This window comes from Hippocampus comes, unplaced genomic scaffold, assembly GCF_001891065.2.
Source record: "Hippocampus comes isolate QL1 unplaced genomic scaffold, H_comes_QL1_v1.1 scaffold587, whole genome shotgun sequence".
In the NCBI taxonomy this organism is placed as follows: domain Eukaryota; kingdom Metazoa; phylum Chordata; class Actinopteri; order Syngnathiformes; family Syngnathidae; genus Hippocampus; species Hippocampus comes.
The window spans coordinates 113,864-179,314 of NW_017805678.1; the positions used below are offsets into that span (position 1 = coordinate 113,864).

Below are 65,451 nucleotides of genomic sequence, written 5' to 3' on the forward strand. Positions count from 1 at the left end.
CCAGACCAACAAAGGGGCGTCAGAAGCTCGCTAGCTAGTCAAGTTAGCCACTAGCTATCAAATATATTACGTCGTCGTAAACGCAGGAGGAGTATACGTAAAATCGCGCTAATTCTAGTGTTCAAAACACCGCGCACGTATTTTGACAAGCGGCCGTGTATAGCATTAAGCGATCGTATAAATTACCTTTTCTTTTCAGGTACAATTCCCGTGTCCATTTCAGGACCGAAGCACCCGAGTTGTGTCGCTCGATCTGTGTCAAGCTGTCTCCGTAGCCGTCGACGAATTACGCCAAACACCAACAGATTCTCGCCGATGTGGGCTCCTCGCTCCTTAAGTGTTGTTCGTATGAGCTACCGGCGTGCTTATTTTGTAAGGAAACAAGTCTTCTCGCCGTTTATAGGCAGGCCATTCGTCCGTCCGCAACTGGCAGCGTTGCCACGCTGGAAAACTGCTGGAAAACTGGAAACTCGAACTACACGAACGCAGGATTACTGACTTCAGCGTAGGCCGCGGGGACGCGCAATCACATGAGCAGCCCCCCGTGGACGCGCTCACGATATTGTATCCTATCATACAATGAGATATCAAAAGGCTGTTTCATCGCGACTGTGCCAACGTTGAGTCACGCCTGCTTCACTACAGATACGAGGGTCATTCAGGAATTAATGGACAGTTTCTGTCCCGCTATGAAATTCAAATAATCCGTGCAGAAAAATACAGAAACATGCACTTGCTTGTGTGTAAATTCTAACTGTCCGAGAAACAATGTGACTCAAATGTAATTTAAAATACAAAATGTTAACTCTTGGGCAGACTCTGAAATTGCTTTTTTTCCCCTTTGGCCCCCCATTTTGATGACAAATTCCAAATATAATAGGGGGGGGAAAGTTTAAAAAATTTTTGTTATGATTTTGTTGATATGTATTGCTCGCAACCGTGAAAACATTTTGTTTTATCACGGACTATATTTTAAAAGTTGCAGTTGTGCTCTGAAATTGTGTCTTTCAAGGTACCTGCAAGCGACCTAAATGAGTTTTCTCCGCAGGTTGTCTGGGCTTAGAGATAAAGTGAGAAGCTCCGTCATCCAAGAGGAGGCTCAGAGTCAGCCGCTTCTCCTCCACGTCGAGAGGAACCAGATGAGGTGGCTCAGGCATCTGATTAGGATGCCTCCTTGACGCCCCCTGGTGAGGTGTTCCGGGCATGTCCCACCAGCAGGAGGCCCCAGGGATGACCTAGAACACGCTGGAGAGACTATGCCTCCCAGCTGGCCTGGGAACGCCTCAGGATACCCCGGGAAGACCTGGAAGAAGTGGCTGGGGAGAAGGAAGTCTGGGCTTCCTTGCTAAGGCTGTTGCCCCTGCGACCCGACCCCGGATAAGCGCTAGAAAATGGATAGATGGATGGATGGATGTACTTGCAATCTTGTTGCTAAAACCGTTGAATCTATTCCAGAGGAAAAGAAAAGTGAGCCACATGACTCAGCAGAAATGTTATCATCAAGCTGATTGCTTTGACCATTAGGAGAGATAAGGTAATGCCTCTCCAGTTTTTCCTATTGTAGTGTGTCACTTAAACCGATGGAACTCTTGTTACTCAAATTATCAGAAAAAAATCATTATGTCTAAGGTTTTCTTTTTTTTTAGGCACACGTTTTAAGTTCGAAACATCTCACAGCACACCACCAAACAAAACTGTCATAAAAAGTGGCCACATAGGTCAATTGCATACTTTTTGCCATCTAATCGAAGATAATTTTTTAAATTCTGTCTGTCACTATAAATTGCTGGTATAGATAGATGGGAAAGATAGACGATTTGTTATAAATAAAAAAAATTCTGACCAATTAGGTAAATTTTTATAATTCCCCATCGCACACCTTGAGAGCGCTCACGGCACATAATGTGTCCCGGAACACTGGTTGGAAATTACTGCCGTTGACCAACTGCTATTTGTGAAAAGTCATGCAATACGGTTATTATAAATGCAATTGAAAAAGACAAACCCCAAAACCCCTCACCACATAAGTTATTTGGGGAGAAAAAAAGGATAAACCTCCAACAGGCATTTAAAAAAACGGTGGTTGACCCCCCCCAAAAAACAAAACATATTGAAACAAACATGCAAATATGTGAATCCGCGAGTATGTGGGATCCACTGTAGTTAAATTTGCTCTTGACCAGTGATTATACATGTAGCAGTTCACACAGCTCGTATGTATTCTCAAAAACATCCGCATTGATTTGTAACCCTATTATTTTAATTAAAGTACAGCATTACACAAAGTTAATTATTATTCAACTACAACGTTATTTAATTGCAAATCATTTATTCCGCAATAATGTTTTTCAGATGCCTGAATAACTGCAACAGGGTTGCGCCAAACAGAAAAATATGGAATTAGACAAAATATCTCATATCCAATTTTTCAAAGTTGTTGGTGCCTAAATTATCCTCCAATTCTCGAATAATCCACAATTTTTCATGTTGCCTTTTGCATGTGTTTAAAAAAAAAAAAAACTCAAACTTGGTACACAATTTTGAAATGTGTTTTTAATGAGAATAAATAACACTCTAAAATGTTGTACTTTATGAAAACATACAGTAAAATTATTCAATAAAATGTGAAGAATTAAACTGTTTTTGCCACATTTTACACTTCAGTTCAGTGGACATTTTGCTGTTCCTCCTGGTGTGCCTTCCTTGGCCACTTGGGGGCAGTGTGATATGGACAGCGACACATATGAAGAAGAGTTTTATGAATGACACAGTCAGCTGAAGTAATATTGGTCGTTTTTCACAACAAATAAGAACTATAGACCTGTTAGTATTGTTTTGTGGTCTGTGTACATGTTTTGCACATCAAAAGGCCTTTATTCAGGCAAAGTTATGTTTTTGAAAGTCGTTCTCGAACTGCCAAACCGCTGTGTGTTGTGACATGAGTTGTTTGGTTATGTTCACTGCCTGCATCTATAATTTGTGCTTGCTTTTCAAAGCAAAAAGTATCTCAAAATAGCACATATTTCCAAAATGTGCATTTTGCTTGTATCTCAAGGCACCACCGTATAGTTCAAAGGTCCGTATCGTAGCACATGACCAAAGGTGCAACGAGATGATTTATCCCTAAATCATTTTAGCCAATTTATTTCCAAAATGCATATAAAACTGGCATCCCTTCGCATTAATCATTGCCCAAGAAGTAGTTTTCAGTTTCTAAAAAGGTTGGTGACCCCTGGTTTTAAACCCACCGTGTGTTTTTTCTAGGATGTTTTTCACATATTGCTTTTAAATGCTTTGTTGTGGATCAGGAAAAGGAAGACAGGCGCCCCTGCCTCCCCTTTAACCTTGCATCCCCTTCTGACGGTGGGAAAATGCAGCAGCAGATTGCTGTGCTCCATGTATAGTAGAAAGTGTTCAGGATTTATTTTTACATGTTTGACCACACCAATAACAACTCACTGGCTTTGGTATGCATGTCAATGATTGCCAAAACAAATGGTTTACTCATTAAAAGGTCCTTGACCTGACTAGGCTAACACTGAATATGTCCAGCAATTGTTTGGATTTTACCAATACTGTAGCCCCGATTTTTTTTAATGAGTGCAGTTCAATACAAAAATGCTCTTTGTTTGGTTTTAAATAGAAAAAAATATTTTCTATATTGATTAATTCACCTTTTTTAGATTTCCCAACGTGGTAATAAAATGCAAGTCATGTGTAAAGTCATTAATTAATGGAGTCATGAAATGAAAAGACACCCCTTCTCTACACCGTGTTCCAAATAATTCTGCATGGAGGATTTGAGACAGGTTTGACAATTCGTTTTTCAAACACGAAGGGTAAATGCTTATGGAGGTTGTTCCACATAATTAAGAAGGATCTTTCTGTTGGTCGTAAAGCATGGACCAGTCCAATACCTTCGTGAAAGGAATGAAAACACAGAACATATTAGGAAAACATGAGATAATTGATGAAAAAAAACATTAAAAATTTAAAAAATGTGCCTCATAGCATATTTACCTGTGCAACTGGCTTTGAGCTGGCCTCCAAAGTGGTGTTCCACAGCCTCATAGGAGACCTTAGCTGAGTTGTCAGAGAACATAATGTTTATTCTCCTGGCCTCGACCTCTCTCGTGTACCTCTTCAGGCAGGTAGCTAAAGCTGTGAGTCTTTGCTTGGCGCTCTCAAGTGCCTCATCTGTGGACCTCTTGTATTTCTACAGAAGTTTCTTTTTTTTTTTTTGTTCCAGTCTCTACTTGTGGGGGCAATGCGCATGGGACTGTCCTAATTCAATCAAATGGCACACACAGACATGCTGGCAGCCATCAGTTAATCTCAGTAATGAAATTTGAGACAAGGCTCTTAAATCTCTCCTCCCATTTCTACATTACCTGAGGAAAGCTGCCAAACCGGGCCGCCTTAATGGCTAAACAAACCGTCAGGCCATTTCATCTTGGGTCTCATTCGTTCAACTACCTTGGAGCCACCATCATGGGCATAACACAATGTCCTGAATATTAGTAGGCTGTCGATGCCTTCGGACCAAGACATTACCTTGGATAAGATTGATTTTTACGGCCAGTCTCAGAAAACCAACATTGTAGCTTGAAAGTTACAGTATTTAAAACGAGTAGATCTTGCTGAGCTGCATGAGTTAAGGTCAACAAGTGTCAATAAAGACCGTCGATTCTGAGATAGTTAAACCTCATTGTGTGCTAATGGGTATTTCTTTATTATATTGTAAGTGGTGCAAAATGTGGTCACTTGTGAACAGTTTCACCCCGCTCCGAATAAACAGGTAAGGCTGTTAGTTGTCAGACAATTGCCACATAGTAGGGGGTCGAAGATAAACAAATGCAGGCTTCCTCCTTCAAGCTAACAGGAAGTACAGTTGTGCTCTTAAGGGAGGCGCATTCTACATCGGGGGCTGTTTCATCATGGGGTAGCAGAATTGTTTAAGATTCTGCCCTTGAAGAAGAAAGACTCTTTCTTTCGTGTGTCAAAGGTTGATTTTTCGTATCGCCTATAAAGGAGCCCATGCTCTCAAGGCGCCACGCAAAAGCATCATTCACCCCTGTCACGTCTTCCGGTTTGGATCAAAAGTGACGGTAATGACATAGTGTTTCCTGTTTATTCTTCACTAGTTCCCAGTCAACTCCCCCGATGATTAGCCTGTTGCTTTAGTCTAGGACTGTACAAAGAAGTTCTAATTTGCAGGTTTGTAAAAGGGCCTATAATGGGCTCCCAGATCCTGAAACGCTGCCAAATACCACTTTTTTTTTTTGAGGAATGAAACAGACGAATAGGAGCCGCAAATAAATGACTGCAACTGTAAAGCGACAAGAGAAATAAGAAATAATTCAGTAATTGCCGACGAGTTCAAAAATATCACTAGCATTCATCCTGGGTGAACAGACGAATGTATGTCAACATTTTTAAAAATTCAGAGGTTGTAGAATGACTCACATGAGCTTTTACCACGAATGAAATCTTGCATCATCCTCAACATGATGAGTTTGCTAGACTGTGACTGATGAGAAAAACAAAAATAAATACTGTCTCAGTCTACATTTAACAACATATCTTCCCACTTGCATCGTGTAGAGTGCCGACTTTAAGCTTCATTCTTCAATACAATATTTTATTTTTATTTATCTAGTGGGAGTGGCTTAGTGGAATTTTTTTTTTCGCCCCCCAGGGTGGTGTGTGTCACAGGAAATAAATGATTGTACACACTCAGCCAGTTTGTCATTCAGTAAATTGCTGGAAGTAAAAAAAGATGACTCTATGCCCAATTTGCTGAAGCACAACATGAAGTACCAAGTCAACCATAATGTGAGCTATTCCAATGGTAGAAAACTACATACATACAGTTTGGCAAAAAAAAAAAAAAATGTACAAGTCCATCACGCCATATTGTAGTCAGTCCAAGCAAAATGTCATTTGAGAAGTGTGTCCTGTGTCTGACTGACTCCAATCCATTTTACGCTCTCATGCCTGTGGGGAATGTAACAGAGTCATACTGTACGGCCGAGAACTGTCTTGGACATAGACTGAGAGCACAGCCTGATTAGCAAATCAGCGCGGACGCTCTCAGTTTTCCAGCATCTCGGATGAAGTGTATGAAAAGTCTTCAAACTCATCCTGATTGGTGGAGGACAGAGAGGAGTCATCGATGGGCGTGAGGGTGGGCTCTTCTCTCGTAAAGTCCGGGTCAAAGTTGTTGACGTCTTCTGGTGTTTTCTGAGAAAGACAAAAGGTATATGTCGAGATGAGATGATTACAAAGACTGCATCGCGTCTGCTTGGTATTTGTAGAGGAGGATGTGTGGCGTACGATCTTGGGCTTGAAAGGTGGCTCGATGGCTCGACGATTCAGCATCTCCCAGTCAATGTTTCTGAAAAAGGCATGGCTGGTCACAGCAATTTCGCCACCCTCCGATGGCACACAACCCAGGCGCTGGAGTGGGTTTTTGGTCAGGAGCTATGGATTGAAGAAAGGAAGATGAACTTGGGAAAAAAAAAAAAACGTGTCATCCTACAAAATGATACTAGATCACAGGTGTCAAACTCAAGGCCCGGGGGCCTGATCTGGCCGGACACATCATTCTATGTGGCCCGCGAAAGCAAATCAAACATGTCAACTTCTACGCGGATTGCTAAAATCTGGACCAAGAGAGATATTGTTAGCATTTTCATGTTACCAGATCGAGTATGACGTTATAAGGAAAAGGGAACTTGAAATTGTGATCTATCCAAGACATGATGAGAAGTATCTCTCTCTCACCACAGCGCATCGATTTCAGAAGGTGAACTGAAGCCCATGCAAGTTGACATTCAGTGAGTAAGGCCTCACCTCCCAACTCACAAAAACACACCCAGATTTTTTTTTCTTGGCACAACACGCAAGCACCAGTTGAGAAAAGTTCAACTTGATTCAACAGTAGTGCAACCGTTCCAGCTTCCTGGTGTTGTACACAAAGAAACAATCAAAGCGTAAATCACAGGTCCAGCTCTGACAGCTGCTCCGGGGTGTGGCCAAAAATGAAAGACGACTGTGTTTTGACTCGCCTTCAGCAAAAGAGCGAATAAGCAAATGTATTTTGGGGACAAGGTGCACATCTTAAGGCTGGCAATGACATTCAGACTCGGCCAATAAAACAAATGAGCCTTTCACTCCCCGGTGACAGCCACGAGATAAACACCAAGTCACTAGACAAATGAATAAGACTTCCCAAATCAATTGGCTTAGTGGCTTTCAATGGAGTGCTCTCATGCCCTCTCATGAATCTAGAATAGGGCTGCCTGCAACTAACGATCAACGATTTAACAATCAATTAATCTGTCGATGATTTTGTTGATTAGTCAATGAATCGGATTAAAAAAAAAAACGTTTCCATTTCCATCCCTTTATTCAAAAATAGAAGACTCTTTCGAATTAGCAGTGCAGAAAATGAATACACTAATTAATTAGGACGGGTTTGCTCTGTAACACGTCAGAAAACAGGCAAAAATGTTGATCACTGTTTTCCAAAGTAAATGCAAATGTTTTATTTCGATTCAAAAATCCATGTAAAGTAACTGCTACTTCCAAATATGAACTGAAATAAGTCATTTTTAGATTGTGGATTCCATGAAGATGCTGGATAGATAATATTCTCTCCAGCACATCTTCATGCTAGTTAAAAAAAGAACTTCCAGTTACTTGAATAAAGTGAGTTTTTATCACAAACCTATCCTGTAAATATCGGCGGTACCCCTTATAGATCCAATAGAATAACAGGAACTGTTTGAACCTGTTCACGGAAACAAGGAGAGCCTTGCGGCGGATCGTCTGTCATTATAAATGGAGCAGCACGTTCAAAATCCGCTCACACTTAGAGGACTTTTTATGTAACATGTGACACACAAATGAGCTTAGCGCAATGCTTCGTCAAGCATGTTGGCGTAACAACATGGGTTAGTGAAGCAGCACAGCCAATGACAGGGGGACGTGCCCACTTTGTTGTATTTATAGCCAGTTCGCTGAGACAGGGCAGTGGACCATGGCTTAATATAGTTATGTAAGAAGTGGTCCAAACAGCTGGCCAGCAAAGCGATTGTAAGCCTGCCCGCCACTCTGCAGTGAGTGTCTCAGTCAGTCTGAAGCGTGACAAATAATCAACCAAACAAAGCAGAACGTAGCCCATTTCAATTCTGGTTCTGCAAGAGCTACTCAGGAATGTGGCAAATTGATCATTTTGTTAATGATCGCGGCTTAATGTCTTTTCCTGCGCGATGGGGGACACAAACCAAGTGAGAAATGGATTTTCTCTATCATTAGTTCAGCGTGGAAAAAACGTCAGAGTCCAACAGATGCAATCAGAGCGGATTTAATGGCTGCCAAGGAGAGAAAGTGACTCACATCCCGAATTAAGTCAATGTTCCTTTTTAAAGAATATAAACAGTAAATAGAGAGACTCACAGCTTTGAGGATATTCACGGACTCGACACTGAGCCAAGCGGCATAAGCAATCTCTTCATGGAGGATGGCCTCAAAGAGGTCATCTTCATTTTCGGCCTCAAAGGGCGCGTGGCCTTGCAGCATCTCGTACAGTAGCACTCCGAGCGCCCACCAATCAACAGAGGCGCCGTACACCATTTCCTGAAGGATCTGTGAAACAATGCCACAGGTCGGCAGACAACATTCATGATCACGGCCAAGGGAGTCTTCCAGGAAATGTGAACTACATGAGGTGCAGCAGAGGGATGTTTGGTCTATTCTTGTGAGGTGGAAACATTAAATGGATCCCTCCCCATTGCTTTTGTGCGTGTGTGTTTGTCTGTGCAATTTGCCAGAAGTGGCAAACGCCTTTACTTAGTAATTACATTTTACTGTCACTTATTTACAATAATTGTTTGTACAACCTTGAACAATGGAGGGAATACAAAATAGTTTCCCTCTTTTATTTCATAGTAAATGTTCTGAAAACGCAAGCTTGTGTTGAGTCAAGACTTCTATGCCTTCAAATTAACGTGTTCCCACAGCTTTGCTCATGTGAACGCTGATAATTTTCTCATGGTAATGGAAAACAGTAATGTTGACATTTGGGGGAAAAAAAAAAGGAAATTGAATGATTAATGATAACTCCTGAAAGACAACACCCTACAATGTGATTTTTCAGATCCGAGACAAATTATTTGAACATCAGAGGATGCCCAAGAGAAAGCATTCACTACCAATCTTTCTCATCGGCAACAACATCAAACAATTCTCTTAAATAAGACCCAGGATGTTGAAGATCGCTAATGCTCCCTGGTCCATATTCCTTGCATTTTTTTTTTGTCTTATAGGAACTCAAGATCTCAATCGATCAACATCTCAACCACGAACTCATTTCGACAGAGTAAGGAGTGGAGGCTACATTTTCAAATGTAGGCAGCAAAACTGAAGAGTCATGCCCCCCACGCCCCCAAGAAAAAGAGAAAAAAACCCACTCAAGCCCCTGAAAAAATCTACTTAAGTACAGTCACAAAGTATTTGACTCAAAACCTCCCTATTTATCAGGGCTTGGGACTTTCTACTTCAAATAATGTTTTTCAAGCCGCTTTTCAACACACGGGGAACAGGATGTTCCTGGTATCACTGAGATAATGAGTTGAGTTACGACACTAGGTTTCATGCACATACTGCATATTCATAAACCCTTGTTTGTCTTGCACACAGTTCAGCGGCAACCGGAGCACTCCTCAAATGAGGAAACGAGTGTTGTTGTAGTAGTAGAGGTAGTAGTAGGTTTTTTTTTCCTCCTTTCAAATGCTGACACTAGTGACCACCATACCCAAGTACGGTAACATGCTGGTGCCGATGGTGTACTGGTCATATTGCATTATTCTGCATAATGTACATACCTGCAGAGTGAAAAAAAAATCAGCATTTGACTAAATGGAGTTGATTGAACATGGGCAAAATTAACAACAAATTTCTTGTCAATGGATTTTTGGTCGGTGCATCTACGTAATAGAAGAGTGATAAGAGTCTCAGGCATGAGTAGATTGTGCTGGTTTGTGTCGAACAATTGTAAGAATAGGCTCATAAGGTCAATATCCCAGCAGCTCGGTCTCAGTGCCCTCACAATGTTTTGAACTTGAACTTTGTTCTTGTAGTTCTTCCAGTAGCTATAAAACGACCAAACACTCCCTTATCATGGGCACACAATGTATTGTGGCCCAGCAGCATGACTATTTTTCATGTCAGATCTTCAAGTAAGCAATTTTTCATGTTTCAGGTGATGTTGTTTATTTATTTATTTATTTATTTTTATTCACGCCATTTCAGGGTAATGGGCCATGCAAGCTCTTGTCATGAAGGCCAAACATGCTTAGGTTAAGGAAAATTCCACCAAATGGATATGAACTCCAGCAGTGTTAAAATGTGACCCCAAGCCAAGGTTTGCTGGCTTCCAGTTAGTCATAAGGGAGGCTGTCTGTGCTGGGAAGGGGGAGGGGCCTTGCATATGACCACATGAGCTCATGTGGGTTACAAGAAGGCATCAACCATGTCTGCCTTTCTGTCATTTAAAAAGTTCGATAAGTCTGAACTGACCTCTGGGGCAATGTAATCAGGAGTACCGCAGAAGGTTCTCGCTCCGATGCCTTCAAATATGCCTTCTTTACACATGCCAAAGTCTGCCAGTTTACAGTGGCCGTCCTTGTCAAGGAGAACATTATCCAGCTTGAGATCCCTGAAAGGCAAACACAAACAGACAAGTGAAAATCACAGTAATTGCGTTGTGACATGATCATCTTTCTCCTGGAGATAGATCAATGGCTTGCGAGCGAGTGGCTGCAAGCCAGCTAGTGATCAAAATCCAACAGACAATTAGTCAAAATCTGTAGCGGGGAGGAAATATTGTTTGAGGGCCAATTGACATGTGAGAGAAGCATTTGTCATGCGTATGAGCGGCATACAGACAGCTAAGAAGAGGAAAGGAACATTCTGTTGACCGATTGCCCCATTGGAGAATGATCAAATAAAGCTTCAAGCACTGTGCTGTAGATTATAGAAAAGCTTGATAAACAGCGCTAGAATTTTACTGCATGTAACTTACTACTAACACGTAGATTTCTGCAGAATTGAACTATCTATCCCTGGTGTCAACAGCATTTTGTAAGGTCAAAACGTCAGTTAACAAATAAAACCTCAGCTGTCAAGAAGTCCCATTACAAAGAGAACAATGCTTCGTTTTTGATTGACACTGTGAGAGAAGTACTGATTTAACATTGTTCTTTAGTGAAATTCTCTCGATATTTTTTATGAGTTATAGAACTGGAGTGCATCATACAGAAAGGCGTTAAAAATAACTTATGTATGTAGGTATGTAGGTTCTATTACAATATTCAGGACAGCTCTCTGTTCTCTGTCTGATGTAGTGCACTTAAAGGAGTATTAAGATCCGTTGAAGTGCAATAAACACTCGCCAGGAAACAGCACGATATGCTCATTGCGCAAAAAGCAACCCAATTGATTATTTGAAAGTTACATGTAAATTGAACGAAAAGACTGCCAGTTACCAGACCGAGCTAGCTGAGATTGATCTGGCTTTTTTTTTTTTTTCCAGCTTGCAAGGTCCAATATGAAGCTGCACTAAAGAACCAAATTTCCAAATAACAGTGACTAAGAACATGACACAGAAACGGAGATTTTTTTTTCCCAGACTGTGAAGTTTTTTTTCCTCCGTCACTAAGCAGCAGTTTAAAGCGTTGGAACATTTTAAACTGTCAGTTGAGTTCGGTATTTGCAAGAAAAACCACAAACGGGATTCCTATCATCCAAGAGAAGACAATAGCTGAAGCTACAGCACTCATGAGAGAAAGTTCACATTACACAACATCATAGACTGAGAGTGCCCTGATCTTCTTATCCTGGCTTGATGTGTGTTATTGCGGTTGTAGCATGCAACCTGTGTGAGCCCTCTGCAACCAACAGGCATGCTATAACATGCACTTATGGCTGACACGGGACACATTAGCCTGATAAATATAACTCAGGTTTGACAGAGTACATGATGCCCTTTATCATCAAGTCGTGGCATGGAGCCCTCAGCAAGTGTTGGGTGGGGTTGACCATATTCAATGAGTACATGGAAAACAAAGAGGAGACTGAGGGTAAGCTCAATATGACCCCCACACCAGTAACATGCATCAGGGGTGATTTTTCCCCCAAATAAATCATCAGAAAGATATTTCAAGAGCACAAAATTGAAAGATGTAAGAGTAAAATTTTTTTTAAAAAGCCTGAATTGACATAAGAGAAGCGAGGCCCGGTGGTTGACTGGTTAGCACGTCGGGCTCTCCGCGCAGATGTGCAGTGTTCGATTCTGGCTCCGGCCTTCCTGTGTGGTGTTTACATGTTCTCACGGTGCTTGTGTGGGTTTTCTCCGGGTATTCCGATTTCCTCCCACATTCCAAAAACATGCACAGCAGGTTGATGGGGCACTCCAAATTGTCCCTTGGTGTGATTATGAGCGCAAATGGTCATTTGTCTATATGTGCCCTGCGATTGGCTGGCAACTGGTTCAGGGTGTCCCCCGCCTACTGCCCGAAGACAGCTGGGATAGGCTCCAGCATGCCCATGACCCTTGTGAGGATAAGCAGATTAGAAAAATTGATGGATGGATGGACGGAACAGAAGACAAGGCACTGTATTGTACAAAGTTAATTTTTTTTTTTTTAAAACTGCATGTGGGTTATTCATCAACATTCTGGGAATATTTGTTCGCAGAATAATTATGTATTCCCTGCCGCTGTGTATTTGCTCATTGCTTTTCGTTTCCATTTAGTCATTCCTTTAAGTTTTATAGATGTATGTGGAATTGTTTTGTGTGTGTGTGTGTGTGTGTGTGTGTGTGTGTGTGTGTGTGTGTGTGTCATTCATACCGATAGATGATGCCTTTGCCATGCAGGAACATGAGAGCCGAGGTGATCTCCGCGGTGTAGAAACATGCCCGGAACTCATCAAATCTTCTGGACTTCTGAATGTGGAACATCAGATCCCCACCATTGACAAACTCCATCACGAAGAACAGACGGTCCTGGATATGAGATGAGGAAATAACATATATTTGTGTACATACACTTATAGTTGCAGACCCAGTGGCCCCAGAGAAGCGCTCGTGTTATCAGTCATGACTTGTCACGAGGCCAAGCTCACTTCAAGGACATGGCGGGCAGCTCATACACTTCACGCGGCTGTAATGGCTTGCTGGAGAACTAAATGTGATTTGAAGTTAGTGGGGTGGAAAAATATTGATCAAATTCATAAATCTTTCTTTCTCATTACAGGCTTTGGTAGGTACATAGTGCTGAAATACAAGGATGTGATTCACGGGACTGCCTGTAACGCTTCATTAATTGGTCAGACAGGCAGCAAAAGAAGTGCACTGCTGAAAACCAGAGTGGTCTGCAGTTCTACATTTAATAATGCATAGGACTAACTTTTTTTCAGTTGTCTCATGTTCTTAAAACGTTATTTTTACAGTGGTTGCATGATGTAAACACACTTCACACACAATGTGTCATTATCGTTCATATTGGTGCTGTATCACATTTTGGCGTCTTGATCTTGATGAGCTCCCTTACTAACGAGCGACAACCGTCTAAAAAAAAAAAAAAGAAAAGTTTAAAAACTGGAGGAGGCAGATGTTACTTCGCACCACAATTTCCTGTCATGTTCTTCAAATTTCACTTGAACACAAACAGTGTACTTTCCAGTGTTGGTTTAAAACAATACATGACGTGGTGGAACAAAAGCCACTTGACGGCACTGTGAATAGGTTCAAGGGAGAGGCCTCGGTGTTAATGCTTGTCTTAGCGCTGCTCTATTTTAAACCTGGGTGAAGTAGGACAGTTGAGGCTCAAACATTGAAAAGAAGATTAAGATTGCCGGGGTGGAAAAAGAGCTAAGTATACCGTCTCCTCTGCTGCCCTCTGCTGAATAACTAATGTAATGCAATTCTGGACTGGGGGAATAAAAACTGTGGTCATGTTGCAAAGGTTGGAACATGCCAATGAAAGTCTAGTAACGCTACGTTTTAGTGAAATGGAAATAGTACGGATAAAAATGACACTCATAGTCATTCTTGCTGAGTACTGTAGAAGTACTTGTGTATTTTAAAACAACAATGATAATTGTAATGGGCAATAAAAGGTGCACAAGTAAGCAACAATACATGATAAACTTACCAAATATTGATAAATACTAAAACACATCTGAGCCAACTTGAACCAAATAGACAAAAACAACCACAGAACCACAAACTACAACACCAATACACACAATAAATAAACAAAGCAATACAGTAAACCACGACTATTACACAAACACCTACAAAACATATTTTAGTCTTCCATAATTTCTGTGTCTTTTATTCACCTGTACATTCAACCATAAGAGGATAGCGTAAACAGACATATGCACAGTATGTGTGTGTCTTGCGTCTCCACTGACCTGTGTCTGGAAGCAGCAGTAGAGCTGAGTGAGGTACGGGTGAACGCTGGCCAGTGTCAGCACCCTCTTTTCAGTCATGGTACACTCCACGTCATCGTCCTGCAAGATGATGTCTTTTTTCAGCACCTTGACTGCGAAAACCCGATCTCTGTTGTTGAGTCTGGCAAGCATGACCTGCAGAGACATCACACACATGCATTTTTTTTATTTTTATTTTTTTTTAACCTGAAAGGCATTATTGTACACCACATTTCCGGCCACCCCCCTGGAAGTCTTTCCCACCTTGCCGAAGCTCCCCTTGCCTAGCACTTGAAGAAATGTGAAGTCTGAGATTCCATATTGAGGCATCTCTGGCTGACTTTTCACACTCTTCTTCCTTTCAGAGGGCATCTTGGTTTTACCTGAACCGAACTGTAAAGGCAAAAAGGAAGAAAAAAATATTGGTGGAAGAACAACCACGATGAAGCAGAATTTGTGTTGTCGAAAATTCTCATACTCTTGAGGTGTTTCTTTCGGAGAGATCGCGGGCATGTATCCCCATCTCTGCCAGCTTTTTGGCCAGCTCCACGGTGTTGACGCCGCAGTTCTGTGCAACGTTGCCTTGGCATCGAATGTGAACATTGAGTTTACAGACTGGAATGAGAAATCACAGAACACAAAATGATACGATATACTTGTAGACAGGAGCAGAGTGAGAAACTACTGCCTAAATCCTGATTTTGGGCGTCTTACTCTTGCAGTGTAGGCCCTGCCGGACAAATCCCCATAGGAGCGATCCACAGTGGTTACAGAAAGCGGGTGACTTATAGTTGTGAATATGGAACTGGTGAGGAATGTTGATGCTGAAGCCTGGGCTGACGTACTGCAAAAGTGACACAGTGTGACGTTTCAGAGCTGCTTCCACCATGCTGCATTAAATATAGTCACAAAAAAATGTGAAACTTGAACAGATAATAAACAAGAAGCAATGAAGTAGTCTATCGCTGAAAATATAGAACAGCGGATAGATGTCGTAAATGGGGTTTAAATCAGGTTGTGTTGCATCTCTCAAGCCACCTTGACAAATTAAAGAGATGTGTCAGAGTGTGCGGCATCTACGATGTGGTTCATGTACTTTCCAGCACCAAGAGACTCAAGTCGGATCTGACCTATTCATGGGCAGGCCGATTAAATCGGCTGATTATGGCCCTTACAACATCGGCCAAAATCATCGGCCACATGGTTGATGTTTGCCCGTTGTTTTTACCGTCATCTACTCGAACCCTTTACCGCAGTTGTACACAAGTTACACTGACTTCCTTATTTATGACGTATCAATCTATACAATGACCTTTGACTCTTCAATATATTTAATGAAATGTGTTCATCAATGAAACTTGATCTTTTTTTATAAGCAGCGCTTAGGTGAGCAAGGGTGTCACGCATATCCAAAAGTCAAGCTGTGTTACTAAATCAATAAATAAAGAATAATCATTAACTGCAAAACATTGCAACATAACTGTGCTAAATATGGCACGCGTTCAACAATTGAAATGCACGTGGGAAAAAAATTCAGTATTTTATGCATGACAGATTTTTAAATTAACCGGCCGATAAATCTGTATTTGGCCTCTACATCAGCCTCTAAAAATCCATATCAGTCAGGCCCTACAATCAAGTACTACAAAATACATAGGGGAGTGATGGTACCTCTGACCCCTTCATGCGTGGACACACAGTGACAACTTGCTCGTGGCATCGCTTGTGAACCACACATGTACACACTAGATGGGGGTGGACAAACAAAAAAGTCAAAATCAGAAGCAAAGCTCGACAGTAAGGAGGGTAAGAAGATAAGTTTACCTTGGCACTGGTAGCCCTGCTTTCCAAAAACACCCCTGGAACAAAAATCATGACCGAAACAAATTAAATTTCAAATCTATGCAAGCAGCGGTAACCTGGGCTCGACCGACTTGCTCACCAGATGAAATCTTTGCAGTGAAAACAGAAGGTGGGCTGGCGAAGAAAAGTGGACATGAACTTGTGCCCGTTGACCTGGTGGACTTTCCGTCTCACGGCCCCCTGACGCTTCCTGCTAAACTCCTTGTGGTTTGCCGGCATCACGATGGCCTCGTCTGTTTAAAAAAAAAAAAAGAAGACAAGCACACAATCAATTGACAAACCAGGAAGGAAGTTCACATCACCGCATGAGGTAACTTTTCATATCCATCTTAGATACAAATGATTTGATACTTACCAAACTAGTCGAGTCACACTAAAACGACCATTGTCTAATTTGCATACGAGCCTGTTGTCAAGTCTGACACAGGAGCATTCTAAGGCAACGACTCCTAACCTGTGCCTCGTCGTCGATTGTCCAATTTCACCCATTTGGTTCCAAAATTATGATTTATTTACTGCAAATAATGCCTTCTTGTTCATCTTCTGTTGACAGCAAAATAGAGCGACAGGTTTTCCACTAGATGGCAGAAGGTATAGTGTAACGTGTCCATCAGTCTGTGTTCGTTCAGACAACAGAATAGCTTTGTGTTCAGTCGAACAGGCCCAGGTGTCAAACCGAGCATGTCAATGAGAGAACATCATTATTTTAGTGCGTATACTTTTTGTGAGATTTATGTTTGGTGGCGTGCCGTGGCAACGAGGTAAAATCCGTGACTTGGCTGAATAAAGGTTGTAAACACTGTCCTATACGGAGCGCAGAGGAGCAGTATACTGAATTGAAATTGATTCCAAATGTGCAGTCTGGATTAGGTTTGCTTTGACATTGAACCATGGGCACCTGCATGCACATACTGTAGCAAATTGTGCTAACGTGTGCATTCTAATTAACCCTTTCAGGGACAGAGTGGACAGGTTATCAGGTTACAGGGTGCATGAAAGGGTTGATTCTCAAAGACTAGCTACCTATTATTTAGAACAGAGTCAAAGAAGAAGTCAAACCAACATTTTCTTGGAGGAGATAACAAGACATGGCATTGCAGTGGCCTCACCATCTATGAAGGATCCATTCAGCTTAATAAGGACGTAAATGCGGCCTTCGGGCTCCAAGTCCTTCTGCAGACAGGGATACAAAACAATTTGCATGGGAAGGCCAATTTAGATATAAACCACAGCACTTTATCTTTGAACTCAGGCGTAATAAGAAATAGAACGCAAGATAACAAATCAAAATCAATGTGTGATGTACTGTACAAGGTATGTTTAACCCTTTCAGGGACAGCGGTTACTACAGTGGACGGCTTACCATGTTATCAGGTTATTACGGGGTGCACGAAAGGCTTAAATATTCATTGGGAAAATAAAAACATATTGTAATAAGTGTGTTCGAAAAGTGTGATGAAGAGACAGTTGAGTCCCTGTATGTGTGGGTAAATGCATACTAGTTCCTGGAAGTATATAATGAGCTAGGAATTTAAAAACCTTGACAGAAACAACAAAGCGGGTCAAGCAGGTTGCGCTGGTTGTGGAGGCCTTTGCCTGCCTCACAAACGCATGACGTGCAAAGGATTAGAACAGAGATTTTCATAATTTCTGCTTTCATCCACCACCACAATAGAGTTTAAAGAAAACTATGAAAATGAGGTTGAAGCCTCGGCTTCAAGCTTTGGACAAACACACAAAATTGGAAGTACAGTCATACGTTTTAAGACTGTGAAAATAAATTGTAGGGAAGCGTCGCCTGACGTGTGGTGCGCACGGGCATCACCCAAGTTGGGAGTTTCCTCCTTGCAGCTCTTTGCTAAGGCATTCATTGCAGCTTCCTTTAGAATTTATGAAATTCAATAATCCTCAAAATCCAAGTCACTGGCCGGATATAAAGCGAACAAAGTTTGCTTTTCAATGAATGAAAAGTAAAATGAAGTCAATAAAAAAAAAAAAAGAAAGAAAAAAAAAAACAAGCAACACATGAAGGCCTGGAAAAGCGTCTATGGTGTCAACTGTCCAAAATACTTCTGGGGCTGCTGAAAATGGAGACATTTTTTTATTTTTCTTCGCTTTAAAAACATTCCCAGGTGTCGTAATGTCTGATCAAGCCCACTTTTCAACCCCGATTTTGGCTGCCCCTCAGCAGTCGAGCCAATCCCAACGCTGGCATGAAGACTAGGCAAGCTATCATTTGTTCTCAAGCAGTCCCGAGTCTGAAAGTAAAAGTGAGTCCCCATAATGACAAACTCAAAGTGTAAATTTCATGTCAGGCAAGTTTTGGAAGTGGGCAGCTCACAAAAGTCGATGTAACCGGTTGTGTAATGTCGCACTTGATTGACAGGCCCTGATCGAGACTCATCTTTGTCATCTAATTTGAAAGAATTTAAAAGTGTTTCATTCACCACGGCCCCTGACTTGTGATCTACAGTATTAGTCTTTGGTGACTTCATATTTGCTTTCAATATCCATCTGTCGTGTCTATCTTTCTGTTTTGTTTTCAGCCCCAGCTGGAGTGAAGGGCGTTTCCCTCCAGCCGTCGTACCATCAAACCTGACATGGATTTCAGGACTGCCAAACTGTTGTCGGATTATTGACCTTCCTCGCTGTTGTGCTTCACATGTTGTATTCTAGACCACTTGATAGATTTCATAGTCGCTCTCGTTTTGTCATTGAGCTTTGTAAGTATTTTCATGACTCCTTTTTACAGATCTTGAGCTTTGGTTTTGCGTTATTACATTTGTGATATTTCATTTGTATATTAGCGGTGATCTCTTGTACCTTGCCTTTGCAAGTGCTTTTTGTTTTATGCATAGTTGTTTTGTTTTTTTTCCTGGCTCCTTGTGGCCAGTAATTTCAGTTTGTACTTTGTCGGTGCACTTTTCTGTAATAAATATTTTCGTTATCACACTTTGTCTGAGCCTGCATTTCTGGAATCCAAAACATTATTCGGTTTGGTTCAGAATCTGACACCAGCAGCCCAACAATATTGGAGAAGTTTTTATGCTATCTAAAGTTGTAGATGTGGGGGGTAGTGTCGTCTAAAGGCTGAATATCTTATAAAGTATCATGAAGGAGGTAGTTTTAGGGCTTTTTTTTTTTTTTTTTAAAGCAGATGGCTGTTTCGGTCGAGCAAGCAGCATTCACCGCAATGAGGTGCGAAGTAGCATTAAGTGGGTGGGAAAAAAGTCAGGTCTAAATGTCATGGTGATAACAACTTGAATATGAGGACATATTTTGCTTTCCTGTCCTAAATAGAAGCGCTTCGTGTTTTGCGTGCAACGTGAACACACCAGTGGGGCATGTGGACTGGCCACATGTGAAAAAGAAAGTTGAAGAGACTCGGCAAAGATGCCAGGAGATGAGAGAGAGACCCTTGCAATATTCCTCTTTATCGTTGCACATGATCATCTTAAATATGTCTGTTCACCTGTGTGGTGGATTAACTTTAATTCTGTAAAGGTCAAAGCTTATGAACCAACACATTTATTTTGCCATTTCTGGATGTGTGTGCAGTGCTTTAACCATTATTGAATGGAAAAAAAAAATTTGTTCTGATCAATTACAGGTATATTGAAGCATCTTAAGCGAAATGGAGTACACTACTTGGCTGCAAGCAGTGGAGGTGCCGTTGATTTGGTCTGAACTAGTTTGATGTCTGAAGAAGACATCAGCTATGTGATATTGAAACACACACCCTGGCACGACTCAAGGAGCATTATTTTGTGCAATATGACACAGAGATGCAAACAGCAGCTCAGTGAGACTAACTACACAAATTTAAAAATTATATATATATATATATATATATATATATATATATATATATATATATATGTATATAACCTTCATCAGACGTTCACGAGAATCTTACAATCTGAAACTCACTTTTGCATCACATATATTGATCATCATATTGAAGCTATTATTTGTTGCATCAAAGAAATGTGCGGATTTATCATTAGGCAAACAAGAATGTCCCGGGGCCCCAAATTTCCAGGGACTCCCAGCATCTTCTAAAAACTGCGAAAAAAAACACCTTTTTCACCAATGATTATTCACCCTTGATTATTCACCGATACCACCAGTACTTTTAAAATATCACATTTTAATTAACATAATGACAAATAATTATGAACAAATGTTTAATTCTTTGTTGTACACGATGATCTGCCCACGTTTCTAACTGCTGCAGTATAGCAACGACTGCTGGCGAGGAGGACTTACTGAATGTCAGATTTATGCAGCCTTTAAGTATCAGTGGCTGGTGTTGGCAGCCTTCATAAGGACCCGATGCCTTGAATCAGCCCAATACTGATACCCGATATCGGTAATTGCCCATCCCTCGTAATCATAATTGTTTTGGTCTTAATTTCCACAGTTAAAAAAAAAAAAAAAAAAAAACATAAAAATGGCTAACTTATGATTCTCTTGAGTGCCCCGCTTTCAATTGTGCGAGTATAGACTTGACTGAGGAAGAAGGTGGCAATTAGCAAAACAAAATTGCTGGTGTGTTGTGAGGAAATGAGGAAAATGAAGCGGATCTATTCTAGGGAAGCAGAGAGGAAGAAAAGGCAGAAAACAAACAGATTTTTTTATCAAAATTACCAAAAGTTGCAACTTTTTTTTCATATTGACACAGAATGTGCGTAGCTGCAGAGCTGTAGTCAAGTCAAGTTCGAGTCATCAAGCTCCAAATCAAAGTCAGGTCCGAGTCTCAAGGTCCGAGTCCAAGTCCAAGTCCAGATGAGATCAAGAATTTAGCTGAAGACAGAAAAATACTATTTTCCTGACCACAAAATTTGAGAAATTTCATTGAGTTCAACACTCTTGTCAAATGTCATGGAACCCTTTGCTTTATTAATCAACAACAAAAGGTCAAAAACTATGTTACTTTTGTGGTCGACCTCAGGGTAGAGACGAGGAGGAGATTGGGGTGTAGCAAACTGCACCAAGCAGTGAGAGGAGACTACAAAACAGAGACAAACACTCAGCTAAAGAATGACCATGAATGCGTCGCCGTGTCAGGGTTTGCTGTGTCCGACTCCCTTGCGGTCAGGTTAACTAATCAGGTACCTATTTTGATTATCTGAACTTTTGACTTTCATTTGAAAGAGGGCGTTAATTTTCAGAAATCAAAAACACAGTTGGACTTGGTCGAGTCGCTAAAAATATTTGGTGAGTCCAGGACAGATTTTATGCATCTGGGCTGGCGCTGAAACGTGTTAACTGCTCAAAGAGAGAACACACACACTTCTCACTTCCCCCCCCCACCAGCGGTGGGTGTGTTTCAAAGTGACATTTACAAGATGTGTTTGTGGTTTCTGAGTTGATGATGAAGAAGGGTGGGATCAGTGCCGACACAGTCGTATCTGAGTTTACCAGAAATGGCATTTATTGCGACACAGTACATCAATACGTCAGTCTTATAGCTTCAATTCATTACACAAAACATTGTTAAGAAGTCGATGCTGATGTATGTACCTTAAAAAAAACATGACTAATGACCAACAAGGAAATGACCAGAGAAGCTTATATTAAAAAAATATAAAAATCCCTCTTCATAACAGGTCCGTCGGGTGCGGCTAACTTCTCTTTACTTAGGTATGAGTCAACAATGTCAAACCCTCATTCAATATTTTTTTTGGATATTTTTTTTTAACTTTTACTCTACCCTGAGGACAAAAACCATGTTTTTTTTCTGTTTAATCATTTGAAGAACTTCAGGTTCAGAATTACTCTTATGCAAAACTACCCGACGTTGCATACTTTTTAGGATTTTTAAATTCCAATTTTATTACTTGAATTATTTCGTTTTTTTACCCCCCCCCCACACACACAAAAACCACAAGATTTCCATTTCATAAATAGTAGGGTTAGAAGGGGGCTGTAGTGGTGATGAAAGATGAAATCAATGTTGCTGTTAGTCTTTGACATATACTGTACAAACCTCTATTAACAATCAAAACATCATCCCTCTATTTTCTTTTATATGGGAAATATATCTTTTCTGCTGAGTTTTCTTGTCATAAAAAAATGTTCAAAAAATTAATCAGCAATTTAAAGGATTGAAATCCTGAAAATTAATATTTTATCATTTTGTTGAGGCTGAAGTTGATCAAGGCAGTGGTCCTTTTTTTCCAACAATGTAGTCCCATTTTTTTAGAGAATAAAATTTTACCCAATGTAAAAAAAAACATACGAGTTGTATTTTTGATATAAACAAAATGCATCATTCTTCTTGTTAAGATAAGAACTACAACTTATTTTTGTCAGTTTTTTTTGTCTGTTATCATAACCAAGTTGCTGATTAAAGGCTGCATTCAGAAATGGTAGCGGAATCCCCTCTGCTTTCGACGAAATGTTCGCTTAATAACTAGGTACAAGTTATTCTTGTTCGTCGAAAATGAATTAACTTTTAATTTCGTTTCCCATCTTTATTTAACCAGGAAATATCCCATTGAGATTAAAAACCTCTTTTTCAATGGAGTCCTGGCGAAGAGGTAGCAACATAAATGAACATAAAATACAATTACCATACAATACAATTGCCGTGACCACTGAAGAAAAAGCAACTTCTGCCGGAAGTACCAAAGTAGTCATGGCAACTTGCTTTTATTTTCTACAAGGATGAATCCACCAAGATTGCACCTTTGGCTAACATGCAATGCAGTATTCTGGTCAAGGTAAAACATTTTTATATAAAAAGGAAAACGAACATAGTAATCAGATGTTTCATCATCCTCATGTGCTGTCAGCACCATTTTCTGAATGTAACTGGCATCCAATTTCCCAAATTCTTTGTGTGTTGTACTCAGGTTAAAATGGCCATTTCTACCAGACTGAGCATTTTGAAGGACTGAGATTTTGGGGAAACGTTGTAAAGTTGCTTTGAAAAGTTTAGTTTGTCTATAAATGTCATAAGATGGTGACAAAGCACTTTTTGTCAAATAAACTATCCAAAATAGTTCCTTAGTACCAGGATGCCAAAACATGACAGCAAAGCACTACTTGTGTCTTTAAGAACCTCCTCGACTCACTTTAACATAGATCCTTGGCACCACGATAACACAGGACACCACAAAAGCAATATTTTTGCTGCTGTGGAGTGAGCACAAGAACAGTAACTAGCTAAGTTTTTCACCCCACAACGGACGAACTGTTTTTAAAAAAAGAAACTGTGAATATACAAATTCGTTAATACGAACCACGAATACATTGACGAGAGGACAATGGTTAACACAAGGATGGCAGGAAGAACGCTTCATTGGCGCGACGCTTACTCTTCATTTTATCTGAAAACAATTCGTGAATAATAATGAATTTGCAGCAGGTGATGGAGCCACAAATGACCTCAGATCCAAATGAGGATTTTCCGGCCTTGGTGGAGCGCTGTCATTGTAGTTGGCCCCCTGTTGTGACCCCCTTTTGCGTTTACTCACCCATCCCTCGTCGAACGTGTCAGTGTTGGCGGTAGTGATGAGGTCCACAAAGCGGATGGTGCAATTCGCCACAAAGTCGTCGTATCCGATGGGGGTTTCGTGGAAAACAGCCAGCTCGACGTGTTGTCCGTCTTGCACGGAGAAGGAAAATTCCTCATTGTAGGTCGGAGAGTTGGTTTTCTGTTTGGTGTGAGTTTGACCCACTTTGACATCGTCCACTTTAAGGACAATGTACGGGTCCATGTTCGTCGAGGCGTTCTTCATGAAAATCTTGGAGTGGCGCCGGGAGAAAGTGGTCGGTTTCAGGTCCACCGCTTCCCCGATTCGGAGCTGGATACGGCCGTAAAACTTCATTGCCTGCCACTAGAGAGGTTGAATATCAAAAGGGAAAGAACGAAGCCAACAGGAGGTCTTAAAGGAGGGCTCGAGACGAACGAGAGGACACTGCCGATGCGTCCATGCTGAGTGCACTTGTTGTAGTTCTGCTTGTTTGAACACTTGACATCCGCCTTCCTCTGCTTTGAATCTCGAGTGGGCTGACTCAACAAAGGAAGCCACAACAAACACACGCCGATCGAGACTTACAAGTTCCGCATAACTCTGGAAAAAAAAAAACACCTGTCAGGGCTGTGGAGGACTGCGTCCTAGTCACGTGGGTCTATGGGGCGATAGGTGTGACGAAAAGACTACAATATCCGAGTGCATCATTTTGAGCTGCCATCCCTTTTACCTATCTCCAAAGTCCTACAGCGCCATCTCGCGGGCACCCTAGTCAATGAATGATTTGACGTTCGTTTTTCTTGTGTTTTTTGTGTAGTGTTGATTACCTCCACCTCCATGCTTGAATCATGTTATCTTTGAGAATTTCTCCATTGTGAGACAAATAAAGGTGTTCTTATCTGATCAATAACTGTACATTCATACATGCAGTATGAAGAAGGTGAGCATCTTTGAAAGTGTACAGTTTGGTGTTGAGCCAAATTCGAATATTCGGTCTCGGTTTATCAGCTCCTGAAAATTGCAGCAAACATTCAACAATTTTACAAGGAAATAATTATAAAACAGCAAATTCATTAAAAACGAATTAAAAAAAAACACCTAATGGAGTTTGATATTGTTGTGTTTATTTTGAGGTATTTTAGTTTTAGCTTTTCTTTATTTAGGAGAAAATGGCTGATTGTTTAAATGGCTGTTGGCTGCTCAAAGTTCCCCAGACTAAGTCTGAATTTGATGAAACCGCTTTCACTTCCTCATGTACTTTACAACAGAAACTCAAACTCAACACAATGGTCACAGGTACCATTATTTATCTATTTTTATCAAGAACTGCTTTTGAATGTAACCATTTTTAAACATTTAGTTTTTTCTTACTATGTTGTGTCAACATCCTTAAAAATTAGCTCTCGAGATTCAAAAAGGGTTTCAACCAAAGTGGAATTTCCTGGGGAAACCTCCTCTCATACTTCCTTTCACATGCAATATTTTCATTTACATGCTTCCTCCTGTTGGTTCCACGATCAAAGGCTCCTTTCTGTTGGCATTACGCTTGAACTCTGACCCCACTCAGCTAAATGTTGGAAGAAGAGTACCATGTCTCTTTCACTACAGCAGCTGTTCTAAATAAAAGGCTGTGGTGGCACGGTGCACACATCTCTGGTATGACCTTTTTATTAAAAAAAAAAAAAAAAAAACGTCACAGAGCAGAAAGGCTCGTAATGTTGAATCAGGCTGATTACAGGATGTCTTGACCAAAAGAGGAACCATGCTTCACACTTTCTTTCCAGTACAGTGCACAGAGTTCCCACATGGAATATATTAGGTAAGGGACAAGAAGTGGAACTGCCTCGGAATCTAGCTTCTCGTTTACTTCATAAACAAATATAATGCAGCTCAGTATCTGGCTAGCGGACATGACTATTACAACAGCACAAAACGACAAACATGACTATTACAACAGCACAAAAGGAAACTAGGTGGGTGTTTATATGGCAGAAAAAATACCAAGCAGTAAGATGGAAGAAACTTGAACCAATGAACACTTAAGGAAGTTATCCAAGGTTGTCCTTGGCATTACATAAAGGGGAAGTCAAGCGAAAAATGTTCCTTACAATTTAATTTTCTATTCGCCCCTAAAAGTCAAAACACGTTATTCTTATTAATTTTGCGTTTGTGTAATATGAATTAAGCAGAAAAATCCATCTGTTTTTTTATCCACCTCAGGGGGGGCTGCCATTTTACTTTGTACTGCCATTTGCTGTTGACTGAAAAGATGTATTTTTTCCCACCATTTGTTTCTTTAATTCCAAGCTACTCACGCTAGTACCGCCACAGCTGTGCAGTGTTCAATGATTTAATTTCCATAATTGACCAGCAGGGGGCAGAAGATGCCCATTGAATAGAGTGCCTCAGCTTTGATGATAGTGCAACTTTCTGTATTCTCTCTCTCTCTCTCTCTCTCTCTCTCTCTCTCTCTCTCTCTCTCTCTCTCTCTCTCTCTCTCTCTCTCTCTGAGCCACAGCTGACATTTTTACAGTCCACCTTGATTTATTTTGTCTTTGTTGTGCAGACATTCCGCTTTTTTCCTCCTCCCTCCGTTTGTCAAAGTCCCCCGCTTTTGCCCTGCCTCACACTCGCCTCTTCCCAGCCTCGCTTTCGCTCGCCGTCCGACCATGTCAAATGTTGAATTATGCACCCATGGGAGCGCTCCGTCTGACTCGAGACATCCGACTGGGTACATGGACGCATGGCTTTTATGAGCGCATAGGATTCCGGCTGTATTTTCTCGTCGTGCAAACATACAAAACAGTCACAAAAACTTCCAATTTATGACTTAATTTGAGCCGCATACCATTTAATGTGTTTGTAATTCAGAACAGCTCACTGTTCTGGTTTGATGGCCAAGCACATCCTATCCCTGCAAATAATCAACGCCAAACAGAACTGTTTAGATCAGTGGTTCTTGGCCTTTTGGGTGATTCGTTTGAATAATATATTTTAAATTATTTTATTATTTACAATTATTTAATTACAGACGTAAATACATGTTAAAGTTTTTAATATTATTTAATTGTTTATTTGCTGACATTTTTGTCATATAACAATCAAAATATGATCACAAATTCATCATAAGTTCTTTTCACGTCTTTTCCTTAAAAAATTGGATCCCAGTTATTTAGACATGTATATTTTTTTAACTTGACTTTTAAGAGGAGCTGCTAAATTGTTAAGTCATTCTTGCCGGTCTGCGACTCGGGTGGTAGATAGTTTCCCACAATCAAGACCAAACAAAATCTTTAGAATAAATTCAAAAGTGTTGGTCATACCTTTTTGGATAATGGGGGTGGAGTGCATAAATCAACCCAAATATCACAAGGAAGGTATCTTCGAGTCTGGGTAGGCTGACCACGGCATCACCTTCAATCATGACTCGTAGTAGATTCGTAGTAGTGATTTGGACTTCTTTCGTGGTGTCATCGACAACAGTCAAGGAGGCTCACGGAATAGATCAACCTCTGGCCGATAAGAGTTGTCCTATGAATTAAAAAAATATACATATATAAAACGGACATACTGTATCATGTTGTACATAGAGTATTTCTTCCCTTTCTCTCGTGGCTTCCAGTTCTGACATTAACTGCTTTCCTTTTTCCAGACATTACATTTTAGCTGTAAAAGAGCCTAGAATACAACAAATGTGAAAGGACTCTAAATGCTCACTGGGGTCAGATTAAAAAAATTGAGCGGACATTACGTGGCACGCAAGCCAAATATTGCCCACCCTTGGGCAAGACTGGATGGAAACCTGAAAGCCAAAACACTGAAACAAGTAGAAAGCCTCATAAATCACGAGTGACCTGTATAGCGTACTAGGAACAAGAAAGGGAACATCAAACAGAGATCAGGGGAAAATGTGCACTTTAGATCAATGCAGATGCAGGATGTACTTTACTGGATTGGTTGGGGGGAAAAAAAAAATCCGGCTGTATTTTCTCGTCGTGCAAACATACAAAACAGTCACAAAAACTTCCAATTTATGACTTAATTTGAGCCGCATACCATTTAATGTGTTTGTAATTCAGAACAGCTCACTGTTCTGGTTTGATGGCCAAGCACATCCTATCCCTGCAAATAATCAACGCCAAACAGAACTGTTTAGATCAGTGGTTCTTGGCCTTTTGGGTGATTCGTTTGAATAATATATTTTAAATTATTTTATTATTTACAATTATTTAATTACAGACGTAAATACATGTTAAAGTTTTTAATATTATTTAATTGTTTATTTGCTGACATTTTTGTCATATAACAATCAAAATATGATCACAAATTCATCATAAGTTCTTTTCACGTCTTTTCCTTAAAAAATTGGATCCCAGTTATTTAGACATGTATATTTTTTTAACTTGACTTTTAAGAGGAGCTGCTAAATTGTTAAGTCATTCTTGCCGGTCTGCGACTCGGGTGGTAGATAGTTTCCCACAATCAAGACCAAACAAAATCTTTAGAATAAATTCAAAAGTGTTGGTCATACCTTTTTGGATAATGGGGGTGGAGTGCATAAATCAACCCAAATATCACAAGGAAGGTATCTTCGAGTCTGGGTAGGCTGACCACGGCATCACCTTCAATCATGACTCGTAGTAGATTCGTAGTAGTGATTTGGACTTCTTTCGTGGTGTCATCGACAACAGTCAAGGAGGCTCACGGAATAGATCAACCTCTGGCCGATAAGAGTTGTCCTATGAATTAAAAAAATATACATATATAAAACGGACATACTGTATCATGTTGTACATAGAGTATTTCTTCCCTTTCTCTCGTGGCTTCCAGTTCTGACATTAACTGCTTTCCTTTTTCCAGACATTACATTTTAGCTGTAAAAGAGCCTAGAATACAACAAATGTGAAAGGACTCTAAATGCTCACTGGGGTCAGATTAAAAAAATTGAGCGGACATTACGTGGCACGCAAGCCAAATATTGCCCACCCTTGGGCAAGACTGGATGGAAACCTGAAAGCCAAAACACTGAAACAAGTAGAAAGCCTCATAAATCACGAGTGACCTGTATAGCGTACTAGGAACAAGAAAGGGAACATCAAACAGAGATCAGGGGAAAATGTGCACTTTAGATCAATGCAGATGCAGGATGTACTTTACTGGATTGGTTGGGGGGAAAAAAAAAATCAAGAGGTGGAGGAGTTCTGTGGACAATGCAGCAGAGGGTGGGAGGTGGCGGGATAGCAGAGGGTGGTAGTGGTGTTGGGGTCTCTGTCACAGCCCTTCTGGGTAATTGGCTCCAGATGTGAGGCCGGCAGCGTGGCCCCAGCGCCAGGGAGGCGTCAGGGCCGCATTAAGAGCTCAGCCCACAAGTGATGGGATCATGGAGAGGCGAGCTGGCCCTCAGCTCGCCACCCCTGACCAAACCCCATAATGGGCTGTTGACCAGTGAGCCTAGCCCCTCTCAACCTGCCCCCCACCTCAAAAAAGACACTTCCTGAAACATCGCAAGGTTCTTTATTTACTTAAGACTTATCTCACCTTTCCATTTCACCTTTGACCTTGATTTTCATCTTGATGCTATAAAAATCCCATCTTTCCTGTCGTTCTTGCAGTCTTGTCTGCTTGCCTTTCACTCCACATGCAGTATTTGAGACACTGAGAAAAAAAACGAGAAGAAAAATAAAATAGCGAGTAGTGTTAATAAGTTACGTTATTTCTGCCAAATTCAAACTGCAGGACACTCCTGGATCCATTTTTAATGTAAGCTTTTAAAATTTGTTACGTTTTTGAGAAAAGTGCTCAAACTGGTGACTTGTGAGGCCTAAATATAATACAGACTAAGAAACAAAGCAATTTAGAGAAACATCCCACGCTGATGTTGAGAAGTGGGAGCGTAACGGCTCGCTCGCGCAGCAGACGTGGGATCGATGCCTCATTCACGATCGCCTTGGCGCAAATTGGCGATCGGTCTGGGGTGAAATTCCCCCTTTGACCCAATATCAGCTGCTGTTCCAGATCTGAATTCCAAAGAAATAAACGAATCGTGAACTGTTAATCATCAGAACAAATCGTACTAATCCCCAGATACCTCGCATGGAATCCCTCTCGTGGTCGTGAGCAGGAAATGAGACAATCTGATTGGATGCTTTGCATGCGCTATGCTCCTCTGAAGATGCATTGAACCAGAAAAGCTGTGCTACACAGTACATACACACACATTTGATGGTTCAAAAAGCTGTGCTACACAGCGCACACACACATTCGATGGTCCCTTCTTGTTGAACTGATGTTTTTTTTGAAACACAAATAGGAAGGCCCGTATGCATCTTTCCAGTCTGTTTCACTGCAAGGTCGAAGTCAGGACATTGGGACCGCAAACGCGCAGTGAAGCAGAAATTCCTGATTTTTAATAACATGGCTCATTATTTAAAAAAAACACAGCCAACACCTCTTAGATCAATATGAGAGCGGAGGCTGTCCGCAGCGGGGTGGATCTGAACCCCCGCCGCCATCCCTGCAACTCATTCTATCCCTTCGACAACCCCGGAGATGGTGTTGTAATATCACTGGACGCTGGAGTGAGTTTAAGTCAACAAAAAGAGTTCCACATGCGTTTTGCGTCATAAGGCCTCCATTAAAACATTATCTCTGGTGATAAAAGCATTTTTTTTTTTTTGTATGGCCTAATCTCTTCCCAAAGTTAAGTGATGCAAGGAATGCATGTGAAGAGATTGCGGTCATTCACTTGGTGGCAATGTTGTACTGGTCAGTTTCGAACATGCCAACAGGAGCTCATCCATTCACTAAAGGAAAAATAAAATTTTAAAAATCTGGAAAAATATCGAGAGGTGCAGAGGCAGAAATGTAACTTATGAAACCTTTGTGCAGTTTTCACGACACACTTTTTGTGGACAGTATTCCCTATTTTGGAATCGAAGTGAAACGCCTGATAGGGCAAGATTTACATACAACATCAGAACTAGAAGACATGACAAAGAATCTATTCATTCTTCTATTTTTTTAGACCACTTATACACACACTAGGGTCGTGGCTAAACTGGAACCTAGTAGGTAATACGTTTAGGATTTTTTTTTTTTTTAGAATGCATGGTGGACCAGATCACATGTGCTGAGCGCTTTAGTAGCAATGTGTTTGTTGTGTCCACTACCGCATGTGATGGGTCAAATTTCATGAGTATATTTGTACATAACAAATAAAGATCATTTGTTGTCTTCTTCACTTCTGCCAAATAATCACAAGGACTACCTTCATAGGCGTGTCCTTGTGAGGAAGGTTGGTGGGAGACATTTCCTCCTCTGGGGAACCTCCTTGAGGGTGGTATGAAGAGCAAGCCGGGGATACTCTCTGCCATAATTCCTCCCATCAAAAGCAGAAGAGTCCGCTCAAATCCAAACAGCGTCCCAATTAGAAAGTGCAGAGCATGTGGCGTTGATTAAAGCAACAATTTCACACTGAGATGCGGGCCTTGGCATCCAAACTGCACCTGCCAATCAAACATGCTTGACCGGCAAGTTACACAATTCTGCGAGTGATATGTAACAATGAGACATACTGGAACACAGAATATTTCCCTTTTATTGAGTGTATTTCATTGATGTACAGTACAATCAAGAGGATTTCAACTGATGACAAGCACCAAGTAGCAGCAAATATACTATAAACAGTTTTGAATGTAAGTGAACAAAAAGATTTTTTAAAAAAAAAACATTTTAGTGAATACAGTTTGTTGTGAAATCCTAAAATTGCAATTGTGACAGACAAATATGTGCAATAACTTGATAAGCAGTTATATTCCACCAAAGGCATTTCTTGGGGGGGGGGGGAAGACTATTTGAAAAGGTTTAAGAGTTTCTATGATAAAAAGCTAGACTGTAAACAAGAATCTCAAATCATTGTGAGGTTCATGGGAAACAAAAAGAAACAATCAGCCAGCCTAAAATTGTGTTCAAGTCTTGAAATGTTGTTGTGATGTCTGGGCAGGACAATGGCATGATGACAACAACTTTCCAAAAAAAAAAAAAAAATACACAGCCTGAATGACATAGACGTATGTGTCTATTCTCCTTGATTTCATCCGATAAGGTTCTTTGGTAAAATCGTCCGTTTTTGCCTTTGTGCTTTGAAAAAGAGGTATGGAGGAGGGGTGAGGACTAAGAACTGTGTGTCCATGTGAAGATGATGATTGAGAAGCTGGTGACGCCCATGATTAAACCAAAGACAACCAGACACACCGCCTACAAACACAATGTTTGCATTAAAGCCTTTTTTTTTTTTTTTTTTTTTTTTTTAATGGAGCGAAGTGCTTTAAAATGGTTTCACATCTGTCTGAAGAAAGCAGACTTACCCCGATTGAGTCGAAGGATTTGAGAGGCTGGCGAGCAATCCTGAGGTAGAAGAGGCCAGGGAAGACAAACAAGAGGCAGCTGGATGTGGTCGATCCTGGCAAACAAAGATCATTTCTTTGAGGGTAACTGCCGCTTCATTATATGGTTGACTGCGCCATAAAAGATATTGTGAGCAGACGTTACAACTACAGTGTGCTGCGTTCCAAATTATTTTTCCTAAGGAGTCAATGCAAAAGGCTGTCAGCATAATTTGTCAGCCGTGAGAGAATAAATTAAAATGTTTTTGAACAAAAAGGCTAATGACAACTTTTTAAAAAAATCAATCACTGTTCCAAAAAAATGACACATAACAGACTTCAGAACATTTTACACATTGTAAAGAACTGAAAATTGCCATTTGTTGAATTTGCAGCATTGGGAGGTCATATCTACGGAAATCAATGTCTATCTCAATTAAAAACAGTGGACAGCCTATCGTGTTATCAGGTTACAGGTTACCATAATTGGAGCATGAAAGGGTTCATCTAAAAGTAATTCTACTTGTTTGAAACATTGAAACAATGATGAAAGTTAAACAAGTAAGGACAAAAAAATGTTAGTCATTTGCAACTGTTGCTTTTTTAATTCCTTTCAAACGCAGCATGCTATAGTTTTGTGCTGCAGTCTCAACATGGTGGAAGCACATCTCTGATGTGAAGTGGGCACTTTGAGACCGCGCCGCACCCGTTGTGCCTTTTGCTGACTGAGATGATGCCTGATGTCTGTTTGAACTTGAATATATATATATATATATATATATATATATATTTTTTTTTTTTTTTACATATTTATCCAAAAGAAAGGAATGATTTTATTCGAAACCGTTTTTACCTGAGAACTACATCATGTACGATCACTCAAATGTAACAAAAGAGGAGTACCACGACATACCCACGACTCCAAATACATTCCGAATATCAGGTACAAAGATGGCCAGCATGACCACCAGTCCCAGGATGACCACAGTGACTATGATGTGGGTCGGCCAGGAAAACGGACTATTTCCACGCAGCAGTAAGGTCACGGCCTTACGAGCCTTGAAAAACACCAAACACATATTTTGTTAATTGAGACACCACAAATTACACTCACTTGTAGTACAATCAAAAATCCTGTTTTAAAAGTTGAAAAACTTCATTGGAGTCAGGGTTGAGATTCATGTTGATGTCCACAGTCTACCCAACTTCGTTTCGAATACAAAGAGCTCCAACGGGGATAAGTATTGGTAACGAGATGTTTTGCCTTCAGGAAAAAAATAATCGCTCTTTAATGGACGTATTTATATGAAAGTAAAAGTATTGTGGTTGGAATTTAAAGTGGTATATTATGCACTGCGTACTACGGAATGCAATTTCTGTAGCAATTGCGTGTGAATTTTGAAAAGTTCATGCTTGAAAAGTTGATGTTGACCTGAAACGCTGTGGAATGAATGAATTGTTGAAATGCAGAATATGAGACTGGAAGTTGAAATGGTTTGAATCGGTAAGATACGTGGAAGAATGGATAGGGCTGAGCGATATGGCTTAAAATTCACATTATCCATTCATTCGTTTCTACTGCTGATCCGGGGTTGGGTCATAAGGGCAGCGGCTTTAGCAAGGAAGCCCAGACTTCCCTCTCCCTAGCCACTTCTTCCAACTCTTCCGGGGGGAAGCCAAGACAGCCAGCTGGGAGACAGTCTCTCCAGTGCATCCTGGGTCGTCCCTGGGGTCCTCCTGCTGATGGGGCATATCGGGACCCCCACACCAGGGAGGCAGCCGCACCAGGTGCCCGAGCCACCTCATCTGGCTTATCTCAACATTATATTGCTTTATAATTTAGATCAATAGAACTGCTTATGAATGGTTATCATGTGTCCGTAGAAGCGATATTCTAGCAGGAAGTAGTTTTCACGATACACACAAACTCGTCAAGAATTCCGCTCTTTGTGAATCGGCGTGGAAGGAGAAGGTAAAGAGTAAAACACTGTATCTCTTAATTTAGGTGTTCTGTTGGGAATAAGATGAACATTGAAGTTGAATTGGTTTGAACACAGAAAAAAGTAGGAGAAGCAAATATGTAAAACCTCATAAATTAAGATTTTTACTGTAACTTGACTTTGGAGAACGCAGTAAGTACCGGTAGTTTGATGTCCTGAATGAAGTACACATTTTCCAGATCGGACATTTTAAAAGCGGTCAAGAAATGTAGATGGAGGAGGTCTACACTGGTTTAAAAATTCTGTCACAGAAATTCTCTCCCAAGAGGTTCTGAATAAGATGAGCATATTGAAGCCAGAATGATTTGAATTGCTTAGGTAAGTTGTGAAATATGGAAGAATTAGTTAATTTTAGAAAATATCTCCTTTCATTTCAGTCGCAATTATCTTCATGGAAAGTGTGGAATTGTGGATCAAGTAGGAATGCGGGTCATAAGGATAGTTCACAAGATGTACTGAATGAGATGACTACAGTATTCTGAAATCGGAATGGCTTGAATTGGTGGAGAAATGTGTGGAGGGAATAGCAAAATATGTTAAACATATTTTTTGGGGGTGTAGAAGAGCATACAGTATGTGTAAGAGCTGTTACATAATTAGTCTCTCTAGTCTGCGTGTTACTGTCAGTGCAGGTGTCGGTACGACAACAAAACAATTCAGCACTTGCTACTCACAGGGAAGTGGATGAGCGGTATGGTCAACAGCACAGAGATGAGGATGGCGAGCCGAACAGTCATCACCATGATGTCCCGCGGTATGTACACATCGTAACTGAGCAAAAGCTCAGAGTCCACATGAGCTGTGGGTTGACAACAGATGGGAGTATCGCACAGGCGGCTTTGGTGGAGTGGCTCGAGGTCAAAACTGTGTGCTGCGGTCTACCGTAAAAGGTGAGGTAGCCAAAGAGGGCAGAAACCAAGTAAAGCAAGAAACTGAGGCTGATCCCAACATTGGTAACATTCTGCATCCTTGCTTTGGTCGGCCTGAAGAAGCAAAGAAGAAGACACAAGGAGGCAGGCGGTGAAGAACAATGAGGGGGTCGGATTGGGACACTGAGTACAGTTATTTTTAAAAATTCCTTACAAGGATGCATTTAGCAATTTTCTACACCTGCTATGCAATCATTACATAAACCCCAAACAATTTCTCGTGCAGACAATTTCAAGTATTTGAAGATTTTTTTTGACACCCATGTTTTTGCATGGACATGGCATTATTCAGTCAAACAATTGCGTAGCTGACCGGTCCAGTTCGCAGTAGATTGGCAGGACGGCTGTGTGGCACAGGAAAGAGAAGGCCATGGTGGGGATGGCGTAGGCACTCTGAAACAGACATCATCAGTATGGCATTTAGCAAATTATCCACTCACACTTTTACACAGGTGTGAGGGGCCGGTGGGTCAAGGTATGCTGATTGTTGACTCAGCAGTCCAGACTAAAGTGTAACCACAGAAAGAAAACGAAAAGGAGGAAAACCGCTTTATGTAAATAAATTTACCCGTGATTTATCGGGGCTGTATTTTCTTTAAAGTTATTAGCATTACAGCTGAAAGCATGCACTTTATGAGCTTTCGGCATGCACACATGAGTCGCACACAGGCCATCCCTCAATGGTGAAAGTGCGACATGTCATCAGAGCTTACAAATTGCAGCAGACACTTTTAACGAGTTCTCACAGCCGTCTCTTGTTGTTTGAGTGTGTGTGCGTGTGCGTGTGAGAGCAGGGAGGACTAACTTCATGTACGTACCCTACTGGAGACAATGAAAAGTTTGGGCGTGCATTCTGTGTCCGAGGCATTTGATACCTGCACAAACGGACACAAGAGGGAGTCTGTTATCCCTGAGAAGAAATGACAGAAGACAAACACAATGGAAGATTGCTGGCCATTCATGAAAATATGAGGTGTGACAGCTCCACAGCTCCATCACCACGGCCATCAAAAAGGGTCCCCTTGATGACAGGAAAGCTTAGGAAAGAAAAAAAAATCACAAGGAAACCAGGTCTTGAGCATGGAGAGGTTTCTCCACCAGGAACTGTCAGATGCTCAGTGCCTTGTGAGTAAGTGCTTTGTCATGTCATGTCACCTCTCACCTCGTCTCGTGCATTGAACCTAGCAAACGCCATAGGACTTTTTCGTAGACGTGCTGGTGGGGTTAACTTGGTGTGTGTTTGAAATATGAAATATAGCAGTGTATTGCATAAAACATAATGAAAGAGAATGTGAAAAAAATGAACTGGTTTCAAAACAACTTAAATACATGTGTTGTATGTGTGCCTTTAAGGGGTGAGGCGTAGTCAATGACATCACGAGATCAGTTAGGTTGAACCAAATTGGCGTTAGAGTAAGTTTTTTCCGACCACAGCACATTGCGCGTGTTCTCATTTTGTATATATGCACTTCTAAGTTGGGTTGAACCAAATTGGCGTGAGAGTGAGTTTTTTTCCGACCGCAGCGCGTTGCGCGTGTTCTCATTTTGTATATATGCACTTCTACTGGGTGAAGTGGTGAATATTTCTTTTTGCCATACATTAAGTTCCTTTATACTTGTATGATAGTAAATAAGGTTCGCATAGTGCATACAAAGCTAATGCAGGTTTGATGATCGTGACAGTTTTGATCTGGAAGAAATGCACTTGAAATGATTTCCACTGGGAAAATATTGTGGTCAACTTTGGAGGCTGCACTGTATTGGCACTGCTGCGAAATAGCAGAATTCCACTGCTTGGCGCATTGAGGGCTGAAAAGAAAACATGTCTCTAAGTTAATCCACAACAGGTCTGGAGTTCTAATATGGTTTGTATAATAAAAGAGGGCAAAGGTCACTTCCAGGCTGAGGGAGTGAGGAGGTGGGGTCACCTGAACTTCCTTCCCCTAAGGTAGCAGTCGCTCCACTTGGCCTTCTCTGGTCCTTATCAAGCAGAGACCCCCACTTCTAGTCTAGACCACCGCTGTCACATAAGATCGGCATCTTATGTACTTAAGGAACGTGTTATTACCTGGTAACTACCAATGAAGAAGGTGATGTTATGTGGCAGCGGGCAGGGGATAGACCATTTCTTGACCACAACCTGATGGCGGAAAAACGGCAACAGGTCAAAAATACACACGGAAATAAAAACGGAGTGAAAATGACAATTTACCACAATGGCAAAGTAGAACATGAAAAAGAAGGCGAGGCTGCTGGTGTAGCCCAGGAAGCCTGAAAGGAAAACCATATTGTATGTGACCGAGAAGCCTTTTAAAGAAGCCATTTGACATGTTTCCTCACCAATTTTTGGCAATATTGCAAGTGGGAGCACCACGCATAGCGTAACAAGGATCAGCAGCAGTCTGCCGTCTTCATACCAGGCATCCCTGGAAAACAAGGAAGACACATTTAGTAAATATAACACAACTCTTAAAGCACTCTATATTACCAGACAACTGAAGACTACACAAAAACGCAATGTGAATTCATTTAATTGTGACTGTCTTGTGTGGCTATATACTCATACCCTTTCAAATGTTCACTTTCATATTGAGGACATTTTCCAAAATCATTTAGATACATCTGTACACAAAACACCCCATATTAACAACAACAACAACAAAAAAGACTTGTAGAAACTTCTGTATATTTATTAAAAAAGATAAACTGAAACGGTTACCCTTTTGGACCAATTTAAACTCGAAATGTTTTTGACCAGCTGCTAGCTAGCGCTAAGCTAACCTGGTTGTCTTACTTGGCTACAAGTATTTAGACCCTTTGGTCAGTATTGAACAGTATTGAAGACCACTCCTATGTTTCTAGAATTTATTGTGTTCTTCTGAATACTTTATCTTCCTTTAACAATAACAATAACAATAACAATAAATCACAGTGACATTCCCACTGTTACTTTTAGGAGTCCAAAACACGGTTACCCTTTTGGACCAATTTAAACTCCAAATGTTTTAGACCAGCTGCTAGCTAGCGCTAAGCTAACCTGGTTGTTTTCATCTCCGGACTGGCGCGCCACGTTTGCTAACTCCTTCGCTAGGACGCCGTTCGAAGGCTTCAGCAAGCAAACAAAGGCGTTGATACTGCTAGCTGGGCTTTATTAACTGAGTGCTTAACAAATTAATTTAAAGCTCATTTTAATGCGGCGCGACAAGCACTGCCCACATCCATGCAACCTCCTTTTTGTTCTCATTAGTTTGTTGCTATGTCACCGCTTGGCCGGATTCTTTCTGCAACGCTACAATACGTCACACGTACTCAGATGTGAGTGTTGCCACCCAATTCCTCTGTGACAAGACACGCAACAACAATATGCTCAGACCCGTTCTGACTTGAATCTGAAAATTGTGATTCGGTGTTAGTTTTTAACGTCCGATATGTTTCACTATTCGATTGACCACAACCCTAGCTCTGTTACATCTATGGCACACTCCAGGCAGCATTATTCTGCTCAGCAAGCATCGAAACAAGACTTCAGAACATTCTGAGTGAGTCCCATCAAAGTTCAAATAATATTTAACAGAAAACTAAGTAATAGATCATGGTCATTCACAAAGCTTGACTTAGAGATATTGCAAAAGAAAAATACAAATAGCAATAAGTACTGAAAAACTCAAGGCTAAAAGAGAGCCATTTTAGAAATAAAAGTAGTTCCGAAATGTCAAGGACAGTGAGGCCTTTTTGAAGTACCTTAAAAGGGGACGCCTCTGGAAATTTGTCTCCATTTAACGCTCAAATACAGAGCGACAGAGTTCTCATGTGGTACTCATTAAAGGCTTTAGCTCTCACAAACCATAACAATTATGTAATTCACATTCAAACGCTGCGGCGTGCCATCAGATCAGATCACACCACGTATCGCTTGGTTTTCTGCAGAGAGGGGGGAATAATATTTTCCTTTGCTGAAGAAAAAGACGGGGCTGTTTAATAGTGATTGAGGCGGGCTGGCGTTAGAGGTGACGCATGCGGAAGGCATGCCGATTCGGCTGGGGTCTAGGTCAGATGGGAAGAGTGCTGCCTACCATTGGGACTGCAAGATTGGGTCACAGGGCCTGGCTCCAGTGCTCTTTATGGGCTTCCCATAGTCGGCGGCAGCCTGCCAACATCGACACCCTGTGACCTTTCCATGGCAGTTTCACTGCGACAGCATTTTACATGACCTCTGCATCTTCACCTATTTTGCCCAGTAACTATGTGGAAACTACTGTCATGTCCATAACGGTGCCAGAAGTTAAATTAGGTCGTAATTGCCAATAGGTGGCACAAGATGGCAGCAAATCTCTTTTTTCTATTTGATATGACCAACTGAAGCTGCTCCCCTCAGATCAAAAAAGGTTCCACCGTAATATTTTTATAGTCGACAGGGGCCTGGTCCGAGGACCAATGTGAGTTTTTCACCAAAATATGCGACTGTGAATTTCTGAATGTCGAAGTGCAAAAACGCAGGGGTTCACTGGATAAACCAAAAAGGTGGTTTGATGGCTGAGGTTCTACCGCACAGACTAAACCAAGCATACTTGTGGATCTTTCTTCGCGCGAGAGAGAACAGCTACGCTGGAGCAGAAAAGGGCACCCGACGTTTTCTACAAAGTTTGAAGCTTAAAATTTCAAATATGCCTGAGTATACTAAATAATTGCAATTTGGCATGGGGGTGCGGGGGTGACTGATTAATGAATTCAATAGCTGGCAAATGCAAATACTTTTAAGATATCCTCTCTAACATTCGGGAGATATGAAAAATAGATGCACATACATTTTTTTTTTTAAATCTACGTGTGGGAGGATTCCTTCCATGCAACTCCAAGATGCAACTCCAGGATGATTACAGAGAGGCAAGATACCGTTGAAGAAATATGGAAGATTTCCCGCAAATTCCAACATGTAGGACAGCCTTGAGTGAAGGAAGGAGCGTTGAGTCAGTCTCAACAAAGGGTTTAATAACAACACAAAATCTGGCTGGCGAAGCACAATAATTTCCCCTCCACAACTGAACACGAGAGAGGGGAGGAATTTTGGGCCTGGCTGTTTTATGACAAACGCGGCATAAAAAAACTAGAATGATATTTGTTTGTTTTTTTTTAAATAGAACACACTGTAATACAAAACATTTCTGCTAGTTGGGTTTCGATGGGCCCCGAGTGTGCCTCTGCTCGCTTTTCAAAACCGCTCATTAACAAAAAAGTTGTTTCCCTCTGCAGTGGGCTGTAATTACACTGGCAAAACTGATATCCCCTTGTATCAGTCTGATTCCAGGGAACATATGTGAGAGATTTGAGGGTGAAAGCAGAGCGCTAATACAAAACAGCTGCCTTGAGGAACAATCAAATGTTGAAGGAGTGAAAGCAGCTCGAGCTCTCCCTAAACCTGCGCAACCAATGACAGAGTGATACAAGTCACTTTTGTGACTTCCTCGTGAGAGAGGCGAGCTTCTGAACAGAGAACGACAACGGCGGCTGCGGCTAATGTGCTGTTATGCAACTTAATAGTGCAATTACTCACTAAATATTAGTATAGTGGTAAAGGTTGTCCTCCAGGCACAACTGCACAAGAGCTGAATGAACTGATCACAACTGTCAGGTTTGGTTACCACTGTCAGAGAGGTTTTCATCATCCACATGCGGATTATCGTATCCTGCTGGTGGCAAAATTGTTTTGTTGCGTGTGGAACTGCCTACGTGTTTTTGGGATAATAATGTTTGCGGTGGTGGTGCTTCAAATTCCAACGTTAGCCAGTCGGAGGCCGCTTTTCCAAAATACTGTCACCACTCCACGAGTACGGCGGGAATCTACGAAAACCACGCTGCATTGAACGCATCACTTAGAATGAGAGGCACAACCAGACAATGGGCACAACAACAGCGTCTCTTGCGTGCACTTTTCAGCGTTTGAGAGGAGACTGTGGTGGACTGTATACCACTAACCTAAAATAACGCAGTAGTAAAGTCATGATTACAGTCAGTATTTAAAAATACTTTCAGATGAAAATCAAGAAGCACGGCACGACATGTGAATGGTTTTTTTTTCTTGTGCTCAGTTTGGATTCTTCTGCCCTGGCAGAAAAATCTAATCCATTGAGTGCCTTGTGCGGTCGAAAAGCATTTTAATTTTTATTTTATTACCGATTTTTTTTCAAGTTTATTTTTGTTTCATTCGGTTTCATAACATGTAATAATAATCTTGATACTGAGATTGTAGTAATCAGGATTTACCCCCCCCCCCCGCCCCCCATCCCAAACTGATAATAATAAATTGTTATGGTCATTGGTGTGAAACTTGATTGCATCAACTTGTTTATTTAGTTTCATTGATAAGGGCCATGCCCAAATGGGAGAAAATACGCCCTGCACCACGCCGAAGCATCAGGCCTATATAGTGCAGACTCTTCACCATTACAGTTGTTTGTGGGATACAGTTTGTGTTTTGTTTAAAAAAAAAAAATCATCAGGGGTGGGCTTTTCCGCTTTAAGCTACATTTTTAAAAAGGACACAGGCAAGTTGATTCATAGATCAAGTGTCCATTTATAAGATAAGGTAAGATAAGATAAGAAATCCTTTAATAGTCTCACAATGGAGAAATTCCCACTTCACAGCAGCAAGGTTATGAGAGGAAGAAGTAGAAGAACAATAAATTATCCAATTATTCTTAAAAAAAAATCTATTTTAAAAACTGTAAAAAGGCGTGTCAATTATGGAGAATTGTGTGTTGTGCAGTTTAACATTACAATACATTAATATTATTCTGTAAATTTAGATTTTTCTAATATTTTTTATTTTATTCACAAAAAAAGCAATAAACCAATTGTCTATTTCGACTATTTTTAAAAACAAATAAATCATAGAAAATTGCAACACATATGCAACAGGAAACTAAACAATCCACAAAACGATTTAAAGAACAGAGCGGGCCCACATACTGTGCAAATGAAATTCAGACGTGCACCCACCCTGACTGGTCTGGACTCAGGAAGCTGCTGATGGCCGCCGGAAGCTCCGACTTCAAAATGAACATATATGATGACATGGCTGCGATAGAGCAGAGGGAAAGTTCACTGCGTTTGTTCGCAAAGACAAGCCAAAACAAGCACACAAAGCACAAAATGCCACACATGTGATTGGATTATTACTATTAAGTATGTATGTGGGTGGTGATGGGCGTCCAGCGCGCAGGCTGGAGGGCTTTGAGTTAATGCAGACGGGTGGAGCAGACAGCTCAAGGAGCTCAACGGCAAAGCCGCCAGTGCAGAGGAGCAGACGTAGTGCAGATCTTTGGAGAAAGGCGAGGGGGAGGAATGCAAACAATAATCATATCTGACGTTAATCCCGCCACTTCTCCCCTTTCTCCACCTCCCTTGGAAACGGGACATTATCAGCCGCCGACGGGCTCCCGCATCTTTCGAGAATGGGGATCAGGGTCACTTCCTTGGGTCACTCATGAGGGGAGGTGGGTGGGGGGGGACGCAAAAAGGGACGGAGGTTGCGGAAGAACAAGAGCAGGTTTGTGGTGTGAAATGGGATTCAGATGCAGCGTGCGGCCGGCGATAAAGGCAGATGATGTTAAGGGATTACATTTTGGGAAGGCAGACACAGACGGGGTTAGGAGGGACGTTATTGCCCCCGGGGCGAGGTTTTTGCCCTCGCCGTTAAATAAACTACGACCATAATCCCTCAGATCCTGCATGTGTTTATAAAGGAGAATTCCTCCAATAACCTCGCGGCCCACACAGACACAAGGACGCTCACTCTGAGAATAAGGAAACACATTAAGAAGCACTTAAATCTGCCAGTAAATGAGCCTCGTTTTGGGGATTCAGACAGAATTTGCTGCAACACGTCGTCCAAAATTTGTTAGGAACTAAAATCGAGGAGAAAGAAGACCACCATAATGCTCCATATAAAAAAATTTAAAAAAATGCACGCTTTGGCAGTTTTGGCATCATTCTTTTATGGGACGCAATGATATTCAACACAAGCAACATCGAGATTTGTTTCAATTAAGTCTTTGTTATTCAAAGTTTTGCACAGTCACCAATTGTATTTTAAACGTTTTAATAGTGCAAATCAATCAAACGTGTTCCGAGAAGTTCAACGTGCAGAAAAATAAAATAAAAAGAAGCAGATGTTGGCTGGGTGTCTAGCCCTTTAGGGGGCGGGATTTGTCCCACAGTCTGATGCTCCGTAGGTAGCTTCGCAAAAAGCAGTTAAGACTTTTAATGATTGTGAAGCCCTTCCTATTTGATAATGCAACTCAATAAGGATGCAACATACCTTCATTTATGGCAGAACAAAGATGAGATTTCTCCCAGCCAAGTTATTCGGCCAAATGCATCGCCACTGTGGGGCGATGCACTGTTCACATTCAGCTAAACCAGGGGTGTCAAACTCATTTCTCTCGCGGGCCACATTATAATTACCGTTTCGCTTGGAGGGCCGTTATGACTGAAACCATATAAAGAAGTCAAGAATAATGTTTTATTCAATTATTGTTTAAGTAATTGGAAAGAGGGTTTTGGGAACAAGAAAATGCATCCAATTTGTCACTGATTTATTACATATGAAAATTTGAAATTTTGGTACAGATGTTAGCAAACATCATGGAAGCTGTCGACGTTGATTTGCTTTTGCGGGCCACTTAAAATGATGTGGCGGGCCACATCTGGCCCCCAGGCCTTGAGTTTGACACTTGTGAGCACAACGGACTACAAATTGGAACGATAGTTTCGTTTTCGCAAAGCGAATGAATGTCACCCCGGCGTCGACGAGCATTCTTTTGTTACAAGCACAAAAACAACCATTGTTTTCTCAAGTGGATATGCAAAAAACGGAGGCATGAAAATGAACGAATCACTCTGCCTGTTGTTTATGAAAACATTTGATTCAAAGTATTATCTGTGTACATGGACGTAATGGTGTACGAAAACATTCAAACTATATGAGTGCATGGATGGAATCCTCCGGAATGGCTTGCAACTAACAATGCTGCCGATAAAATGTGCGGAGTGGCCGACAACGGGCAATGACAATGTTGGACACCAACCCACTATAACGTGCACTCTCAGTGCTAGCGGGACCAGGTAGGTCATAGTCCAACATCCATCTTGCCAACAAGCTCCTCTTCCTGCAACTTTTCAAACACCTGCATCCCCTCAGATAAGTTTGTAACGTCACTTTCTGACACGATTTCTGACTGCCTTTGTACACTTTCCATAGTGACTCCCACCATTGTTCAAATAGTGACGTTACACTTCCACGTTTGTCGCTAGTCAGGATGTCACTTTGGGAAAACGATTACTTTGTCAAATTTATTTAATCGTTTTTTTTTTTTAATTACTTGTGACATTAAATTATTTTGTTTGGGATTTTCTAAAATTACTCCACACTTGACTTGTGAATGGTGGTATCAGATATGCACGTGGAATAAGGCCTTCTCTGATATTAGCACTTATGCAAATGTGATAAAGATGATTTAGACTCTAATTTCGGTTTGTCTCATCCTTTGTTTATTCATTAGCTACCTCCCGGTTATTGGAAGATGAAGAACAGACAGTGGTTACAATTAAATATGATTCAGGGTACTGGATGAACCAGTTCCAAAGGTACCATATTAAAATGGCATACAATTATGCACTCTTACTGTATCTAGGTCATCATCAAAATGGATTAGAATATAATTGGTTGTTCCATCCTGCACCATTCCTCGACAAAGTTTTGGACATTGGTTTTGTATTCACTGAAAATGGGTGACAAAATTTTGGACATTGGTTTTGTATTCACTGAAAATGGGTCATTGTTTAAAAAAAAAAAAACATGATTTTTGCGCAGTACCATGTATTATGACAAGTTTGTGACTATTCTCACCTTGAGTCCATAATTACCTTCCTAGGATAAATGAAACATATCTTTTGAAAAGGCAGTGACAGCAAACATCAATGGCAGACATAGACAAAAAAATAAATAAAAATTATCCAACCACAAAAGCACGACATGCTGCGCTGGTTCAGTTTCATGCATTGGCTTGATACGTACGACATCACACTGCAACACTTTCACAACAATATCTGATGGGGTCACATAGTACTTACTTCTCTAACAAAGAGGTCCTTGAGTGAAGAGAAGGATTGGTTATTAGTAGAGTGGCCGGAAAACATGTTGTAACGACAAGCGTGTAGAAGAAGAAAATGAGTGTGTGCGCGTGTGGTCATCAGAGTAAGCACAGTCAGCGTGAAACATAAGACAGAATCACTTTCATTTGACTGTGCGAGCCTGTGGGCTGGCCAGTAATTAAGGTCAATTGGCCTATCAGCCTTTGGCAGTGCCGATGAATGTTTACTCAGAGTCAAGCTAATTGCGCTCTTATAAAAGGGGGCCTGGGTGCAGACAGATGCAGGCCCACATTGCGCCCCATGCTGGGGGGAAACCACAGACATTGCAGACGGGCAAGCGCAACAATCCGCCTGGCCGCGCCGCTAATGACCACCAGCGCGCTATCGCCGTGGCCGCAGAGTGAGGGGGCGGAGTCCTTAGGGGAGGGGTCCCATTTGGGTCTTAGAGGCTGGGAGTGGGTTTTACCATCAGTGATCAATTAGAGCACATGTCAGGTTTCAGGCCCCAGGGAGAGCGGCCGAGAGGACTGCAGCCATGGAGTCAAAGGTTATCGGGAGAGTCTGGATAATAGCCTTTACAGCCCAGCGGCAATAAACATTCAGAGGGGACGTATTTACAGCAGGGGGCGCTCTCAGCCTCAAGGATAATTGACATTGACACTGTTGTGGGGGGGGGAACCAAACAATGCTTTGCATCAAACATGTTACAGCAACCAAAACAATTATGCCCACCTGCACAATAGAATAAGAAAGGTGAGCTAAGAGGAAATTTTGGAAATAGCTATGCATGATGCAATGCAGGTTCCACACCACTGTAAAGTGCAAGCCCAATCATAAAAATATTGTTAAATTATTACTGTACTGTGTCGGTTATAACTGATTATTATTACATTTTAAAGGCAGAATTTCTCTTCGTCTCAACCGATTGTACAAACGCTCATATTGTTGTGGCCAGTTGATGTACATATTTTTAAAAAAAGAAGAAAAAAAAAAGAGGAGCAGACCTACCGCCAACATTTTGGATCAGGATTGCAATTCCAACAAGAACCTATCGAAATATTGTCAGTCAGTTCGCAGCAAGTTTTCAGCATGCCCATTTTTAAGTACATCTTGATCAAACTAGTAACTTGTACAACCAGAATGCAAGTACAGTGCAACCGTCAAAGTTGAACACAGACCATTTTGTGATGCTGACTCACATCTGATTTTACCGATATTAATTACCTCCCATTGGAATCATTTATTGCATTAGAAACAATCACTTCGAGAGCAACATGCGAGTATGCTCGCCGAGTAGTTCACACATCTGTCTAACAGCTCGGAGTTTCTGGGTTTGAAAGTGGGCTACCGCCTTCCTGTGGGGAGTTTGCATGCTCTCTCTGCGCTTCTGTAGGTTTTCGGCGGACACTCCAGGTTCCTCCCACTTTCCAAAAACACTTTCCTGTTCAATATTTACGATCACAACTCAACAAAGCTCGTCTCTCAGCTTTGTATGTACAGTATGGAGGATCTAAGTTTTACCTGGGCTGTTAATGCAAGCTACAGAGAGTCTTTGCCAGATGCGCATGCACATGCACAATGCATTTTTTTTAAATCAATTCATCAGTAAGTCATTCATTTTTAAGGGTTAGGCTGTAAAATAAGGTTGAAATGACAAACTGATTTTGGATAAGAGTTCAATGTGCTGGTCATGCTTAAAAAGTATCACAAATTTAAGAGCACCATTAAAATCAGTGAAAAGCAAAATAAACTTAGTGATGGGAATTTGGGCAATGATTTCAGCCTAATCAAAAGACAATACTTACTTTTCCTGGTTTTTCTAATGCTCGCTCTCCCAGATTTTCATATGAATTAATTCCTGCAGGAGTCAACAAATGATGATCAGTTATAATGAGGATATGGAAACAAATAGATGAGGCAATTTTCAGTCATATTTCTTGATGCAATCTTTGGTGATGTAAAAAGGATTGTTTTGTCTAAAATGAGAGCGTCACTCTCACCTGTCAGGTCACAGAGCTTGAGGAGGAGATGTATGGAATATGCTGCCAGGCCGGACACGAGTGTCAACAGGATGCTAGGTAAGAAAGACGGACAGAAATGAAGCTTCTCTAAATTGGCTTAATTCATTTAGGGCACACGTATTATTGTTTGCTTACCAAAAGCCAACTATGCCGGTGCTTGCCATGGCATATGCTAGTCCGAGAATGCCGCTGCCCATGATTGCATTCATCAGGTTAAAAACAGAGGAGGCAAAGGAGGCGCCTTTGGCCCTGCTCGCCTGCACACAATATGAAGACGGGCTTAGAAAACGGAAGAAATCAAATCATTTTAATTGATGGTGTGGACAACAACTGGTCACGCCTGACGATGGATCTCATGAAAGAGCAACACGGTGGCATGTGGGATCAGGGAATGGAAATGGGAATGGATAGGATGAGATTTGAGCCGCAGGCTGCAGGACAGCTGCCTGAGCTCTGGATAAACTGATTGACCCTTCTAATAGGGGATATCCTGGAGAGAACGAGTGGCAACTCTGGTGTCGGTGTCACAACAACCGTGGATTGACCTGCAGACCCGAGATACACTACCAAGAGACCCGACGTCATTTCCAACAGCAGATGAATTTTACATCCAAAGTAATCTTGACATGTTCTTTGTTTCAGCGAGCCCTGCTACAAAAACAGCATAGACCAACATGGTTTTGTTAAGTTTTTTTTGTGCTCGTTTTGCTGGCGTCACCAACAAAACCAGCAGCAAAAGCACACCAAAAAAAATCCAACATTCAAACAGCTAAATCTTCAGCGACTGGGCAATCAGCTATATGTACTGAGCCACAGCTGCTCAGCAGTGCCAGCATGTTGCTGCGGCCCTGCCACGAGCTGGTGATAGCAGGTGACCAGCTGGAGTTTTGCTGGGATCACCAGCTCCCAACAGGGCAACAACAGCTTGGCGGTTTTGCTGGATGGCTTTGGTTCTGTTGGTAGAGCAGGTTTCCCAGTGACCGAAGGTTTGGCTATTCGAATCTTGGCTGCTTTAGTGCACTTTTGCTGTTGGTCTTGCTAGTCACAGCAGCAAACACAGCATGCTGATGTTGCCCTTTTAGTACCTGGTGACACCAGCAAGACCAGCACAAACACATAAGACCATGGTGGTTTATGCATTCTTTTTTTTAAGCAGTGAGACTATATCCATCCATCCATTTTTCAAATCCGCTTATCTTCACGAGGGTGGCAGGCACGCTTGGAGCCTATCCAAACTGTCCTCGCGCAATAGGCGGGGGACACACCAAACTGGTTGCCACGCAAGCGCAGGGCACACATAGACAAACAGCCAATCGCACTCAGAGTCAGACCTAGGGGCAATTTAGAGTGTTCCATGAACCACTCACGCATGTTTTTGGAATACCCAGGGAGTACCCAGAGAAAACCCACGCAGGCACAGGGAGAGCATGCAAACTCAACACAGGAAAGCTGGAGCCAGAATCGAACCCTGCAGCTCTGCACTGTGAGGCTAACGTGCTAACCAGTCGACTACCCTGTCAACCAGGGAGAGTATATGGCAACAATAAACCTTACACTTGCATTAAATGATGTAACTTTCCTGTTCAGCGTCCCATCCTGTTTGCACAGTCAGCAGCTCAACATGCCAACGTAAGCAAAAAATATAAAATCGTATATGGCCAAACCAGTGCTGAATTCATCCGCTTTCTGATTCGCACGTCTTAAAAATTCAGCTGACTAATGGTCTTAAATATCGTATACGTATTTACTGTCGTCAAAATAAAGCCAGGTTTGCACAAATATATTAAGTACATATAATTTACGGCTAATATGAATCGTGTTCTATCATAAAGCTCTGGCATTTTTCAAAAATAAATATGCAATGATAAGGAATTGAGTAATTTCGAGCTCTTCGTTAGCCGCAAACATGTTTGAGGTGCAATTCCAAATTGCATTACAACAACGTGTAATTTAAAATGAGTCAAATGCACATTCCTATTTCAAAAGAAATAAAACGACTGAATGTGATAATCTGATTTGTTATAATGATTGAACTCTAGAGACAGCACTTCAACGGAACAAAATTATAGTTTTACTGTTCATTTTTTTTCTACTTACATTTGACAAAGGCGTTGTTTCATCCCCTTCTGTCTCTATGGTCGCAGATTGGCTGTCAAGTTCTGCGTTTCCAGTCCCGTTCAGACTCATTTTCACCAAGAAAAGAAAAAGAACACGAGGAACTCCAATAATGTGTCACAAAAGCTTGGCGCCGTGACTGAGAATTATATTACCATATTCTCAGGTAGAATTTTTTTTCATCCGTCTTTTCTTATTGGCTTGGTGTTGTTTAAGTCATGTGTTTGTAATTTCCGTCGCACATTAACGTCATGAAATTTCGGACCAATCAAACACGAGGGTTTTCACTGTTGACCAATCACAGGAGAGCACTGGTCCACTACGAATGACGTTGTCAAGGAAGCGTGGTTGTTTCTGAAGGATGTTGAGGTAAGAGCCGACTGTCAATGTTTTTGGCATTGATCAGTAAAATAGTTGACACCCAGCCCTTTTAATTAACTAAACGTGTCGTGCGTGTTAGTTTTCTCACGTATATGCATCTTGAAGCGCCTGGTTTGTCGTTATAGGCTCCTGAAAAGAGTTTTTTCATCTGTAGAAACACGAGACAAGACGAACGTTTCCGCTATTCTTCGAAATCTCAGCTCTGCAGCCTCCCCCTGTGCAAATCTTGCACTGAAGCCCCAAATGGAGGCCAAACTGTACCAGGCGCCTCCGCAGGTGCGCGGTATGACTTCACTTGACAAAGAGGCCTTCGCACAGACAATCACTGTCCCAGCTCTACGGGTGCCCACGCGGTTTCTCAACAAAGTGATGAAGAGCCTGAGAAAGTGCACCATCCAGCGCCCCGGGGTCCCCAGAGTGGTTCAGGATAACGATGGGAGTTCTGACTACAGGCTGGTGCTGTTGGACCCTCACAGAGTGCCCTCATCGGGCTCCTTTACTGAGGCTGAAACGGAAACGCTGAGGTCATTCGATGTCTCTCAGGAGCTACAGGACTATGAGCTGAGACTGACCTACGACAATCTAAAGAGTGAGGAGGTGCTGGAGGCTGTGCTGCCTCTGGGGCAGGACGTGACGTCAGCGTTCAGCCGAGTGGGACACATCGCACATATGAACCTCAGGGACCACCAGCTCCCATACAAGAACCTCATTGGTGAGATCCAGTGGCTAGATGTGCATTATTTTCTGGCCTGTGGACTTACTCAACTTATTCCACCCCTTAACACCACCATCCCGTTGCAATTAAAAACTTTCAGTACTATATAAAAAAAATGAAACATGACATGGCAGGCATGTAGAGGCAGAAATGTGATTGAACAAAAAAAACTCCGCAGACACCTCCTACGAGCAGTGCAGCCAACAGAAATTTTATTCAAATTAATACAATTACAGTACATGGAACACATTTTAGAATTTAGATTGCAAATGTAGGTTCTGTGTAAAGGTGTCCCGATAGTCTTTAGACCAGCAGATAAGGCCTTGCTGGACACATGATCCCCCCCCCCCCCATCCCAAAAAAAAAACAGCAACAACAAACAAACTTAAGAAACATGTTTTCATGGATCATCATAAACAAAACAGAGATTTAAAAAAAACAAACAAACATCAAGCAAAATTTTCTGCCCCTCCCATTGTAGGTAAAGTGATCATGGACAAGAACCCTGGTGTGACGTGTGTGGTCAATAAGACAAATATTATCGACTCAATGTATCGCAACTTCAAGATGGAGGTGCTGGCTGGAGAGGAGAACATGGTCGCCAAAGTAAGTTAAAAAACGTCTAAAGTCGGTTCAAAAGTCATTTTGCACATGAGAAATTGATTGTGGCCACGTAAAATTTGCAACATGCGTGTATGCATTTATTGATTTTTAAGAAACATGAAAAATACGGTGAGTGTAATAAAGGTGCACTTCACTGGTGAATTTTTTTCCAAACAGCTGTTAAGTGTTAAAATAAGTTAACCAGACATGTAATGAATAATATCGTTACAATGGAAACTGTACCACTACCTCAAAATATGACTTAGCTGTAAACAAACAAATCCTGTACATACACCACATGCTTTTCATTGGACAGCGACTATAAAATATATGCAACTTCCGTTTTAGGGTTGTGGCTGAGCCTGCGCCGATCCCAGTGTGGTGTGTGATGTTCGTTTCATTGAGTTTGAATGATTGTCTATATTTGATTGGTTCGCGACCACTTGATGTCAGCTGGGACAGGCTTCAGCTCACCCGCCACCATATTGAGGACGGGGGCTCAAGAAAATAAATGGATGGACGTTTTATTCTTACATGGCAATGATGTAAGCTCAGATGCTCATCACTATGTTTCCCAGGTGAAAGAAAACGGGGTGACATACGAGTTTGACTTCTCTCGTGTGTACTGGAACCCGAGGCTGAGCACGGAACACCAGCGCGTGGTCGAGCTCGTCAAGCGTGGTGACACCGTGTTTGACATGTTCGCCGGCGTGGGACCCTTTGCTATCCCGGCGGCGCGATCGGGCGCCGCCGTGTTCGCCAACGACCTCAACCCGGAGTCGTACAGGTGGCTGCAACACAACTGCAAAGTGAACAAGGTAGAAGGCAAAGTGAAAACCTTCAACCTGGACGGCAGAGCATTCGTCCGAGGGCCGCTCAAGCGAGAGCTACCCGCGCTGTTTAAGGGAAAAGGTGGCGTGCACGTGGTCATGAACCTGCCCGCTTTGGCTTTGGAGTTTCTGGATGCTTTCAGAGGCCTCCTGCATCAGGAGGCTCCCTGCGACGACAACCTCCCCACAGTGCACTGCTACGGCTTTTCTAAAGACAACAACCCGGAGAAGGACATGGTGGCGAGGGCGTCTCTCGCCTTGGGCTTCCCTTTGGAGGGCCGCTGCTCTGTGCATTTTGTCCGCAACGTGGCACCCAACAAAGACATGATGTGCGTAAGCTTCACCCTTCCAAAAGAAAGCCTCTTCAGCCAGTATGAACAGACAGGTAAGAATTGACACGACATGATTTCAAATATTTAGAATGATAAGAGCCATGCGCTTGACAAGATTTATTTGAACTTGATGTACGTTGCTCCCAATTAATTGCCTGTGTGTCCACGCTAGAAACACCCGGTAATTATCATTCTAATATGTTGGTCGATTTGTGTTAATATTGACATTGCACTGACGGACCGTTTTTATTTTATCTGCAATTATCCGCAGAATCTTCAGAGGAACCAACCCCCAAGCGGCAAAAGTGTGAGACAACAGATTCATCGTGAAAGTGAATTAAATCACAACTTGATGCCACTGTAAAAGTACGCTTGAGGACATATTTGAGTTGATCCATTTTTTTTCACATGATGAACTGATAGCAGACACTGCCACAACAAAACAAGAGAGAGTGCAAGTTGTATCAAAAATTCTGAGAGGTATTACTTGGAAAAACATTTCTCATCATAGTTAGTAGTGGTGTAGTACAACCGCATTGCATTATACTGAAGGGTAGTTGTGATATTTCATTTCCTTTGTCTCCATGACAGTCTCAATCGAAACTTTTAGAATTTTGTGTCCAGCTCTTCTATAGGAGCTCATTTGCTTTTTTTTTTTTTTTTATGTCCCTACAGTAATGTTGTGGCCTTCTTAACAATTAAACGAAGTTGAGACAAGCTCTCAGCTCTTAGAATCCAGAGCTTCCTTGAAGAAGTTTCCTTTTTAAATAAATTGCTCTAACAAAAGACAGACTGAATTGTGATTTATTTACTGTACATCTAAAAGTGACCAAAAAAAAAAAATCTACATCTCACATCACTGACCACCATTGTAGCATTTGTCCTCTTCAGTGATGTATTAATAGTCCGTTGAATTGTGTCAGAGTTTGGGGTCAGCCAACACAGGGAAAGAGACCACTGAACGCATCCTGAATGGCTCGATGACACGCCAAAGCCGAGCTGTATCCTCCGGCTGTGTCCTGAGGCATGGAGGACCGCACGTGGTTCAAGTATCTGTAAACACACAGAAAGCCCCCCGCCCCACTCTCGTCAGTGATGTCATGGAGGTATTCTGTAAATCATGACGCCGTCTGACAGCCTGAGCGTTGCTTTCAAGAACAGAGAAACCCGAGTGCAAGTTTATCCGTTGTCAAATCCACACTTGGGGTTATTTTTTCTGGCCCTTTTTTTTTTTTTGGTCCTCTGATGAGATCGACGCAGACACACGTAAGTGTACGTTAACACTGAGAACACCTTGTGCCCCGAAAGCCTCTGCAACACGGCGCTATTAAAGTATTAGAGGTGTCTCTCTTTTATTTTAAGTGCTTACAGATGTATCCTGCCAGAGTAGCTCAGGTTTTAAGCAATGCTCAAAGTCAGTGTTTATTTTCACAGTGTCATTCAAAAAAAAAAAAAAGTTCTCACAATGTGCTCACCATCAGCGCACTTGTCTTGTAGCGAGAGAGCTACAAAAGAAAAGCGCACGAACAACGAAGGGTATGTTTAAAATGACCCAATTTTTCTTTGAATGTTTGGAAAGTTTCACACTGGCAAACACATCCCCTTCGTCAGCATAGACATGTCAGCACACCGCCAAACAAAAAAATGATGCGGCATACTGAAATAATGATGATCCACGGGTTAAATGTAACATTGCGTGGAAGACCGTTTCATTGTTGTGCCTGTCACTATATGTCGCCTACGTAAACAGATGAACAAAGATACATTAAATTGGAGTGCATAAATCATTTGTAGACTAATTTAGTGACATTTTCGAGTTAAGACATTTCTTCCAGAACCAATTCATTTCTTAAGTAGAGGTACTACTGTATGTTAAAGACGGTATGGTGTAAATTGTAAATGCCACCTAAAACAAAATGTGCATTGTTTAAAGTGAAAAATACGCCCCGAAACACACCCACACACACCTAGGGCCTTATCTGTCCTGTGAGGGCGGAAAACTTCAAAGTCAGACAGGACTCAAGAGCACAGACGTCTGTGAATTCTATAGCCATTCAAGATGCTTTACACGGTAATCCAACCCCTGTGTGATGTCGGTGTATAATTGTGAGAAAGTACGCAGCAAATAGATCGTGTGGTGATGTCAGCTCTACTTGGCGCCGACGCTTTCGTTTTCTTGCTAGCATGCAGACGCGCAAATATTTTAGTCATACGTCACGCGACGTGACCTTGTCGGGGCCCGCGACCGTGCGCGCAAAGTGAGACGAAGAGCAGCGTGGGGACGTCAATGCGTAGAAAGACCACTCATCGGCCACTAGAGAAACAACACAAGTTCAAAAGAGGAGGGCCAGTGATTAATAATAACTTCATTAGCTGCGAGCTGCTGTAGTCTGTCCTTCAGAGCACTTGAGGGAGGTCTTCTCATATGGCTTCCTGCATCCGATGAGTGCTGCCTATTGATTATATTGTGCTGGGCCGTTTTAATGGTGAAAAAAGTGGGCTATTTACAGCCGGGCTAAGTCTGCTCTTCCTGCTAATCTAATCCCCAAGCTACTCATGTGGTCATTCCTTCCAAGAAAGCCGAGAGCTCTGTGTAACTTTATACCGGCCTGCCCCTAAGGAGAGAGCAAGAGAGCAGAAAGAGAACATGAAGGCGGGGGGGTGGGGAGGAAGAGGGTGTGCAGTCTGTATCCGTGAGTGTGTGAGAGAGAAGGTTTGGGAAGTGGAGGTGGGGGGTGTGCAGGTTACGACTTAAAATCACCTTTGGGTATCATGGTGACAAAGCCTCTTCTCTTAAACCAACCCCATTGGCCTCTGCTCACCCCTTGCACCCCACGTTAGTTCAGTTCTGCTCTATTAAGCCGGCGGCTCTATCTCCCAGTGAGCTCCAACGGCATCCAAGTGCGTTTACACAAACCAGCACTTGACGTTTCGCGATGGCTGGCCGCTGGGGAGCATGGCAGGGACATGCTTATTGGCATTTAGTAACATGGGAAATTGTAGTCCAGCTTGAATGCAACACATGAAACGCAGAAACCGTTCCCGCGAAAGAACGTGCCCAGCTGTGGATGAAGGTAGCCTGCTAACTAACAACCATTGAACAACAACAAAACCAGCTGAAGAATGCTCACTTTTGATTATACAGCCAAAAGCAACACCACTTTTACAATCGCCTCAATGATTTTAGTTGTACTTGCACAATTAACACAGCTAATCACCATAACATTATTCTGAATACAATTTATCGTGTACGCTGCTTTATCTCAGCTGCAAATCTCCTTTCGCTCATTCCCATCTCTCTCTCTTCTAACACTCATTCTCAAGGCAAACTGCCGCTACACTCCGAGTCTCAAGTCTGTTTTAAGTTTCTTCCAAAGAGGTAGTTTTTCCTTGCCTCCGTTGCCGAGCGATTCTACACGTGGGGGGTCAGTTGGTGTCTCGATGAGGAGAGCGGTCTTTGATCTGCTCCATATGTAAAGTGCCTTGGGATCATTTCTGTTGCGAATTTGAGCTAAATAAATCACATTTGATTCAATGAAAAATGTTTAAGCCTTGGCAGAGGTATTTGTGCTGTCGGATGGCTTTTGATTCTCTTAGTTAGGAGGGTGCTGACTGATGCATGTGACCTGGGGGGGGGGGGGCACTGGAGGGTCACGAACGGGTTGGAGAGTTGGTGCAATTGTGCATTCTGTTTTATTTCAAATTAAAATAGGTCAAAATTGTATTCCAAGTGTATTGAAACACACGTGCAGAATGTGTTCAATACAATTCCCACGCAGTACAGTATGTAATGTACTTGCAAAAAAAAAAAAAAAAAAAATGAAATGCCAAAATGCACTTTAAGCGACAGTGCCAACAGCTACACTTTCAAATGTGTGCCCACATGCCCCTCTCAGCAGCCATCCGCCCGCCTCACCACCCCCGCACCACCCCCCGATTCTCCCTGAAGACCGGACTTGCCTTTTGTTCACGGGGCCCTGAAACCCAAGCCGTTTCGCTCTGTAACATCTTTCACTCTCTCGGCCCCACTGGAGCATTAGCTGCAACTTGATCTGAGTCTTTTCAAAGCCTCATATTATTGTGTAAATATGGGTCACTTTGGATTGTTCCATTATGTCGCTTTGGGGGAGCGGGACAGGGCGAGTGCAGGTGATGAAGAAAGCGTAAGGACACGGTGGTGCAGTGTGCATGTCAGACTGCAATCAAAACCACAAAACATGCACGGGGTTTTCCACTTGCATGCACATTGACAGGAAGATTTATGACTTTTTTTTTTGGAGTCAGCCATCTCTTTGGCATTAAAATAAGTAAAACTAAAGGCAATCTGCTGCTTTTACGTTATTTCAATGGGCGTTGAGCCATTTTTTTTTTCCCACTTTAGATCTGGAGTCCTAGATACATGAGCCTTTCATCACTCATAACAGTCAGAAATTTCCCTGAAAGATTTCTTTGGTCCCACAGCCTGGATTACACAACAGTCACATCCCTCATTTCAAATGAAAAGAAAAGTGGAGATAATGTTCCAGCGAGTTCAGCGTCATTTAGAGCTAAGAATGCACGCGTCCTTGTTAGGTTTGGATGCACAATGCCGTGGAACCAAGGTGGTTACGGTTCTTAAGTCAAACAGCTACGATTCTGAACGGGAAACAAACGATACCAGGCATTGGGTCCCTTGTCTAGACTTCTCAGATTGACTGGAATTGGATTAAGAAAGCTTGACGGAAAAGAAAAGGAGGCGGTCCACATGTAACATGCCGCGCTGGTTATTTCAGCAGGCATACACTCAATGAACACACAGACCACAGAGCAGACGCACGCAGATGACGACGCAATCAAAGCGCCTTCCAAAAAAAAAAAAAAAAAACCCCTCATTGTCAAAGCGCTGTTTGTTTGACTGCAGCCTTTTACACATGACAATATTCAGCAAACAGCTTTAAAGCACGTTCAGTTTTTGTGATCGTGAGCCAATCCACTGAATGAATGCAATGTCCAACGACGCCTTTCAAGTTTTAGCGGTGACCCGAGACCGGACCTCAGCTTGAGCACATGTTGGCTTTTGCAGCGCTCTGACTGATCCACGGTCATCTCTCATTTTTATTCCAAAGGATCAGAGGCGTTTTTGGCTGCCTCGCCGACAATGTCAAATTATTCATATTGAGTTCAGACTGGTGCATTGATGTGTGCACAACAAGCACAGCTGACAAACACGGGACATGGAGGGAGCACCATATTTGTCAAAGGCCAGTCATGAGTTGTGCGAGATGGCAGCAACGGTGCCCGGAAGTCGTCCTTTAGCGCTGACTGTGGTTGAGGATTCCTGGCCTGGAAAGGATGAGGGCCAAAGGAAGAAGGAGAAAGGGAGGGGTGGTTGCACAGAGCCACACACCTGCCAGATGATTTGTCAGTATAGAGGGGTCAGCACTCAGCTGTCACCCCCTAATCACCCATCCTAGCCCTTAAGTCTACCCCCGCCAAACCCTACTCTCCAAAAACACCCCCTCCCGGCATTCCTCTGGCAGCTCCGGTTTCACCCGCAGCACGGTTGCCCCATCTGCCCCTCCTTTCCACCACTCCAGCCCCAGAGAAAACGTACCCGTGTGGAAGATGCAGCACACTGAGCACATTGTGTGTAACAGGCGGTGCGCGCTTGCGGCCCCTGTGAGCGGGTTACACAATTCATGTTTGTCTAAGGGCGAAGTTGTTCCTTTTCTGGACGGACGGCAAATCCGGCAGAGCACAGTACAGGAATTGGTCCACAGTGCAGTCCAGATACCCCCTGCAGACAAGGCAAACATTCTCACAGGTATGCTATATCTGTCAACAGCAGCTTTTCAGCGCCACAGGTCAAAGGTCATCCTCTTTTCCATTGAATCCAGCTTCCTCTGGGATGTGGCAGCATGTGAGAAGGACCCTCGACTATTAGCCGGCCCACTGTCCGCCAGATTATCTCAACTTGTGAACGAGTTAAGGGGACTCGGTATTGTTACATCACCTCTTATCCATTATCAAGCGTCTTATCATCACCACTGACAGACCGAGGCTGCATCCCTGAAGGAGAAGTGGCAGAAGCTATCACTCGCACTTAGTTAAGAGCAACATGTTTAGCGTGTTAACAGATTCTCTGCTTGATACTTGAAATTGACACCCACCTAATACATGGATGACACCCACCGAATACACGGAGGCCCAGTGAGAATCTGTAAGTTGCCCTCAAGTCAGAAGCTTTAATGATAAGCGATATTGTCGTCTCTTACAGACATCGTCTACGATAACAGCCGATTGTTTTGCATGTGCCTGAAGACAGAGTCCCTTCCCGACCTATCGCTGCCACCTGTCACCACTCATCCACAGCGCTGTCTTGCTCCTGCACATCCCAAATCCAACCTGATGGGGTCAGTAGAGGCTGGCTAACTTGGACGAGCTTCATGTCAAAGTACAGCCAAGGTGCTTGGAGGGACATCACACATCCTGGGTGCTACTTGATATAGAGGCACGTCTTTCTTTCTTCTCCGGAGCTGCCACTTGATAACCCTGCGCCACCCTGAAAAGCTTAAAGGAAGGAGGGCGGGCGCCCAGTGGACTGTAGAGGGAGAAGAATGACATGACATCAGTGTGTCGTCGCTAACCAAATGCAGCTGTAAACAATGGAGGGACATATGCCGTTCTGGGAATGGCTGCTAGCCTGGGGCACACCCATATACACCAGCAAAAGTAGCGTGACAGATGTAACATTCTGGGAATAGAGCACCTATACACAGAGGAAGAATAGAATTTTCCCGGGAGGAGGAGGTGAGGGGTGGGTATCAATTACAAATCACCTGAAGCACTGGAGGGGGCAGGCAAGGTGGATTTCAATAAGACAAGAGAAGAAAGATAGGGTTGTAGCAAGGGCAAAAAGACAAGAAACAAGGGGGCTCAAAACGCATACATCATCTAGGTGATGTACTTCCTGCCTTGAGGTGTGTGAGTGTGGTCAAATCCACATTACACAAGTTTGCTTTCTTTCTCCCGCTCTTAAGAGGGGAAAATGAATCCACTAATCACCCATACATCGCAGGACACTTTGATGCAAGAGGAAAGAGCAGGCAGGGTTGTGTTGAGTTTGCGTGAACACAAACCCACAGTGTGCAAGCACATTAGTTATGAGCGCAGTCAAACTGGAAAAGCATTCGACCTTCGAGTGAGCAGCTGCTTTCGCGAACCTCCACAAATATAATTGTGCTTCAAAATAGTCACGAGAGATCACCTCTGCAGAGTATTGGCCTTGCTTGCAGTGAAGCTGTGATGCCAATAAACCTGGAGTTCCCTTCATGCTGGAAACCGGCTTGCAGTGCCCGGCTGCATCTCAGAGGGAGACTGCTAGTCTGTCTGGCGCATAGCCCAAAGAGAGGGGGGAAAAAAACAACAACACTCAAAGTGGTGCTGTTGTAGATAAACCAGAAATGTATCTTTCTCACTTGTGTAATGCTCGCTACTTTTCAGAAATGACTCACAGGCAAGTAAAAAGGCTTCTCAACTGCCACGCACACTTATTTAGGCTGGTACTTCGAGAGGATCAATATTTGCACAGATCTATGGGAGGGGAAACAATAGTGATTCGGCCTCCACCAGCGCTGTCTGTTAATGGTCTGTTTACTGAGACAGACAGGATAATGGCCTGGGTGGGGGTGGGTGCACAATTGAACGATGGCTGCACTCCATATTGTTTTTGATCTGGTTAGTAACGAAGAAAGTCCGCACCGACAGGACGACAGAGGCTGAGAATTTAAGCTAGGCCGAAATCACGTGATGGGCGGTAAGACACGGGGGGCGCTTCGTCGAACATGGACAACTTTGCAAGTCAAATGGCTGCACTCCAGCCTGTTGTCTGACTGCGGCTGCGATCTCTTTTGGCTATGCAAATTTGAAAATTTGTGACCGCCGCGAGAGTGAAGCCAAGTTATTAGACCAGAGCAATAGGAGCGCTTAAACGATTGCAAGGTCTTGTAACTCAAGAAAACATATCAGATATCTGAGCAACCAAGTTCAACTTTAGGTCTCAAAGTATTTTTTTGAGGGGGAAAAGCCCCTTTGTTATGTAAGACCCAAACAAACCAAATTCCCATAAAGAGTCGTTCTGGCAACAATGCTGACTCTTTTTATTGGCCCGTTGAGTCCAAAATATGAGTCTTTAAATTATCGTAAGAGTAGATCAAAGACAACTACTCTTCAGGGAGTTCATGTGGGGTCATTTCAACCGGCGCCATAGCCTCCTGCTCATAACTTAAGCATCAAAGCTGTGTTTGCGCGAGAGAGTGTGACTGGGTGAGGTTCACAGTCTCTCCAAGGTGCCATCACTCTGGTCCTGTCACTCTCTGCACCCTCACGTCCACAGTGCCGTACCGCAGGTCCACTACCGTCAGTGACCCATGACCCTCTCAAGGTCCTCCCCAATCACATCATCCCCCTCCAGCTACATCAGGCACATCAGTTGGATGCGCACCCAGGCGAGATCACAGAATGTGGGATAAATGGGGAAGCCCTTTTAGAAAATCCTCAGAATTTAGGTGTGAAAAGAAAAACATCATGTCTGACTTGGACTTTTGTTCAAAAGTAAGAGGAAGAACCAAAGGAGACAAATAGAGACAAATTTAGCAAGAGCAGAAGGAGATTCAAAAGTCCCGGATAGACGGCTTTTTGTGGTCATGCTAACTCCAAAAGCCACATCCACAGTGTCCGAAAAGCTGTCTGCCCGGAATTGGGGCACTGTGCACTATAACCCTGGCAATATTCACACATCACAAAAACACACAGACATCGTTGGGGGACGCTGCGGGTGAAGACTTCACGTAGGAGGAGAGTATCACTCAGAGACCCATTAACCCCTGGCTCACGACCAGAGCAGTGAGCGCAACATCCTTTAAGCACATGTTAAACACGGCTAGTCTATGTGTGTACAAGTGATTTATGCTTTACTTGTGTGAGCCTGAACGTATGGTCATATCAGGGACAATTATTATGTAATACGGGGGTTACTGGACCAACATAAAAACAAATGATTAATTAATTTTAAAAAACCCACTTTGGGGCCATTTTGAGCAGCCGTGACTGAAAGTTTTTGCGGCCCGGTCAGGCAATGGCCCGACACAGCACCGTTTAATGTCGAAAACTGAAAACGGATTTTTTGAATGAAATCCCTCAATATATTTCCAGTTTTGTTTTTTTCTGCTGAATCTGCTGAATCTGGTGGGACTGTCCCAGAAGACAAATGGGCCGACTGAATCATTCAGGTACAGTGACTGATGCTTTGTTACAGGGCCCATCTCAGTTTAACCCTCTCTGACTGGCCTGTTTTGGTGGGAGAAAGTACACAGAGGTTCACTTCCTCCCATGGAGAGGTGCATTCCCAGGAGAGGAGCCCCAGACTAAACACTGTTCATTCAGCTGCTCGGCATCACCTCGAAACAAGCGGCAGATGCCTGACAAGCACTCCCAACAGAACTCACTTTTTCCACCAATTATGTCAAAGAAAAGCAGGGGGAGGAGGCAAAACCTCTAAATATTATACATGCTGTCTTTTGGCAAGTGCATTGAGCAAATTTTGTCAGAGAAGGATGGGTAATTTCAGGGTGCTCAGAGCCAACACAAACAACTGTTCTGGCGAGGCCTCATTGTCAGCACTTGAGGTTTGAGTCAAATGTTTCAACGCTCTGTAGCCAATTGCTCTTATCCCTACCCCCACCAGCCCATATGATTTGTCCTTGTCCAAGATCTCAGTCAGCCTTTCATCACCTACACAGCCGGAGCTTTCAAAAAGTGTTCTTGTGGAAAACAAAGTCAGACCCCAGATGACAATCGCACATGCAAGTCCAAGCAAAAAGAAAGAGCGTTCCCGCACGGTCCTCCGTGCTGTACATAAGATGAACATGAGACGCACAGCCTCCTCCCACATTCAACCCTTCATGTTTCCAAGAGTGGTTATACTGTTGACAACGCTGTCGCAAAGATCAGACTGCCTATTCGAGACAAGACGCGAACCTATTACCACATGAGATAAAGGTTCAAACGGTCAGTAGAGTGGGAACGTCAATCAGTTCAAATGATTAATGAAATCAAAAGCTTAATGAAAGTACTAGGGCACAAGTGGGTGCCCAAGTGACGGGATACACAAAGGAACAAATTCATGGAAAAAAAAAAACGTGGCATAATTTTGTGGAATGAGGAGAAAACAGAATTGCCCTGGGATTAGTTTTTTTCCCCCATAAAACTGTACTAAAGAGACCGCAACAACTGATGGTGACTGAGTATCCTTAAAAGGTCTAGACAGTACTCTATTATGATACTGACAATATTTGATACAACGACATACCGTAGATAAATTCAAAACTAAATGGATAATTCACAGTGTACTCCGCCTTTTGCCCAAAGTCATCTGGGTTGGGATCCTGCTCAGCCATGACCCTGAACAAAATAATTGGTAGGATCACGGCTGGAAATTTGACCTAATGCTTGTTGATCACCAACAAAGCGTGTGCCACCTTTCAATATTATGCCGATAGATTATCAAAGACAGATTTTTATTTTTTATTTATTTATTTATTTTTTTCATGGAAGTACATTAAACAAGAGATCTTATCCAAAATAATCTGCCTTTACAAAGAGAGTGCTCAGTTTTGGCACACGCTGTCAGAATGGTACTAATGGTACACTGGGCATTAATGTAGTTGTTTGCTGCAGTGTAGAACTGCTTTGCATCATTCTGAGAGCTGTTTCGAATATAAGCCTCTCATGTCGCTAAATAAAGTAACCCGAGAATTAGAAACAGGCCGCCTGCTTGACGAGTGGTGAACACATCTGCCTCACAGATCTCGGGTTCTGAGTTTGAATTCCTCTCCCAACCTCTCGTTCCCTTGGAGGAGCTGTTCTATTTATTTTCTCTGGGTACTCCAGACTGAAGACATAACTGTCAATAGGGTTGACTACGGAATGAATATTGGCTCGTGACCACTCCAGGTGGGACCCCACCTCTCGCCCAGAGTCAACTAATGTCGGCTCCAGCTCACACGTGATTCTAATAATGATAAGCACTATAGAAAAATAGATGGAGTTGTTAACTCAAAACCTTTTCGACACATAATTAAATCTGACCAATAATACCTTTATGGGGACGATGGAATTTTTGATACAATACTGTCTATGTATTGGACCATCTGAGACCATAAAAGTGTGTGAATGTGGGAGGGAAGTTGAGAAGACACTTTTGAATGTCTGAACATGTAGTCCATCTGGAATGAGAAGTAGCGCCCCTTTCAGCCGTGTGTTGACTGGATATCGGTACACGAGCCCACGTCTGGAAGCTGTGGAGCCAACAGGGCGGGTTTGTGCCTGTGTGTCTATGTACTCCCGTTTCCCCTTGACGGCTGCATCCAAGACAAATCACCAGTGGTGCTGCTGTCACTGCGGGCCTTGACCAAGACAAACAGCCAAGTTTTAAAATAAGTACCTGCTGCCTTGCAGCCCCTTCCAGCTCATCCACACCGAGGCACATCCACGCTGAAACATATTTCCCTTCACAGGTCACAGGACTGGAGCTGGCGTCCAACACTCCGCACAGGGGACTCACTTTTCACCCCTTCAGCCCTGTCTGCATTCTCGCCCGCGCACACACGCGTTATGTGAATATTTACCACACAGCACATCGGTTGCATTCCAGCCAAAATGCTGGGAGTGCAATAACGGGGGCGATTCAATGAGGATACCAGGTTGGAGGAACATTGGCTGAGTGCATGTGCAAGCTTTGATCATCAATGTATATCGGAGCAAGCACACACAAAACTCCGAACATAAAGACCGTGCCAAACGTATTGGCACATCAAGGTCAAGTCATTTGGGTTTGTTGTGTCCTGAAGACATAATCTAAAGATGAATGAGACAAAAAAAAAAATGTGAGGTCCAGCTTTTGTTTGAATGCTATTTCAATCTAGATGTGTTAAACTTAGGACAGAGCATCTTTTTTTTTTTTTGAAGCCACCCACTTTTGAGCAAAAGTACAGGAACAGACATTTAAATTAACTTCAAATAAATAACAAGTAATATTTGGTTGCAAAACTGTTACTGAAACTAACTGCATCGAGCCTGCAACCCATTGACTTCATGAGGCCTTTAATCCTGCCTACTTCAGTTTATGGGTGTTTCTCCCATCAGTCTCCTCATGTTCTATTGGGCTAAGGTCCAGTTACTGACTGGGCCAGTCTCAGACCTTCCACTTTCCCTCTCGACAAAGTCCTTTGTTGTGTGGGTCAGTGTATTTTGGGTTTGTGTCTTGCTGCATGATGAAGCTTCTTTCCGATTCTGTTCGATGCATTTTCCTGCAAATGGCCAGCCAAAATGGTTTCGTAGACTTGAGAATTCATTCTGCTGCTACCATCATGAGTTACATCATCAATAAAAACGACTGAGCTCGTTCTGGAAGCAGCCATGCAAGCCCAAGCCATGAGATTACCTCCGCCATGCTTCACAGATGAGTTTGTGTGTTTTTGGATGAGAAGCAGATCTTTTCTTTCGCCGTACTTTGGCCTTTCCATCCATTTGGTCGAGGTTAATCTTGGTCTCATCGGTCCATAAAAGTTTATTTCCACAGCTTTTGTGGCTCCCTGTACTCCCCTGAAAAATGCAATCTGGCCTTCAGATTCTTTTTGCCGATGAGTGGTTTGCATCTTGTATGGCCTTTGTATTTCTTCTCTGAAAGTCTTCTTTGGACAGTAGATTGTGATACCGTCACCTCTGCCCTGTGAACGTTGGCAGTGATGTCATTGACTGTTGTCTTTGGGTGTTTGTTCACACCCCTTGAAATGTTTCTGTCATCGCCGGCTTCTTCTCCTTGTACACCATCAGTCACATCTTCCGATGTTTTGTTCACTTGAAAAGTGGGTGTCTTCAAACAAAAGGTGTTCTGCCCTAAGTGTTTTTTTAACACATCTGGAAGTGAATACCATGAAATGACAGCTGGAATTCTGAACTTCTGTCTTCTAGTCATCTTTTCATAGGAAAACCAAATTTCTTCAGTATGCATCAAAAACTAAGGAATTGACATTGCCGTTCCAATATTTTTGGTTGGGACTGCAGCTAAATATGCATACCCACTTGAAAGTGTCAAAC

General features: G+C 42.3%; 4 protein-coding genes and 2 long non-coding RNA genes across 11 annotated transcripts in view; 1 reads left to right on the top strand and 5 right to left on the bottom strand.

Moving 5' to 3' along the window:
* hif1aa (hypoxia inducible factor 1 subunit alpha a) overlaps positions 1-525 on the bottom strand; it is a 14,673-nt gene extending 14,148 nt beyond the window's left edge. For all 5 annotated transcript variants that reach the window (XR_002169657.1, XR_002169655.1, XR_002169656.1 and 2 more), the window contains exon 1: positions 187-525. Coding sequence is in view for 1 of the 5 variants with exons in the window: in XM_019881733.1 (XP_019737292.1) it covers positions 187-218 (32 nt within the window). In the remaining 4 variants the exon portion in view is untranslated. The remainder of the gene's footprint in view (positions 1-186) is intronic.
* Positions 526-5,273: 4,748 nt separating this feature from the next.
* prkcha (protein kinase C, eta, a) lies at positions 5,274-24,508 on the bottom strand. Its single transcript, XM_019881734.1, has 14 exons — positions 23,853-24,508; positions 17,478-17,541; positions 16,448-16,601; positions 16,330-16,364; positions 16,177-16,250; positions 15,220-15,349; positions 14,984-15,120; positions 14,770-14,898; positions 14,488-14,661; positions 12,918-13,072; positions 10,585-10,723; positions 8,464-8,652; positions 6,337-6,483; positions 5,274-6,243 (listed from the first exon to the last, which is right to left on the bottom strand). Exons 1-14 carry the CDS (start codon positions 24,204-24,206, stop codon positions 6,094-6,096), a joined length of 2,031 nt encoding a protein of 676 aa, XP_019737293.1. The 5' UTR covers positions 24,207-24,508; the 3' UTR covers positions 5,274-6,093.
* Positions 7,558-8,457, bottom strand: LOC109522908 (uncharacterized). Its single transcript, XR_002169661.1, has 2 exons — positions 7,875-8,457; positions 7,558-7,818 (listed from the first exon to the last, which is right to left on the bottom strand). It is a non-coding gene; the product is annotated as an uncharacterized LOC109522908 (long non-coding RNA).
* A 6,915-nt stretch (positions 24,509-31,423) lies between the features above and the next one.
* slc38a6 (solute carrier family 38 member 6) lies at positions 31,424-49,656 on the bottom strand. The gene is made up of 16 exons (XM_019881736.1): positions 49,436-49,656; positions 47,474-47,595; positions 47,318-47,391; positions 47,123-47,175; positions 46,326-46,365; positions 42,162-42,240; positions 37,506-37,591; positions 37,378-37,436; positions 37,234-37,305; positions 35,984-36,040; positions 35,479-35,558; positions 35,119-35,219; positions 34,911-35,035; positions 33,150-33,294; positions 32,219-32,313; positions 31,424-32,108 (listed from the first exon to the last, which is right to left on the bottom strand). Exons 1-16 carry the CDS (start codon positions 49,523-49,525, stop codon positions 32,025-32,027), a joined length of 1,362 nt encoding a protein of 453 aa, XP_019737295.1. The 5' UTR covers positions 49,526-49,656; the 3' UTR covers positions 31,424-32,024.
* Positions 49,657-49,741: 85 nt separating this feature from the next.
* Positions 49,742-53,096, top strand: trmt5 (tRNA methyltransferase 5). Its single transcript, XM_019881735.1, has 5 exons — positions 49,742-49,822; positions 49,960-50,546; positions 51,031-51,155; positions 51,731-52,367; positions 52,586-53,096. Exons 1-5 carry the CDS (start codon positions 49,815-49,817, stop codon positions 52,642-52,644), a joined length of 1,416 nt encoding a protein of 471 aa, XP_019737294.1. The 5' UTR covers positions 49,742-49,814; the 3' UTR covers positions 52,645-53,096.
* On the bottom strand, positions 52,724-60,320 carry LOC109522907 (uncharacterized). Of its 2 annotated transcripts, none has more exons than XR_002169660.1 (2): positions 59,561-60,320; positions 52,724-53,367 (listed from the first exon to the last, which is right to left on the bottom strand). It is a non-coding gene; the product is annotated as an uncharacterized LOC109522907 (long non-coding RNA). The 2 variants fall into 2 exon arrangements; XR_002169659.1 differs by lacking the exon at positions 59,561-60,320 and adding an exon at positions 57,908-59,551.
* Between the last annotated feature and the right edge of the window lie 5,131 nt (positions 60,321-65,451).

What these genes read in the sequence shown, in the direction of transcription:
- prkcha (XM_019881734.1), bottom strand. Translation starts at nt 24,206, where the DNA reads ATGAAGTTTTACGGCCGTATCCAGCTCCGAATCGGGGAAGCGGTGGAC. An exon ending in ACTGCTGCTTCCAGACACAG is followed by an intron (nt 13,073 to 14,487) that starts GTCAGTGGAGAC and finishes TCTCATATCCAG; the next exon opens with GACCGTCTGTTCTTCGTGAT. An exon ending in CCGTGAATATCCTCAAAGCT is followed by an intron (nt 6,484 to 8,463) that starts GTGAGTCTCTCT and finishes TTCAATCCATAG; the next exon opens with CTCCTGACCAAAAACCCACT.
- slc38a6 (XM_019881736.1), bottom strand. Translation starts at nt 49,525, where the DNA reads ATGAGTCTGAACGGGACTGGAAACGCAGAACTTGACAGCCAATCTGCG. An exon ending in CATTAGAAAAACCAGGAAAA is followed by an intron (nt 46,366 to 47,122) that starts GTAAGTATTGTC and finishes ATATTTCGATAG; the next exon opens with GTTCTTGTTGGAATTGCAAT. An exon ending in TGGCTACCTCACCTTTTACG is followed by an intron (nt 35,036 to 35,118) that starts GTAGACCGCAGC and finishes GTCAACCCACAG; the next exon opens with CTCATGTGGACTCTGAGCTT.
- trmt5 (XM_019881735.1), top strand. An exon ending in CCCATACAAGAACCTCATTG is followed by an intron (nt 50,547 to 51,030) that starts GTGAGATCCAGT and finishes CTCCCATTGTAG; the next exon opens with GTAAAGTGATCATGGACAAG. An exon ending in CAGCCAGTATGAACAGACAG is followed by an intron (nt 52,368 to 52,585) that starts GTAAGAATTGAC and finishes AATTATCCGCAG; the next exon opens with AATCTTCAGAGGAACCAACC.